General features: G+C 40.5%; 7 protein-coding genes across 16 annotated transcripts; 4 read left to right on the forward strand and 3 right to left on the reverse strand.

Moving 5' to 3' along the window:
- The first annotated feature begins 4,521 nt into the window (after nt 1-4,521).
- On the forward strand, nt 4,522-9,411 carry LOC108053391 (uncharacterized protein DDB_G0283357). 7 transcript variants are annotated; one of them, XM_017136022.1, is made up of 9 exons: nt 4,522-4,744; nt 6,476-6,705; nt 6,774-7,123; nt 7,177-7,425; nt 7,483-7,615; nt 7,965-8,060; nt 8,163-8,456; nt 8,931-9,005; nt 9,065-9,411. In XM_017136022.1, the coding sequence occupies exons 2-9, from the start codon at nt 6,480-6,482 to the stop codon at nt 9,292-9,294; spliced, it is 1,653 nt and encodes a 550-aa protein (XP_016991511.1). In that variant the 5' UTR covers nt 4,522-4,744; nt 6,476-6,479; the 3' UTR covers nt 9,295-9,411. The 7 variants fall into 7 exon arrangements, with proteins under 7 accessions (XP_016991511.1, XP_016991512.1, XP_016991513.1 ...); XM_017136023.1 differs by having other exon boundaries at nt 7,968-8,060; XM_017136024.2 differs by having other exon boundaries at nt 8,931-9,009; nt 9,065-9,217.
- LOC108053393 (probable cytochrome P450 12b2, mitochondrial) lies at nt 9,399-11,474 on the reverse strand. Its single transcript, XM_017136029.1, has 6 exons — nt 11,255-11,474; nt 11,054-11,171; nt 10,749-10,995; nt 10,580-10,696; nt 10,098-10,524; nt 9,399-10,046 (listed from the first exon to the last, which is right to left on the reverse strand). Exons 1-6 carry the CDS (start codon nt 11,351-11,353, stop codon nt 9,444-9,446), a joined length of 1,611 nt encoding a protein of 536 aa, XP_016991518.1. The 5' UTR covers nt 11,354-11,474; the 3' UTR covers nt 9,399-9,443.
- A 391-nt stretch (nt 11,475-11,865) lies between these two features.
- Nucleotides 11,866-54,059, reverse strand: LOC108053374 (heparan sulfate glucosamine 3-O-sulfotransferase 5). 3 transcript variants are annotated; one of them, XM_017135999.2, is made up of 9 exons: nt 53,652-54,059; nt 53,200-53,437; nt 37,075-37,104; nt 21,884-22,896; nt 19,221-19,626; nt 18,343-18,558; nt 15,663-16,090; nt 15,119-15,312; nt 11,866-14,491 (listed from the first exon to the last, which is right to left on the reverse strand). In XM_017135999.2, the coding sequence occupies exons 4-9, from the start codon at nt 22,231-22,233 to the stop codon at nt 14,268-14,270; spliced, it is 1,818 nt and encodes a 605-aa protein (XP_016991488.1). In that variant the 5' UTR covers nt 22,234-22,896; nt 37,075-37,104; nt 53,200-53,437; nt 53,652-54,059; the 3' UTR covers nt 11,866-14,267. The 3 variants fall into 3 exon arrangements, with proteins under 3 accessions (XP_016991488.1, XP_016991489.1, XP_016991487.1); XM_017136000.2 differs by having other exon boundaries at nt 53,200-53,442; XM_017135998.2 differs by having other exon boundaries at nt 53,200-53,452.
- Nucleotides 23,512-24,153, forward strand: LOC108053379 (elongation of very long chain fatty acids protein 4-like). The gene has a single exon (XM_017136005.1). The coding sequence runs from the start codon at nt 23,834-23,836 to the stop codon at nt 24,047-24,049; it is 216 nt and encodes a 71-aa protein (XP_016991494.1). The 5' UTR covers nt 23,512-23,833; the 3' UTR covers nt 24,050-24,153.
- Nucleotides 24,237-25,367, forward strand: LOC108053377 (elongation of very long chain fatty acids protein F). The gene is made up of 3 exons (XM_017136003.1): nt 24,237-24,345; nt 24,416-24,600; nt 24,660-25,367. Exons 1-3 carry the CDS (start codon nt 24,315-24,317, stop codon nt 25,221-25,223), a joined length of 780 nt encoding a protein of 259 aa, XP_016991492.1. The 5' UTR covers nt 24,237-24,314; the 3' UTR covers nt 25,224-25,367.
- Nucleotides 26,903-29,542, reverse strand: LOC108053378 (probable salivary secreted peptide). The gene is made up of 2 exons (XM_017136004.1): nt 29,354-29,542; nt 26,903-29,295 (listed from the first exon to the last, which is right to left on the reverse strand). Exons 1-2 carry the CDS (start codon nt 29,540-29,542, stop codon nt 29,125-29,127), a joined length of 360 nt encoding a protein of 119 aa, XP_016991493.1. The 3' UTR covers nt 26,903-29,124.
- Nucleotides 39,204-42,613, forward strand: LOC108053375 (sodium-dependent nutrient amino acid transporter 1). 2 transcript variants are annotated; one of them, XM_017136001.2, is made up of 7 exons: nt 39,207-40,129; nt 40,486-40,860; nt 41,005-41,194; nt 41,251-41,533; nt 41,989-42,165; nt 42,234-42,334; nt 42,394-42,613. In XM_017136001.2, the coding sequence occupies exons 1-7, from the start codon at nt 39,645-39,647 to the stop codon at nt 42,463-42,465; spliced, it is 1,683 nt and encodes a 560-aa protein (XP_016991490.1). In that variant the 5' UTR covers nt 39,207-39,644; the 3' UTR covers nt 42,466-42,613. The 2 variants fall into 2 exon arrangements, with proteins under 2 accessions (XP_016991491.1, XP_016991490.1); XM_017136002.2 differs by lacking the exons at nt 41,989-42,165; nt 42,234-42,334; nt 42,394-42,613 and having other exon boundaries at nt 39,204-40,129; nt 41,291-41,513.
- Nucleotides 54,060-57,621: the final 3,562 nt, after the last annotated feature.

A 57,621-nucleotide genomic window follows, 5' to 3' on the forward strand; every position in this document is an offset into this window, starting at 1 on the left:
GAAATTGGTGGCATGGAGGTGTCTGGAAGTCCCGCTGTTTCTTGATTCGCCGGTTGCCGTCGCTGTTAGCGTTGTCCCACTGTGTCCCACTGTGTGGGCTTGTTGTGGTTCTGATTATCATGTTTACCGAGCACGCAACGAACCGAAACTCGACTTATCACAGACCTGAAGTTTAATCGCTTGTCGTAGGCAAGGCGTTACTTTTGGGTCCCCAGGTGGGCAGCCAGGCGAAATGAAAAAATGATTTTATTGGCTTGTTATATTCTTTCGCCAGACAGGCAAATCTTTCATCTACGCCATATGGATGTTAGACACTCATAATTAGCACATTCTGATGCTGTCAGAAAGCCAAACAAAATAAAGCCAAGCATCTGCCCCGAGTAACTCAAATTTCGATCAGAAATTCCTTAACTTTAATTTGCATTTTCCCATCGCTGCACAGCTCTCAGCGTTCGTTGGTCTTGGATAAATGATTTTTCCTCAATTTGTTTGCGACTCTGAATTATTCATGGAATTTCTCTTTAACATACATACAATATTTTCTTGGTCACAAGCACCCCACAGCTGACGATTTACTTGTTTTTTTCTCGCTTCGGCCAAAGTGCTGAATTATGCATAGATTGTTTATGCGAATTGTGCCCTTATTTGAAGTCCACGCTCTTTGAAATGCACAGCAATTGCAGGACCTCCAAACGAGGTCCTATTGTGGGTACTGAATTTCTTTATGTAAATTGCGTATCCGCCGCGTGAGCCCAACTGATGGACAGCCCATAAATGCAGTAGATTTTGGATGGACTGCTGCTTAATAAACTGCCAGGATAATGACAAAATTAAACGGGATTATGTCTGTCCTTTTGATGGCCCTGCTTATACTGATGCCTCATAAGAGTGTGTCTAAAGCAGGGATTACCAAATGTCTGTACGTGTGTGTCGTCCCTTCGGGAGAGAATCTGGAGTAAACGTGGCAGTTGGGGAGCCACAATATGCGCTGGCCCGAAGCTTTCATTTTAATTAACTGGGTTACCTTTGTGGGCCAGCCATTCCGGAGCCAAGTAATTACAGCAAACAGCAGCAAGGAGACTCCAGAGAGAAAAAATAAAACACAATTGTTCATCAGAATTTAAAAAAGATCACATCGGACGATGTGTCCCTACTATCAAAATTGACCTGTATCATTAAACAAAATAAACTTATATTTTAAATTAATTCAAATTCTTAAATCTTAGTTATGTTAACAAAATATAAAGTTACAGTTTTCAATCATATTAACAATATCTATCCCTTAGTACATCAAATAAATATTAAAGTTTTATAATTCAATTTGTTTATGTTGCTTTGAACTGTTAAAATCCCTTTAAAAGCTTTAAATTAAACTGAGAAAACTTTATAAGCAAAATTGATTTTATAGTTGCCTCTCTGTGTACAACAAAAACTCGAGTTGCAGTAAGAGAAACTTGTCACTGCGGGTTAAAATGTTTTTTCTTTTGCAGCTTCTTGTCCCTGATATGTGAGAAGAAGTTGCCAAGAGGACAACTTTTGTAACTCTATCCTGACTTCAAAACCAGCTGCGTTTGAGCCAATTCCAACAATCAATTTACGCGTTCGTGCTCGAATTGCTATGTTCAATTTTACGTCTGGCAATTTGCAGATGGCTGCTGCAATTTCAATCAACGAATGTATGAGGCCCTAAACAGCAGGGGATTCAGACGGGGAAAACAGGGATGAAAAGGGCAGACACCTCGAGGCCACCAGTGGCGACAATTGTCTTCCTCCTTCCCCTTAGTTTTTCCGCTCTTGGCCAAGATGTTGATTTGTCAAATGGCCACATAAACGGGAACAAATTAATGGCAGAGTGGAAAAGAGAAGAGCTGAGAAATGAGCGCCAAGCGATAATTAAAAACTATATCAGGGAAATAGCACGCGACATCTAGACAGACCATAGAAACCGAACAGAACCAAATAGAACAGCACTGTGTGTTGGCCACTAAATTTCACTTGGCATACCAACTGGCATCGATGTACTTGCGTGTCTTTATATTTCTGTGTGCGTGGATGTGGACCGGAAGCGCAGCGGCATGCAAAGACGCCATAACTGGCAGGTCGAGGAGCAGTTGAAAGCCGAGGAATGACCGCGCCAACGTCCGCGGAACCTGTGCGTTTCAGAGGTTATCGGTCTTAACCCCTTCCTGACATGGCGCCAAAATCATGGCGAGGGGTGGACGACACGTTCTGTGAAGAGAACTGCGAAAATTTTTGAACAGAATTTGATTATAAATTTATCTACTTATTATACCTAAAAATTGCCACGGCTATCAGATATCCCTTACTCTGCAAAGCTATTTTAAAACAAATATGCCCCTAACAGATGGCGTAACGTACAAGGTATATTAATCTGCTAGCGCTGATGCTATTGAAAATCTTAAGCTAAATTCCTTATTAACTTCTGAAATAGGTTTGGATTTAAAAAAAATTGATGATTACATTGTTAGATCCACATGGCTACTTATTATAAATATAAATATTTATAAATATTCATAGGTTTGCATTATATTATTATACCCTTAACAAAGTAAAGTTATCATTACCTTTTACATATTTTCGTTTCAATAATATCATAGGAAATATAACAACATAGATCGTGAGAACTATTTTTTTATATTAGGTACTTTAATCTTTAAAAATGTGTAATTTTGGTTTTGGGTCTTTTTGTTTTTTTGGGGTTTTAAAGAATGTGTTAATCATCCCTAACACTGTTTGTTTAGGTCTTTAAGATTTACAAATTCATTACTGAGGGAGTTTTTTTTCCCACAAACATTAAAAACCGCCCATTTCTGGGGTAAAATTTATGCGCAAACTAATTTAGCCAAAGCCGCACTCAACCCGCATAAAAATAGCTGGCCAAATTGTGCGGCGTTGGCTTTACAAAACGACTCAGCGCTCGAGTGGCAGCATTTAACTATGTATATGCCAGCTATATACCAGCTCTATAGCAGCATCAGAGGGATTTGGGCGGGCCGAAAGGATAAGGGATAACGGATTACGTGAGGGCTGCTTAAAAATACGAAAATACAACACTCGTGAGCAGCTGTGACAGGTAGGAATTCGCTTTGGCTTCAGCTAGGTGTACGGTGGCTTATCAATGGCAATCATGGGAGCCAAACATTTTTATTTCGCTTAAACACTTACACATCCTGACAGCTCTCTTTGGCTGTGTGTGTGTGGATGTGAGTGAGGTCACCAAGACAAGTGCATTCAAATTTCGCGACTACATCCTCCTCCCCGCTTTTCCGAGTTTCCTAGTTGGCTGCTGGTGTTCCTCGCGATTTTCCTAAACGCTTCCTATTTTCCCATTTAGGACCTGCACTGCCGTTTGCATTTGCAGTTGGCCAAATAATTTTTCACAACACACTGCACACGGTTAAACTTTTCCTTATTTTCTTTTATTTTTGAAGCACACACACGCGAGATGAATGGCTTTTCGGAGGGGCAAACGGTCGGGGGGAGTCCTTCCAGAACTTCGCGTGGGGAAAGGGAGCGGGAAATCCCTCTGATTTTTCACAGAACGCGCTTTCGAGCGAGCTAGAGGGAGAGGGAGAAACGCTCCGCAATGCCGTCCGCTGCCGTGGAGAGTTTTCGCGCAACTGAACGCTCGCCGAAAGCTTTTCCCCGTTTGCTGGGCTCCAAAAGCTTTCCCCGCCGAGCGAAAAGCGAAATTGAGTGCAATTCGGTCGAGTGGTTGCTCAAAAGTGCCGAAGGGACGAAGGGTCCTTCAAACGGGATAAACAAACAAGGTAAACACGATTGTCATTGGCGACTGGCTTTAAAACCAATAAAGATAAGCTTTAATTGCTGATCTTTTATTTATAGCCAATACATTTTGGTTAATATTTAGCTTTTAAACCAATAAAGATAAGTTTTAATTGCCAAATGAAAATAATTATTGGCAATTATTTTGAATAATATTAAGTCCTAAGAAAGTCAATTAGTTAAATTTATTTGTATTAATTAAACTAGATTTGATTGGAACATTCTTGAAAATGCTTTTGCCTAAGTTTTTTTGTGTTATGCTAGAAAGACGTATATAAATGTCGTAAAGTTATCAGATATAATCTATCCGTAAAAATGTTTCGATCAACATAATAATAAATAAATAAATATCTTATTTACCAAAAGACGTAATAAATATCCTATTTACCAAAAGACGTAATGATGGAAAATTGATTACAACATTATCCATTAGACCATTTGTTAAAAGTCTTCCCGATCAATATTTAGCATTTTTTGGCATAAAAGCTCACAAACATTTTCCAGAGATTTTGCAGATAACCATGGTCCCTTATATCAGCACTCAAACTTCCTATAAACAAAATACTGAGAGATTAAAAAAAGAGAGACTATGAGAGAGATTACTGAAAATAAAGATTGTGCCGAAGCTTGTGACAGATAACACGATCGCTCGTGTGGGAGCCGAGTTCAAGTCGATCTTCTGTCGGGTCCGAAACTCAGAATTCCAGAGCCGTTGGTCAGTCAATCGGGAGTTGTGCAGCCGGAAGCTTGGAACCGGAGATCGTTGGTCCAGAAAATTTAAAGCGGATTTGGAATAGTGTTTCAGCAAAGTGCTTTCCATACCCTTTTAGTAACTCAAAACTGTGACTTTCGAAACTGGCGGCTGGTTCGAAAGTTTCGAGTTCTAAAAAATATAATTAACTAGAAGTAGCTCCGAAGAAGGAAATCGAAAACACCGGTAAGTGGGCATGCTTTAGTCGGTCTCTGCGCCTTCTCCGCAGATTCGTGAGCGCCATTATTGCAGGAAAGCGAAACTACCGTTATCAGTTAGATTTCCAGTGCCTTGCACTTTATACTTTCGCTCTGCTCCTCCTCCCTTTCCCTCCCACCTCACTGCCTTCAGTCGCCGAGAAGTTCTGCATTTACATCTCGTTACACTGGCCAACAGGGTTTCGCTTCGTTTCATTTTCATTCCCCTGCGCCATGTGTATGTGTTTTGAATTTTGCATTTTATGGAGATACACTTTGATCCCAAGAAACAAATTTTTGATAATTTTATTGTTTTTGTTATTTAATTGAGAATTCGCGTATTTTCTGGGCGATGCAATAAGCTCTATAAATATAAAATTAATGAATGCTATGCTTGTGTAACTTTATATTATATGCCAGATTTCTTTCATGGCGTACAGAATAAGAATGGAAAGCTATCTACAAACGAGGAGCATTTAAAAAGTCATTTATTTGATCAAATGCGAACGAAAGAGTAACTAACTATAGGGCGCAAATTGATGATCCGCAATAGATTTTCAAATCACCAATAACCTAACTAATAACCTCACCCACACAATGATTGCCCCGATTGTTCTGAGACGGAGATCTCCCGTAATCAACGTTTGCAACTATTCCTCCAGCCGGAATCGTACAAAGTTCAGATGGTCTAATTTTAAAATACTTAATTTGTTTTGATTTTTGTTGCTGCTTCTTAATTTTTTGCCGTTAGTCATTGTCTACGGAAGGTATAAAGTGCTATACATAAAGTTCGACTATAAGTTTTCCGTCTGGCAAATCGAATCTCTATGTTATCTCGAACTCAAACCAGTGCGAAGTGCCGATCCGCTTCGATAAGCCATCCACTTTCGGTTCCTCTACCAGACGACCTCGCATTGTCAGGTTTATAAATACTGTATTACCATATTCTCTGATTGTTCAGCCACTAATCACGCGGCAATCCCGAATTGCACGGATACCTTTATGACTGCTCTAGTAATTGGCGATAATTAAATCGCCATTACGCTGAACTCATACCGAAATATAAAAACGACCTTTCAAGATAAGAGCCTCGACTTAACTTATATGCAAATTTTAATTTCAACCATAATGGGCTAACTTGTTCCGGCTTTTAATTAAAAAAAATTAGATTATTATTTGGCGCCGGTTTTTTTTTAATTTATAAAGTCAACATTGTCCGTTATTGTGTTATCCGATTTTAATATAAACATGCATCCATATATATGTATATAAACAAATTTTTCTATCAAATGGAACTATTGGCACGGCAAATAATATAGTTGCACGTGTTCATTTGCTGAAAAAATTTGGATAACAAACAGAACGACATATTTATTTGCTGGTACTGACAGTTATTTCTACAATAAATTGATATGAGTTTGTAGCCTTAGTGGAGAATATTTTTTTAAAGCATCCTAGTTAAATTAGTCCATTAATTATACAAAATCAATAAAACAACCTATAAATGATTAGAGCAATATTAACTTTATTGCTTCCTGTTTTATTTATAATGGTACTAAGACGCAGTATTTTTAACAAAGTATTTTAAACTTAATTTAAAATGTTTAGAGTAAAGCACCCCTACAAATTAGGCAGTGTTTAACTTGAAGTTGGAGTTGCGCAAGGGCTGTTGCATTATCTGTAGAAATTACAACCAATAAAATGTGTATTTCTTTATCAGCAAGATGTCACTGGAGACGGAGACGGCGGCGGGAGCAAAAGATCAGCACCAGCACGACCATATCGACGAGGATGAAGTCAGCGAACTGCAGAAGTCGCGCAGCTTCTACGATCGGGTTCGCGAACAGGCAGAGCGATTTGCCAGTACGCAAATTGGCCAATTCGTGATCGAACGGGCGGATCGGGCGCTGGTGATGATCGAGGATACGGCCAAGTGGAGTCTGCCGCAGGGTGAGCATAGCTCCTATCATCGATTAGAACTATGAAAACCCCTAAGTTGTTCTCTTTCTGTCTAATAGAGAAATCTGCTGCTCCCTTGGAACGTCCTTTGCCTTGGGGTCCCTTTCTGCTGCTCATCATCCTGCTGCGACTCACTCGCATCTGGTTGTCGGTGGGAGCCCTGATGATCGGCAATGGACCCGTATCCCCCTCGGACATGGTCTACTTCATACAGACGCGACGCCGCAAGCTGCGGGCCGTCCGAACGCATGGCCTGAAGGTCATGAGGCATCGTCAGCAGGAAGTGTCCTACGGCAGTGGCAAGGGTCTGACCCACAAGGTTACCCAGTGGTTCTCCCGGGCCATTTGCCGTCCGGGAGTCCAGCAGGACAACAACACTCGGCCGGTGTTTGTGCGCCACTCGGAGCAGGTGAGTCTATCAGATTTCCTAAGTTTCAATCAAACATTAACCCATATATACAGGGCTTGAATACTTCCAGTGTTGTTAAGCGTCCGCGGGAGGAAGACTCCAATGCCGATCACGATCCCGATCATAACCTAACCATTGACCAGATGCTGGCCAAGTACGCCAATGATAACTCCGAGGATGACTCCGACTTTGTGCCCAACGAAGAGGAGGATGACAGCAGCAGCACCAGCGAGGAAAGCGAATCCGAAACCCACTCCAGCGAGGGAATGAGCAGCAACGAGGTGGAGGAGCTTGTCGAGCAGGTGAGGAGTATATCAACCCCCCACTTGGTTCTTCATTTAACCAAGATTTCCCATTAGGCCAAGCAGAAGCCAGCAAACGCGGTGGTGGAAAACGGAGTGCACAAGGCCGAAGAGAAGGAAAATGATAAGGGGAAACTGAACATAACGACAACCAGCAATGGCAACAACGACAAGGAGAAGGCGGAAGTTGGTAATGGACATTGAACTTGAACATTATTAAGACTCTCGTGCGTAGTCCCCTAAGTCTAGGTTAACTCCAAGTATCGATTATCGAATTAAGCGTAGATGAAAACTGAACTTGAAACGTTGTCATGAAATACAATACAATACCGATACTACAATACACAAAGCTCGTGGTTGCGAACTCCATTCAGTCATTATCATTTCCGTAGATCATCTATCCATTGCAGGATCGAAAAATTCCAAATTTACCACCAAGCCTCTTGTGAGTTTGGCCCCTCGTTTCATATCCTTCCCGTTGCCCTGACCTCGAATCTCTCTCTGTTTCTCCCCCATTCCCACCCGAATGATAATGATAGCAGCTGACCAGCGGGATGAGGAGTGGAAGTCTTCGCCAGGACACATGAGTGCTGCCATGATGAACACCCGGCTCTACAATAACACCGCGGCTGCAGGTAACTCACGCGAGACTCGCTCCGTGTGGTCCCAATTAACATTTTAACGTTAGTATTCTGTCTCTGTTTCTGTTACTCCGTGCATGTGTTCAAACACAACAGCCAGCACTGATTCCGAGCCTGAAACTGATCCTGAACCCCAATCCGAACCTCCATCCCAATCCCAACCCGAAAACGAAGAATACGACGAAGAAGAGGAGGATAGTTGCAGCACCAGTGGCAGTAGTCAAACCGGTAGCACCGTCTACCAACGGGATGTCCAGGACAACGAGACCCAGCCAGATACCCAAACTGAACAGATTCTAGATCCAACCGCCCCTCAACTATCCAACTATCCCACCGTCGACACCTTAACTCCTGCCACCTCCTCCGAAGATATATTCTATAGCCCTATCGGTGTGTCCTTATTGCACGTTGTATAATCCATTAACTATTATTGTTGTTCATTGGTAAAAGTACGATTGATTGAATCTACAACTTTCCTATGTGGAAAGCCCTTATGGTATATAACATTTATTTTTACTGCACTTTTAACAAGAATTTTATAGTTGAAAAATTAAAGTTCGATTTTCAATCTTCAACTTTCCAGCTATTAAAATCTTGTATAGCTGCAGCTAAAATAAGTTTTAATTTCAAACGTTTCACCTATTAAATTTAAGTGGTGACTCCAGTAAGAATAAGTTTAATACGTTTAACTATCCACCAATTAAATTCCTTTGATAAGTGAAATAAAAATAAGTTTTATACCAGTTGCGCTTGGGGTGCCAGCCAAATAAATAATAATAATAGTTTCAACTAATTCTGACTAGACTAACACCTCCAAGCTTTTAATTTCACCTTTATTTTAACGAATTTATGTATCCCATTTAGGTTCACCCACTTGCTTCAATACTAGCCTAGGAACCCAGGCTCTTCTCAAGAGGGCCAGCATCCAATCCGTCCTGGGCAAGTAATTAAATTGCGTTGCACGTTTTCAAACTGTCTAATATCACTTTGTTTTCCAGCCCACTCCACCCCCACGTCAGTGCTGAAAGATCCACCCACTGAAATGGTGAATGCCTCAATTTCACAAACACCTGAACCGGAGCCACTACAACCTCAGAAAGAAGTCCATACGCCAAATCCGCAGCAGCAGCAGCAACAGCAGCAGCAGCAGCCGCAGCAACAGCAACAGCAGCAACAGCGTCAGCGCAATCATTCCCACCAACGTTATCGTGGACGTAATCGGCGCTAGAACCTGGATTTATCCATGTCATATCGTTCGATTTTCCTCCTAGCTAGCCAGCTTTTTTCCTATTTTTTTACATTCCCATATTGTTAGTGAATACTGCGAGTAAATCTCTGAACTTAACCGGAAGTCTGTACTTGAGCTTAGGATACATATCACATTGAATCACCGACTGGCTCCAGTTTGAAGCGAATATCACCAAAGGGGGCCAGGATAATTGTGCTCTCATATTGCAGCGGAGTTTCGGGCAGCCAGCTGATCTTGTAGTTCCTGAGAAGTCGCACTAGAAGCGTTTCAATTTCCAGCTCCGCGATCCTCTTGCCAATACAGGTGCGAGGTCCAAAACCAAAAGGTAGGTATACAAAGGGGTTACGCGATCGGGCCTCTGGACATGCCTGGATATCTGGAGCTAAATCGGACTTAAGCCAACGTTCTGGTGTGAAATCAGAACTCTTGGCAAAGTAATCATCACTATTAGATAGCTCCAAGACGCCCATCAGGACTCCAGTGCCACGAGGCACTTGATAACCCGACAGCACTAAATCCTTGGTGGTAATTCTGAAGTTTCCAGGGGTAATAGAAGTGATGCGCAGGCCCTCCTTAATGCAGGCTCGCAAATAGGGCATGTTTTTGGTACTCTCATCCGTCAAGGAGCCCTTGGATTCGGGCAATATACGAATCAGTTCCCGACGCAGTTTATCTTGTTTGGAGGGATTGCGAGCCAAGTGATAGAGGATCGTAAGACAAGCAGAAGAGGTCTGAAAAACAAATTTAAGTATAAGTAATTCCTTGAAATCGTAACCCCATACCGTATCGATTCCAGCCATTAGCATGTCCATAACCATAGCCACAGCCACTTGTTTATTCAGTCCCAACAGCTGCTCCAAAACGCACTTGGTCTTGCGATCTTCATTACTCTTAAAGCTTTTCATGGCTGTCTCTATATAATTCGTGGTTATCTCGGCTATATCGTCATAGGTTTTGAGGAAGTTCTTAAAGCCAGGGGTTTTGTAAAAAGGCCAAATTGAGGGCTGCACATCGTACTTAAAGCTGTAGTTGAAGAAGTCACCCATGTGTTTGGCCAGACGATCAGCATTGGGATCTGGCTGATCACTTAGTAATCCCATGCGCGTATTTAGAGCCACAAAGCTAATGGACTCGAAGGCCCACATCTTAAGCTCATTATGAAAGTCAGCGAGCAGAGTGTGGTTTTCTGGATTCCTTTGAGTTTCCAATCTAAAAATATATGAGCTATATTATTTAGATCAATAAGGTCAGAGATAGCTTTTACTTGTCTATAAACTCCTTTGCTATTAGGTCGAGCTGCGGTAGATTCTGTCGGACATTCTGCACTTTCATGAGAACTGGATTTACCTTGTTGCGAAAGTCAGCCCAGGCCTGGCCCTGACTTAAAATATTTTTTATTTATAGTGTTAAAGAGTAAACTTTCAACTGCTCACTCAGAGACCAGGCCACCAACGCCATTAAAAATATCAGGTCGATGAACCTTGCGATAGTAATTAAAGCTCTCCAATCCTATGCGAATGGGCCAAATTCCCTCATTGCGGTAGGTCACCTCAAAGTCTTCTGGGTTATAGGTGAAGACTACGTTAGGTTTGCCCATCATTCCGGGTATACAGTATATATCCCCATACATCTCTCTCATGCGGCGGTTCATCTGAATCAAATTTGTGTTGCGAAGGGCTCCTATAAATTCAAAATACATATTATAGAAAATATCTTACTGATTATGATGTAAGTTTACCTCCTGGCATAAAATAAGATATCATGCGCAAGGAACTCGGTCCTGGCATTTCTCCATAGGTTTTGGCCTGCTGCCATTTCTCATCTATGCGAGATGTCCCCACAATTTCCAACTGGGCCTAAACAATAGAATATATTGGATTTGTTTGTAAACAATGATTCGCTCTTCAAAAGCTTTTGCTCTTTCTATCTTATTTATTACCTGCTGATTGAGTTTTCCACACACTGATAAATTCCTAGCAACACACAGCTGACTGCCTGGACTTTGCAGTTTAATGATTTTCGTAGAATGTTTCCACATATTTACTAGTATGGAAATATAGTAACTTGTTTAAATCAGTATATATTACTTTTATACTATAATAGCTTTTGTAATTAGAGACAAATAAAAATTAACCGAAGCTTGACAGGCGACAACCTGTAGCGAGAAAGTGCCAAGTGATACTGAATTGGGAGAACAATTTATAGCACAATTTAGATTGAGCTTTTTCTCTTGAAATAGGGGGCAAATAGGTTAGCTTTTTACACCCCCTTAAACCCCCTTTTAAAATTATTATTTTTTGTTGAAAATAATGTTTAAAATTTCTCTTTAGAATTGTTCAAGCTTTAAGATTTTTTAGCACTGAGTTTAATTTTGATTCCCTAAAAAAATTAGATCATGTATTTTACTTGTTACTTACAGAGGTTTGTGTCCAAAACTGCAAAAAGCTTTTTAACCAAAGCTTATAAAGAAAGTCTAAAATGCCATCCATAATATCATATAATAGCATTAAATAGTTATTAACAAAAGGCCAAAACAATACACACTTTAAATTTTTCGAATTACATTTATTTATTGCATGCGTAAAATTTTTCATAGCATAAAATGTTAATTCTTGTTGGTTTTCTTACAATTTGTTGAATTTCTATTCGATTTTCCGTCGTTATTAGTAGATTTATTTTTTCATAATTTTTTGAATACTTTTCGTATGTACATTGAAAGTTTGAATAAGTTGCAAGAGTTGAGTTATCGTTAGAGTTTAAGTTAAAGTTAAAGAAATAGAGAGTTGATTTTTAAGGTACATTATAGTTGTTGAGTTTTGCACGTTCAATTTAAGTAGACAATACATCAATAATATCAATATATTAATATCAATGGAGGATCTAGAGTTGAGTTAAACTTTTGATATGTATTTTGTATGCAATTGGCGTAGTTCAAGTTCAAGGACAAAATGTGACTACAAATTGCTCTTTGAGTATATTAATATATAATTTCGCATTACTTTAATATATTTTAAAACGGAAATTGGTTCCATTTTGTTTTTAGTTTCCTGGATTTCGGTTAATGTACTTTTCGCTTCTGTATAAAAATATAAACAAATTAGAAATGTTCGTTGTCTTTGCTACTATATTGGTTTTTGGTTGGTTTACAGAATTTAAATCGAATTAGTGATTGACAAAATATAAGGAGAATCAAATATTCTGCGGAGGACCTTCAGTCTTGCTTTGAATTTATATTGCTTGGTTAGTTTCATTCCTTTCGTGGTTCCTTTGTCGTTAAAAGATCAGCGTAGGATGTATATAAGGAGATACACTGTAAAACAAGGTTGATACATTTCCATAGTCTATTTTCTGTTTAGTATTGATTAAGCGCTAGTCGAGCTCTGTGCTGAAGATCCCTAAGAACTGGTACTCGAACCAAAGAGGGAGGTATATATCCTTGTGTACATATATACGTGTATATGTTGGCGTAAACCGAAATTGGATGGATCGTCACGAAAAGTGTTAGCCTAAGTTGAGTTTTTCACATTAAGTTTGATATGTATACGAAATGTTTAAACGTTAGCCAAACAGCTGATAAGTGTATATATATTATGTGTATCTATAGGTAGAGTTGACGTAATTGATATGGTTTTCTCTCTTTAGGAATATAAAATAATCTGGCTTAAAAATGCATTAAAAAACTATCTTTGATAAACTTATCACCTAAGTGGGTGCAGTATAATTATCTAAACAGACATAACTATTCTTTTGGTTTAGGCAGTGCGATATTAACCTAGGATACTACAATATTCAACTATAAGTTTGTCTATGACGGTTCCATGACACATCGCGCACTACAAACTAGGTCAAAATCAAAGTCATTTACAACAAATTTGATGCTCGACTTATGGTCTACGATACGTTTGTATATAATATATAGATATGCTTGTATATATATTTCTTGTATATTTGCCGACGATTGCAGCTGATATGTTTCGATTTCATGGTTGGTTTAGCTTTCGATATGTAACATAACGTACGAATTGCATTAGTTCAATCATATTCAGTATTCAAGTTGCTTGAGGACCTCGAGTACCCCTGATATGCTGTGTATATACTATTCTATACTATGCTAAATGTGATATGTTTAGTTTTGTTCATGTTTCTGTACGCACACATTTAATTCAGCCGACTGTTAGTCTAAATACATTTTTAATTGCCCCTTCATTCCCCTTATGCTCTCTCTCTCTCTCCCTCTCCCTCCCTCTCTTTCAATCTCCATATAGCCACGACCATCCATCGCAATCATTTTCAATTTGTCCTATGCTTACTTGCTATAAAATCACATTTAGTTGCTTAATTAATTTTTATGCTGTCAAACACTCGAATTCACTCACACACAAAAAGAGAGAGAGAGAATAAACATGTAGAAATCGTGTAACCTTCGAACATCATGTAGATATTGCTTTTCATTTCGCTATATATATACGATATATATGCGATATATATACGATATGTATGCCTCATTCTTGCACACACATTTTCATGGCCCGCTGCACACCAAAATGCGTGCAGTTTATTTTACTATATATCTTTTTTTTTGCTCCTTGTTCTTCCCCTTGTTCTTTGCTGGTGTAAAGGCAAATTTGCATGTGGCGGTGGTGATGGTAAGTGGGCGGCTGGGCTGGGCTGTGCAAATAGGAATGCAATTTTTCAATACGCGCACATAATTGAACTGTCAGAGCTGCTCGACTCGGCCAGGCAGAAATACTGCGAACCGCCCTTCGCAAAAATATGCAACGGAAAATGGCAACGGAATGTCCGGGATAACTTTGTGTCGCTTTTTGCTCTTGCTTTTCGCAATGGATGGCTCCTTGTAATTAAATTGCCTGCACAGCGGACCAAACGATTGACCGAACGGCAGATTTATTGGCAACCAGCCCAGCGAAGTAGTTTCTATTTGCCGTCCTAGTTTATTCCTCCGGCCAGCCCAGATCCTCACCCACCAGCTCGTAAAAGCGTTGATTGTACTCGGCGAAGAACTTTCGCAATCTGGAGACCACCACGGGATCCACATGCGGATGTTTCCTTCCCTTCGTCTCCCGCAGGCAGCGATCACCGTTGTCGTAGCGCAGGCAGTAGAAACCCTTGGTCTCGTTGAAGTAGAAGTGCTCGCTGTTTACCCGATGCTCGATGCCTGAAATTAAAAAATAATATTTGATTAATTCTTGGTAATATTTAAAATATGCCAAACAGCGCACCCTTCTTAAAAAAGGATTAATCTTACAGGAAAAAGCATTATGAACCCAACTCTCACTGCTTAAAGTGAAAGAGTTTGTTGTGCAATAAATGTATTCAAAAGCCAAAATGTGTTTTAGGCGTTGCCATTGCAAAAATGTAGTAAAAATTACTCATACGACACGTGATGTCAGGTAGAATTGTTAATCAACGGCAACTGTGCGTATGAGTGATAAATTTGGAATCCAATGCGCAGAGCCTAAAAGGGATTTTAAAAAAATCTTTCTGATATGTGCTAAATGCAACAAAGCGCATGAGTGTTAGTGAACCGTTCACCGTATCGTTGGCCATGTTTGTTTTTAGGGCGATTTTGGAGTTACAATTGGTTACTTGTAATAAAAGAAGATTTTGCACTAAATATAGATGAGCGACTTTTTAAAATTCTTAAACAGTAATATTCACGAGTATGCAAAGAGTATAAAATGAAATAAAAAGTAATGTTGAAATTCCAATTGCAAAAACGAGTGCCAGCACTGAAATCAAACCACCCCTTAAATCTTGCATACCACCTGCGAAGTTAACTCACCCAAGAAAGCCTCGATGCGTTTCAGCTGAGAAACCGGATCCTCGATGAGGCGGTCCCCATTGACGACCAGCAGTTGCTCCCGCGGAAAGACCTCCAGCCAGCGGTGCAGGTGGACATGGTACATGGAGATGCTGAGCGGTCGATAAGCCTCGTTAACGGTGCCATTGGGAAATATGGCCAGCTCCTCAAAGGACCTGCGAACGGGTGAGCGAGATGAGGGTTTTAAATCTTCCTTTCGACAAGGACGGCAAATTGAATTGCCAACAGCTGCAAATGAGCAGCTGCCCCGCCACTCCCCACATCCCGACCATGTTAAACAGAGTCCTTGGCTCCCTGGCTCCTTCACTCCGCCACTCCGCCACTCCACTCCCTTTGTCAACAAGTGAGGCCGCAACAAGAAAGTTTTCCCCATCAGCGGGACAGGGACAGAGTGCGAGAGCCAAGGACAAGAGTCGCATTTTGGGCAACTTTCATTTGCAGTTTGCATTTCATTTGCATGTCAAGCAGGAGCCAAAGGGGCGAGGGTGTGGGGCACTTCACTTACTTGGCTGCCATTTGGGCGGCGCTTGCCATTGGCGACAGTGTTGTCGTGGTCATTGCAGCTCCACCACCACCACCACCACCCGCCGTCTGCCTCCTGGCCGAAGAAGGAGATCCTTTGGTTTCCTTGGCGCCCGCCCCACTACCGCCCACCAAGGCATTGTCATAGCCACGGGCCGACTGCAGTTTGGCATACAGCAGCGATTGTGACGGCATCTTGGCAGCTGCGGTCTCGCTGACTCCTCCCGGTCCGCCTGCTCCTCCCCCGGAACTCTCCCTGCCACTCGGAGGGTCCTTCTCGGCCAGCGGCAGGATGGCGGTGGCCGCATGGCTACGCAACTGCGTGTAATCCGAAATGGCCCGGGTCACTGGCTCCCGCACAATCAGCAGCAGCTTGATGCTCGCGTTCATGGCCCGCACTCGTTCCGGTACCTACAAACATTTAAATTCATGACTCAAACTTTCTGAGTGTGCATAATCCTTAAAGCTCAAAAATATATAAGTAATTTGGTATATCAATAATTATAAAAGTTAATAATTTTCGAAAAAAATAAGTAACTACATTTTCTCCAGGATAAAAGGGCCAGACCAAAAAATATTATTTGTATTATTTTTATAATCTTATAGATATAGAAAGCATTATATTATTAATCAGCATTATCAGGAGAATAAACCAATCCATGTCTTTTTGTACGTCTGCTGTTTTTAAGTAAGCTAGTCTATCATTATCTGATAGATCTGTATAAAACATTTCCAAAAGTCTTCTTTCTATTGCCATATTGAAAGACTATGTCATATAGCTCCCATAGGAACAACCAGACGACTATATCATATAGCTCCCATAGGAACGATCGATTCTTAAATGAATTCCAAGTAACTATTTTCAAGTTATGCTTTATAAAATAGATATTTAAAGTTCAGTTTAATAAAATGGTCTTTTATATCACGCTTTTTGCAAAAATAATATAAAATAACAAAAATCATTTCCGTTTTCCCCCAAACTAATAGGTTTTTCAACTTGATTGTATGCAAATAATAAAACAGCAATCTGTTTTTTCATCGAAAACCTAACAATGGCCAAAATGGCATGTACTAAAAAGAGCTTGAAAAAGGATTTAATTACTTCCGCAGCTTTAATAACAACATTGGCTTAAAATATCTTTATTCCATAGATAAAGAAATTAAAATAACTTTATTTCATAGGTAAATAAGTTTAATTTTCTTTTGCAAATGGAAATTGCGGTTTTTCTTGCAACCTTTGTTCAATGTTTTCTCAAGGTGGAACTCGTGTAAACACAGTGTACGATGCTGTGCCACCGCCTTTCCAATTAATGAATTTATGTCGGGGCCAACAATCGATAATAATTGCAAACTGTGGGTGCTACATTTTAAGGGAAGCTTGAGCGCCCCTTTTGTTGCCTTTAATTTGCTAGTGCCTTGTAAAGCAGCCACGCCCCCTGCCCGCCTGTCCGCCCCCCTGCTGCTGCACTTCCGCAGCAAGTGTGCTGTGAACAATTTAATTAAGCCGGAAAATATTGCCGTACAATGTCGACCGAGGCAGGACTCGGCTCCGCCGGGGTCCTTGAATTTGCCACGTTGTATAAATAGCCTCGCAAATGGGCGAAACGAGCCGAGTAAATAAACTTAATCAATTTCAATAAGAGCCACCAGGCCGTGCAACAAGTTCAAAAACTTTTTTTGTCTCATGATTTTATTCCTTTATTCCCCCGTGTACTCAAGCGTTTCAGAATTATTCACGTTGATGAACCATTTACAGTTTGAGCTTACCCACGGGAATATGCATTTCGCTTATTTCGTTGAATCTTTAATGCGGCCAAAATGCATTTGGAGCATCATGACATATCAAAGTTCCGGGACTCTGGAGAGCCGAATGAGGGCTTTAGTTTGAGGCCAAAGTACGCCGTAGGGGGATGCATTATTTATGGTGCTTCACAGGATTATTTGACATTTCCCGCTGAGTGAGATCCGCTTGGGTGGCATTAGTTGTGGCCCCACAACCCCATCCCTTCCCCCTCTTGCATCTCAATAAATATTAATAACAACATTAATGAAGATTTATCTACATCAGAGCTGGAGCTTCCTCTCCCGGCATTTGACTCCATTCCGCCCTCAAAGTGGCAGACAAATTGAAACGCTGCATCAACTGCAAGTGAGCGACGAACAAGGCAGTTAAAATTGAAATGAAACTGGATAAAATATTGCCCTGTCAGCCCGGTCAGGATGCTAACCAAGTTTGTCCCGCCCACTCTCGCCCACTCGTTCCACTTTTCCCGTGTGACACATACAACTTCCGGCTCGCAGCGAAATTGCATCAGGCCAAAAACCCAATTTTGTGACACTCTGCGGGCAACAAAAACAACACGACCGGAAAAGAAACAATAATAAAACCTGGCCCTAAAAGTGATTCAGCTTGGGTGTTAGACGTTGCCGTTTGGCAAATGAATTTGCAAACATTTCCGCTCCGGCTCCGACATGGTCACGGAAATTGGCTAGGACATGGCCAGCGTTTCACTTTAATTTGATGGATGCACAGCAATTGGTAGTCCATGCCGGCAGACAGTTAATTAATAATTACGACCAGGCCGAGAGAAAGCCAATCCTAATTGCCAATTAGAGATCAAAGCGGGCACAAAACAAACCCAGAAAGGGTCAGACACACTCACCTCTGGCGACACAAAGTAGCTGGGACTCTTCTCGATGGTTATTTGGCCCCGGAACGAGTGCGGCATCTTCTTGCGATACCACTCCAGGCCCTTCAGGTAGTTCTCGTCCCGATCGAAGAAGTGCACCTCGCCGCCGGCCTTCTGGATCCGTGGATGGAGGTAGAGCATCTCCAGCAGCGCCCGCGTTCCACACTTTCGCACGCCGATGATGAGTGCCTGGGTCCGGAAATCAAGCCAAAAGAACGTGAGCATGCAAATGGTAGCAATTAGTCGGGGCCTAGACTACTGCCTGGTACACAACACCCAAACTACACAGATTCACTTAAAACATTGGAACTTTTAAGCATTGGAACTACTTATCACAAAGTACTTCCGCTATTACTTTTTTTCGTACTTATTTACAAATACTTGCTGTAACTTGCTTAAGGTCAAAACAGTTTTTCTTTATTAAGGTAATAATACCATCAAAAAGATATTCCATTACTTAAGTATCAACAGCCAATCATATATTATTAAAAAATCCCATTTCTAAATGTCAAGCTAAGTTTTTAAATTAAGTATTATTATTGTTTGGAAAACATATATTTTTTTAATAATGACTGAAAGCAATTCCCTAAAGGTAATGTTCTTTTTAAAATTTGTCAAGAAGTTCAAAAAATTAGTTTAGATAGTTTCTCTTAAACATTACAAACTATAACCCTAAAATTGGGCTTAAAGGAACAACTCAACAAATTAATGAATGACAGTTACACATATCTATAAATGAATTCGATCTTTTTGGTAAAAATAGAACCATTAATCTGTAGATACTTAAAATGGCTTTAATAATTCATCTTCAATCTGGAAACCATTTTATAATTTAAAATCCAAGAACTTACCTGTGGCAGCCGGCGACTGGTTTTGGGAAAGTGCACACGACTGGAGGGAAAGACCATGGGATGGCTTAGCTGATTGGAACTGGGTACGGGCTTAACGAAAGCAGGCAGATGATTGGAGTTCGAGGCGCCGGAGGAGGAGGAGGATCCGGAACTGGACGACGAGGAGGAGGCCAAAGCCGATGCAGAGGCGGCCAATGAGAGGCGATGCCTTTCGTGGACCGCCTGGGCCGCTTGGATATTGTACACGGCACTATCGTAGAGGACATGGAAGGTGAGGAACAGCGAGATCAACATGACCGTAAGGAAGACGACGGCCAATTTTGGACGGGACACGCCCACCACCAGGATGCAGTCGGTGGGCGAGGCATCGGGACCAGCCGGTCGCATCGCCGATTTCGGTAGCCATCTACAAAAACCAAAGAAGAGAAGAGCAAAAGGCATCGATTAGATTTTGGTTTTCGTTGTTCTCGATTCCCGCTTCCGCTTCAGCTAATTAGAGTGCCATTCCGACCGTGCTGAGTAATTAACGATGGCGGTTCTACCTGCTCCTCCCACTCCTCCATTCCCCACTTCACCTCCTTTTTCCCCGGCTGCCTTTAGCTAAATTAGCAAGACGACACTCTGGGCCACCGTTCTCTATTTTCAGCCACCAACTGCTCGTCCACGTCCGGCGGGGCCTAAGCGAATTCCATTATAAACGTTTCCGCTTAGACCGCAACAAACACTGGCAGCATTATTATGAGCACTACATTGCAGCGCACTAGGCGTATACGTAACGTGGCCTAATGGATGACTTCATTTGCAGCATGCCACAGCTGGGCGGTAAAAAGTGGGGGGCGTGTGCAAGGGGCTGGGCGATGGCGGTGGCATTAGCAGGTGACAGAAGGAGCTGCTGCCAGTCTGCGGCTAAGTGCATTTTCATATACATGGAGTGGGGGGGGGATGGTGCAAAGGATAGCAGAGTAGGGCAGGACATGGCACTGGAAATGTGTGGCAACTGGTGGCTTACTCCCTCCTCCCCCCTCAAAACCCCCTTTTGAAGTTTCCTCCGCGAGCTTCGCATGCGACACCTCGTTAAAAGTAACGACACACTGGGCTGCAGGCCCGCAAGGAGTCGAGGCACTTCACTCGACGGCGCCGTTTGTGGCGCACGGTGCAACCTCAGAGCAAGACCGACCGACTTCCTGCCACTTCCCATTCCCCCGTTCCCAGCCTGCCTCCCCCCCCAAATCCTCTCCACACCCCCTTCCTTTTCTGCTAGTTGTCGACACGCTTTAAGTTCTTTTTATATTCCCAGCTGTTGTTTTTTTTTCCTTACCCCGTTTTAAGCCCGCAGCTGCAGTAACGACACTGAAAATAAATATTTACAGCCTCGATCTTACATTAATCGATTAACTTTCGAATGAAACTAAACTAAAACAATTAGCACCATTAATAAAGTTGATAAGAATGTGTAATCCTGTATTAATTTTGTTAACTTCAACACAATATAGTTTCTACTAATTCTACTAAGTACGCGACTCGGTAATGTCCATTACCGCGTAAATAAGTTTATAAATAAAAGTAGGCTAAGCATCGTTCTACTGTTATTTAGAGATGATACTTTAATTAGATGAAGTCTATTAAAGTAAGATGGTAATAGTATATTTACATCCCCGTTAAGACCCCGTAGAGCAAATAGTCGATCCGGTCTATATATGTACACCTCATTAAGAACTCCAAATTGTTGAACAGTACTCTTTGGTCTAAAGAAAAGGATTAAGGTTTCTTGACGCAGGGTTCATCGTATTTTATCAAACTTTTTTTTTAATTTGAAGCTCTATCCTGGCTTTATTAACCATGGAAGTAAAATGGCCAGAAGGATAACCAGCGAACTGTGAGTTGACTTAAAAATATTTCAATATTTTGCGTTAAAAGCCATTTAAATTTAAAGATTCAAAAATTATTTTAAACTAAGGCTGTTTGTGAGTCTAATTGCCTAATAAAAAGTTTTATCCAAATTTTTAGTCATCCAAATCAATGTTCCTAATTTATTTTCCGGAGTGCAACAGCCGGGCTGCGACTGGCCTCGTTTCTTGCCCCACAAGGCGGCCTGCCACTTGACTGCGATCTGCATAAACGCAGCACCCCCTCCTCGTTCCCCTCCTTTTTACTACACTGCTGATGTCACACACTTTCTAGGTTGGCTGGCAGCCTTTAAGCCAAATCCCCGCCGAGCGCAAAGCTTTAAAGACAGGCTCAGTCGCTCTAATCCTGACAAAACTGGAATAAGTTTCTTTTGCCAGCGCTAAGCATTCAGAAAGGCTACATTTGTTTCCGCCTCTTAGTCGCTCCTTTTATCCCCTCCCCTTTAGTCCTCGCCTGGGTAAATATTTATAATTTTCTGATTCATTTTGCTGGGCTGCTTTTCTGTGCAGTGGGTGGGAAAATCGAATCGAGCAAATGTTGTCCCGTTAAAGTTAATGCAATTTTCATTCGCGTTGTTAAAATGTAAATTTTATTAAGCCAGCCAGACGTGCGGCTATCTCCATCCCAGATTCCCAGGGGAGATTGAGTGGCTTGACCTTTTTTGGGGCTGACTGGTGGCCTTCTTATCGGCTACGTGCAAAAGGGAAAACCCACTCGAACACTGGAGCCCAAAATGATTTGTTGGCCGTACTCACAGGATATCCAGCGGCAATTTGACGGAGCAATCGCGCAATGTCGCCTGATGTTGCTGCTGTCTCTGGTGGTATTGCTGTGTGTTGTTGCTGTTGCCGCTGTTGCTGTTGCTGCTGTTGCTGTTGCTATTGCTGTTGCTGTTGGTGCTGTAGTGTTGGTGGTAGTGATGGTGCGGGTGTTGCAGCAACTGTTGGTACTCGTGTGGCTGGGCCTGCTGATGTTGCTGCTGCTGACTATGCTGTTGCTGCTGCTGCTGCTGCAGATGTTGCTGCAGGGAGTGCTGCTCGTGGCCATTACTGCTGCTGCTGCTGCTGCTGTTGCTGCTGCCCGCACGTCTTTTGGCGGCAGTCATCAGAGAGGCAGGCGTACGCGTTCAATGGAGCCGAAACGATTGCCGCTCTCGGCTGTTGCAGCAGCTAATTGGCCAGTAGACGTGGGCCAGCTCGATTGCAGCAACGTGCAGCATGGGTGGTGGATGGTGGGTGGTGGGTGGTGAGGTGGTTAGATTTATGGGCCACCCCCGCCACGCCCGCCTTTGGGGCACTGCTCTTTTGTTTCGACCCTCGCCGGACTCCGGTTCGTGTTTTTTGCACTTTAATTAAATTCCAGGCAATCGCTAGGTTGGGATTCCTTCAGCTCTATCCGTTCGAGGTCACTATTCACAAAGTTGGAAAGGTAACCAGTGACTGGACGACATATTGCGCCTCATTTCCGCCCGGGCAAACAAAACGGAAGTTTCCTAACATCATCATCATCAGCGGCACCAGGGCCTGACCTTATTGTTGTTCTGTAATTAGATTTGTTGCTGCTGCTATTGCTGTTGCTGCTGTTGCTATTGTTGCTGTTGTTGCTGTTGTTGCTGTTGCTGCTGCTGCTGCTGTTGCTGATATAGCTGCTGCTGATGTGGTCCCTATTCTGGGATTAAAGCTGTAATGGCCTCGCCCGATTTGACTTTGGCTGCTGCTGATGTTGCCCAGCGCCATTGTTTATTGTTTGTCGAAAACGCTTCCAACCTCTGAAAAGATAAACAAGACAAAGAAATTGGTCAGAGAAGTCAAGGCGAAAGTAGGTTTGGCAAATAATTTCGATATATACGATATACCGAATTGATATTTAATTAATATATTTTCTGTTCGGCTTATATATTTTTCTTTTCCAAAGGCGTAGCCAAAATAAGCAAATAGTATAAAATAAAATTCTAAAATCCATGGGTTCTTGATTTCTGATAATTCCATTAACGAAAAACGTGCTCTAGTTTTGATAATTTAGGCTGCGACCTTGATTCCTACTGTATTAAATTTCATTTCTGATTAGCCACCATTCGTTTGTATGACTAGAAACCTTTGCAGCAAACCCACGACTGTATCAGTGCAATGCCCTCAGGAGAATTAGAATATCCAAATTAGAAATTCAAAAGCAGTGCGTTTCGTGTCCAGTGAATTGAGCTGCAGAAATAGCTTAGTGTATGCAAAAGCATAGCTAATCAGGTGTCATTTCCCCAGTGGAGAATCGAGATTTGGGGCAGCCAGTGGTTGAAATAGGAATACATTGGTGTAAGAGCACTTGTATATAAAGAGGCGAATGGCAAAAGTGTGCCTCAGTAGTAATCCACGGATGAAGACACGGAAACGCCATGAACTCGTCGCTAGTGGATGTATTTTTGTTCCTTGTATCGGAATATCTCATAAATATTTGGAATTCAACAGATTTCGTGCATTTGCCCATGCTTGGCACAGCTTTACCATAGATTATGATTGTTTTGGGTTATTTGTTGCCTGTTTTACAAGTGGGTCCTGATTTTATGAAGGTTCAATGTGTTGGTCTAAAATCTCTGTAAGGTTTTGATGAATTCCGTGTAATTTGATTTGGTAAACGCGTTTTTAAGAGGTTAGTTTTGTTTTATAAGGAATTATTCTCAGAGGGAAGTAATTAACTCATTTGTGGACATAGTCATGTACACCTACTTCTTTGCGGTTGCTTGGCATCCACATGTCAAAAGCAAGTTTTGGTGGAAGCGGTATATTACCAAGCTTAATTTCCTTCAGTTCGTCATACTCTTCGGAAAAACCACACTGATAATGTGGCTAAATCTCTGCTGCTCCTTTCCCATAATCCTGCAACTCTCCACATCCTTGATGGTCATACTCCGCAACTTCAACTATCAATAATATGTCAATGGTAAGAGCACACAGCAATGAGCAATAAATTGTAGTTCTCTTTCTGGAGTTTAATCGGTCTCAGTTGAGTGGGATTAGAGTGAGCGGTTTGTGTTAGGTCTCTCATTTGGAAATGTGTGACGGACACTGCAGTTCAAATACATGAATAAAACATTATTTGATTTGGTTTGTCCAATTCCGATAAAACGGACTGGAATGTCTTAACACAACTGAAACAGTAACTAGTGGTCCCTCAATCTACAATCACCCATTAACGATGCTCCGATTTTTGCGCATTCCTCAGGCAGGTGGGTTCGGCAATTAATTATTTTAATACAGATAAAATATATAATGCAATCTCTTCCAATAAATCCCCAGATCCGAACCCCATTCCGCTGGCTGGATCACCATGGCCTATTCTACTGATTTTGGCAGCCTATTTGCTTTTTGTCTTTAAATTGGGCAAGATCTTTATGAAGAATCGGAAACCTTATGATTTGAAAATAGTTTTGAAGGTCTACAACATATTTCAGGTGCTTTACAATGGCATCTACTTTGGAACGGTGAGCTTGAACATTTACTAAATTGGCGCATCGATTCATTTATGTGTCTTTTTTTTAAGGTCTTCTACTACTTATTCATAGCGCGTATCTGCAATTTGCAGTGCATGGAGAGTTTTCCCCAGGATCACGAACGCAAACAGATAGAAAGGGTATTGCATACCGCATATCTGGTCAACAAAGTGCTCGATCTTCTGGACACTGTGTTTTTTATCCTGCGAAAGAGCTTTAAACAGGTCACCTTCCTGCATATCTACCACCATGTGTTCATGTCCTTTGGAAGCTACGCTTTGACCCGATATTATGGCACTGGCGGGCACTTAAATTCCGTTGGATTACTAAACTCCCTGGTCCACACGGTGATGTATTTCTACTACTATTTGTCCTCAGAATACCCCCAAGTGAGGTCCAATATTTGGTGGAAGAAATACATAACATTAACCCAGCTCTCCCAGTTCCTGCTGCTCTTCTCCTACTCCACATACGTGCGATTCTTCTCACCAAATTGTGGAGTTCCTCATGGTATTCTCCATTTAAACATGCTGCAAGGTGTTGTCTTCTTTTATCTGTTTGGAAAGTTCTATATACAGGCCTATCTGCGACCACCAAAGTCAAAACAATCGTAGCTAAATCTAAAGTTTACTTTTGTACCCCTTAAATATATATGCGCATACGATTAGTCCGCGTAACTCAACACTCGCTGTTCGCCCTAAAAAGAAGTCTTAGGTATATGTTAACTAAATTTGATAATAAAATGATATTGTCTGAAACTCGCACTGTCTATCATTGGGACATGATAATATTTAAAAAACATAGCAAATAAGAATACTTTTATGATGGCTAAAAACGCTTATTATTCAAATCTAGTATCAGCTTAAATAACATTCCACTATATTGGACTTATGGTATACCTCTAAGTTAAACCAAAATGAAAACAAAAGTACTAGATTGTTATAGGAAAAAAACCCAATTAAGCATTTCATAATAGCGGCGAGTCTATTACACAAACAAATAATACATATTCAGCTGTTAATGATATTTTCAATTGAATGGCTCAAGGTTTTCATATCGTTTAAAAGCTAGTGGAACATTTTCGAAAGCTCTTCTGTAATTTTTTCAATAAGAATTAAAGTCAAAGAGAATGAGGAAAATGTAAAATAAAGAGAAATTGTAAGTCTTAAGTATTATGACCGTTTACGAGCACCGAATTGTAGCTTTAAGCTTTCTCCATATGGATAAGTGTGGGTAATCGTATAGATTTTGTAAGTGTACAATTAGTTACTAATATGCCATTAAGTGGAAAGCAGCTGCCAAGGAAACACCTTATTTAAGAGTCAATGGTGAAAAATATATTTCATATTATGCTAATAAGCTTGGCGTATTAAGAAGTATTATCCAAAGTTAACCTAATACCTTAATGACAAGACGGTCTTTAAATAATTGGATCTTTATTCTATGTTCACGAAGGACAAAGATGGGAATGGATAACCGGTGACGGGATCGCAAAGCTGGGCCATTTAAGCATCGACAGAGTGGAAACTGCACGCCGGAAAAACAACTCCGGGCAATCAACTTCTGCCCCGCCACCCACCGCACTCTATCCATAGGTTTTTCTCCTTTTCTGCTGTTTTTGCTCGTTTGTTAGCACGTTGGAAAAGCTTCGCTTGATAAGCATAAGAAATAGAGGCAACCAAAGGAAACTAACAAGTGCGTGCGACTGAGTGTGTGTTTCCCAACGAGCGACTGCACATAACAAGCTTCTATCCTATCCCATTTGTGCTGCTCCTTGCTTTCCCAGCTGATAGGACAAACCGGAGGCGCCATAACCGTAGCTGAAGTCTGCTACACTAGTCTAGTCAAACTTAAGCCGGAAATTCACTGTAAGTACAGAGAAAAAAACTTCGGAAGTAAAGACTGTGCTCTAAGGGTCGAAAAACAATTGTTTCCGAAGTAACTTTCTTTATAAAGCGGTTTTTTTTTATTCTTGTCACCTATACTTAAAAGACTTAAGTAAAAACCTTTATAAAACTGAAGTCATTATAACAATTATCAGGGGTGCTTTGAAAACCCCTTTCAACCAAATTCGGTAGAAATCTAACCATACATCCATATCAATTCCCACCGAATTTAGTTAAAAGAGATTTCTTATTCTACTAGAAATAGTTTATGCATCTGAATAAAAACCGTTTTCGAACCATAAAAATCTAGCCAATGCAAAAGCCAAAAACACTTTCATATACGCAAAAAAGTTCCGTTTTTCAGCCAGCTTTTTTTTTACACTACTTTTATATTATTTGAAAGTTGTTTTCCCCAGTGTATATTGTTCATAGTACCATACAACATACAACTTGCTACAATCACATTTACTGCTGAAGAAAACGAAAACAATTGCTGCAAATATGGCAAATGGCAATTGAAAAACAAAAGTCCCTGGTGAAACGGGACCAGAAATCCGTTCGCCTGCTGCTTTCACACTTTCTTTCCACGCAGGACAAAGGTCCAAAAACGGCAACAGGGACATGAGTGGTGAAAAAAGCCAAGGATGCAGCGGGAAAAGGACGAAAAAAATGCACAAAATTGGCTGTGAAATGAACGAGACGAGGCGACGAAACGTCTTTTGTTGCCATTGAGGGAATGGAAAGGAAATGACTATGACGGCAGCAAAACTGAGGTCAACACTTTGCTTTGTGTGAGCGGCAAAGTCAAACGGAAATCTGCATAAGACCCTCCAGTTTCGATTGTCAGTCCTTGAGATGTTTCCACTCAATTTCCCATGGCCCATGGCCTGTGACAGCCCCTGAATATCGAACATCTGGGCTGGCAATTAAAAAGCATTCCAGAGCTCAGCATAAATTACTCAAATGCGAGTATGCAAATGCCATTTCTTCGATTAACAATGCAAACTTCAAGACCACTGAGCACACTACGCACAAAAGACACATATTACAGATATCAGAAATTATATGGCAAAAGGCAGGTGGGCATGGGCATGAGCATGGTCATGGGTCTTCCTTCTAGTGGCATACCGAGGGGACCTGACCTGGCTGCCTGGCAACTTTCCCATAATTTACACTTTATCGAACGATAACAAACAACCTGCATAATGTATGGCTCTCGGTTTGCTACATCGCTCCATGGAATGGCAGCTCACCTGGTTTTAAATGTGGGTGGTTGTATGGTTGGGTGGTATGATAGGGTGCTGCTCTGGCATTGACTGGCGTTTGAGGTCACCAAAGGGTGCTGCGTGAGATTCGTCCATCCCCTCCATCCCCCTTCTTGTATGCAAAATGCCCGTCAGTCAGAAATGCCACAACTGCAACTCGTTGCACCTTTAGGCCAAGCGGAGAGGACCTGTTAACCCATATTTGTTGGGCTGCTTGGGAGACAAAACCATTTACATTCGAAAACCATAAAAGATACGAGCGTCGACCTTCTCCGCTCGTTTGGGGAATATGGCATAATAAAATTTTAATTCGTTGCGATTGATGGTATCCTCACATCCCCGCATATATACACGCATCAATGGTTGATTTCCCTTAGCCGAGGGATACAGCCAATACATTACATTTTATAACCCCAGCTAATTTGCATATATGCAGGCATACGTACATCCATAGATATAAAGATATATATATATATGTACATATGTGTCTGCGTAACATTGATTGGATTTGTTTGACTTTCACACTGGGTGATGGCATCGCATCGAAGATGGGTGGATGGGAGGTGGTTTTTAGGGCTTTCTGGTGGTTTAGGGGGTGTTGCGAGGCTAAGTGCCTGACATTTGCTAAATGGCAAAGGGCCTGCCTGAATGCCTACCAAGGGTTTCACAGGCTTTTGCGGGTTATATTTTCCCCATTTGCCCAACCGAAAATTGCACTCGCCTCGTTAGTCGAAATGGCTGGGTAATTACAAGTGGTGGGAACTGCCCCTCCCACAACTCATCACTTACTTTGCGTATAACCTTCAAAGTTGAGCCTTTGCCTTTCCCCCAAGCAAAGAAAAAACTAGTGATGACTTTTGATATTAATTGTATCATATATATCTTGGGTTTATTGGTAGTAGTATTGAGTGGAAAGTAAAGATTTCATGATAACATTATGGCGTAACGCAATATGGATGGAATATTAAACCTCTAGTAAAAATCCAACGCTCTCTTCATTAGCTCGCAATTGAAAAAAGTAGTTATTTTCCTTTTTGCTTTGATTTATCCTCAATTTTAGAACATTATAGTTTTATCACATTGTGTCAGTGTTAAGTTCAAAATCCCCGCTCCCTCCAATAACCAACATTTAAACCTTCCAACCGCAGATCAATCAGTAGCCCTATTTGTACCGTTCGCCAACTGCAAATTAGCTGCAGTTCATTTGGCCTGTGTCAATTGTATGCTCATATAAATTCAGAAATATAAGTATGTTTGCGGATATATATTCAGTATGTAAATATGTGCTGTGCATTAAATAAACAAACTATCTGTAGGGAGTGTAATATAGAGTGGAATATAATTAAAAGCAGGGGAATTCCTGATTAAATGCCATAGATGTCAATAATGAAGCTGAAACCTTCGTTGCGTTGACTCTTCAAATGGATTTTGGCATAAGTGGCTTGCGGTCCACCGGCAGTTAAGTATGCATAGCCCCCATTTCCATCCCTAACTTGATCCGTAATCACTATCTGGGTGATGGTGCGCGGTAGTTTCTAAAGCAAAACATTGAAATTGTTAGAGAGAATAACTAAAAGCAAAGGGAAAACCAACTTTTTGATTGAACACATAATCCCTTGTGACCACACGCAGGAACTTGGACTTTTCCGTGATGATCTCCCGCCGTAAGTGCATGTCCCTGTAGGTTCTGACTCCCCAAGTCACACTGTGACTCCGGCCACGCCCCGCGGCCTCGGAAAGGGCGGACAGTGATATCAACAGCAATATTATGCAAATTTTCATTTTTGAAAATGAGTTAACTCTGGCTTAATTCAAAGCTTTTATAGGCTGACTCTGCGCCTTGAAAAGTCCCCTATTCTTTTCACACATCTGTTTTAGGATACCATTTCTTTAAACGAACAATGAGGTACTGCAAACAATACTCATTGTCACTCATAACTCCATTGAGTTGATTAATATTAAAATAATATGTATGACTCATAAATAGTGATATTATTGTCATTAAATGTTTTTTTAATTGAATTCATAAAATAAAAGGTGTATATATACAACAGTTACTGCTAATGCTTACGGTCACAAAACAAACACGCAATCAGAATTAACATAAAACACTGTGAATATATAAGCACAAGTAAAAACTAAAACAAGAAAGGAAAGCTAACTTCGGGCGGAGCCGAAGTTGAAATACCCTTGCAGAATATTCTGCAAATTATATTCTCCAAAATTATTCATATGATGCATTTTTAATACTCATAAAAAATCCCACCTTCCTAACTTTAAAAACACCAAAGTTATTTCATTTCCGATCAATCAGTTATATGGCAGCTATAGGATATAGTCGGCCGATCCTTATGAAATTTGATAGGTCGGATTGATTGGCCAAATATAAAACCCATAGAAAATTCCAACTTCCTAACTTTACAAACACCAAAGTTATGGCATTTCCGATCAATCAGTTATATGGCAGCTATAAGATATAGTCGGCCGATCCTTATGAAATTTGGTAGGTCGGATTGATTGGCCAAATATAAAACCCATAGAAAATTCCAACTTCCTAACTTTACAAACACCAAAGTTATGGCATTTCCGATCAATCAGTTATATAGCAGCTATAGGATATAGTCGGCCGATCCTTATGAAATTTGGTACGTCGCATTGATTGGCCAAATATAGAACCCACAGAAAGTCCCAACTTCCTAACTTAACAAACAGCAGAGTTATGGCATTTCCGATCAATCAGTTATATGGCAGCTATAGGATATAGTCGGCCGATCCTTATGAAATTTGATAGGTCGGATTGATTGGCCAAATATAAAACCCATAGAAAATTCCAACTTCCTAACTTTACAAACACCAAAGTTATGGCATTTCCGATCAATCAGTTATATGGCAGCTATAAGATATAGTCGGCCGATCCTTATGAAATTTGGTAGGTCGGATTGATTGGCCAAATATAAAACCCATAGAAAATTCCAACTTCCTAACTTTACAAACACCAAAGTTATGGCATTTCCGATCAATCAGTTATATAGCAGCTATAGGATATAGTCGGCCGATCCTTATGAAATTTGGTACGTCGGATTGATTGGCCAAATATAATACCCATAGAGAGTCCCAACTTCCTAACTTAACAAACAGCAGAGTTATGGCATTTCCGATCAATCAGTTATATGGCAGCTATAGGATATAGTCGGCCGATCCCGGCCGTTCCGACTTATATACTGCGTGCAAAGGAAAGAAGGGTGTGTGCAAAGTTTCAACTCGATAGCTTTAAAACTGAGAGACTAGTTTGCGTAGAAACAGACAGACGGACAGACAGACGGACAGACAGACGGACAGACGGACAGACGGACATGGCTATATCAACTCAGGAGGTGATCCTGATCAAGAATATATATACTTTATAGGGTCGGAGATGTCTCCTTCACTGCGTTGCACACTTTTGACCAAAATTATAATACCCTCTGCAAGGGTATAATAAATGATTACTAAGTCTAAGCAAGAAGTACTAATTATGCGGAATTAAATGAACTATTTAGCATTTATAAAGGAACTAATTAATTTAGATATGTCAGTATAAGAATAACTATAAGTCTATTAAAGAAATATCTCATATTCATATTAAATGGCTAGATAAAAAAACCCTAATAATAAAATTATTAACTGTTATTAGGAGTGCCAATATGACAGTCATTAAATATTTATACCACTAATAAATACCAAATAATCCTAGTTATTAATTAAAAGGGCTTTACTTCCCAACTTCCATTGTGTAATTTAATTATTGCCACAGAAGTATAATTGGTAAAAAATAAACTCTGCAATAATATAATGAGTAAATGTCTGGGAAGGAGACTTGTACACCCATTGTAAGTGGACAGCTGTCGTCGTAAAAAAAACCCCAGATTCAGACTTCTATAGCTCATGAATGAACCCTTTGGGGCAGGGAAATACCCCACTTACCCACACCGTCTGCTATTTTGCCAAGTGGAAATACTTTCGCAAAGATTTCTGAGACTCGAGACTTTTGTTTCGGCCCGGTTTCTGTTTCTGTTGTGGTTGGCTGCTTTAAATACCGCTGTGTGGGTGTCTTGTTTCGGTTTGTAAGCCGCAGCAGCGGGCTTTAAGGCAAATATTTATTTAATTTTAACATCCCCCCTCACGGCCCGCTGCACAGATCCAATTTACTCAAGTACAAAGACCCTGTCGCGTATATTGTTGAAATTTTATTGTGCAAACATGAGAATGTCTCTATGTGTGTGTTTGTTTGTGTGTGTGTGTGTTTTATGGTTGCCACGTTGGTTTTTCTCATTTATGTACACAAACAAACGCACAACCAACCACAACAAAAAAAATGGCAGTAACACAAACAAAATGGCCGAGGAACCGTTGTTAAGTGTCTCTTATAGCTGCGTTTGATATTGCCTGTGTGTTAGGGCATAGGTTGTGGGTGTAGGTGTAGGTGTAGGTGTATATGTAGGTGTGGTTGTGCTTGTGCTTGTGCTTACCGCAAAAAACACAAATAAAAACCGATTCGTTGGCAAACAAATCAGCAAAACGAAATTTAGGTGGACAATAAAGTTCAGCTGCAGGGCAGCATGCAAAAAAGAGTCACAAACACACAATGACAATAAATATTACGTTGTCTTCTATTTGAGCTTGAAATCGGATAAAAAGTACACAATATGTTTTGCATACGCAAATAAAGCACCATTTAGTACCTGCTAAAAATGACTGTTATTTGTAACTGTTGTTATTAAAAGAAACTTTACTTGGTATAAATGAAAAACACGAATTTCGATTATTCTTGGATTAAAAATATAATTACAAATGTGGCATTAATTACTTTAATTGTATTAGATTCATTTTATTAAATTTTAAAAATAACACAACCTCTTATATTTCTTTTTTTAAGAACCTCAATTGGATATTACATAAAGTGCAAAACGTTTGAAGCTACATTTTAGATCTGTTTTTGTTTAATTTGCAATTTAATCTTAACCTGGCATTTAAACTGTGTTGTAGCAATTATTGCACGTTCCCTTGGGTCACGAACTAATTGGATAAATTGGATAACTCTATCTCATATTACTCTCAAAGCAACAATTTCTCAAAACCCCGACACTTGAACCCGTGTCTTTTCATTCGAATATCTCGTTTCAACCGAAATTGTGGTGAGTGCTGAACTTAAATTCCGGGTTTTCGTCGCCATGTCGAAGCTCTTCAAGCTGAAATCGCTTTAAATAATTTTAATTAAAACAAATGGCACTCGAAATAAAACACGCACATCAAACGGGAGTGGGCGGGACGAGGGGGAGGGGGAGGAGGCGGCTGAATGGAACAGACATGGCGTGTAATTACGCTCGATGGAAGGGGGCAGGGGAAAGGGGCGTGGCATGGGCAGAGGAGAGTGGCAGGACGAACCTTGTTTGTGCATTGAATCAAGTAGAGCTGCTGCTGCTGTTATTGTTGGTGTTGCTGTTGACAATGCACGGCAGCAACATCAGAGGCCACGGCAGCGGCAGCCGAGAAACGCACACAACACAACTACACCCACATCTGCACAGAAACAAAAAGCTTAATTGCCCAATATTTATCTTACTTAAGCATATATTTTTTAAGTAAAAGCAAGAAACAAGCACAGTCCTTAGGACAGACGTTCAAAATATTTAAATAAAATGATCTTAGATGGCTGTGGATTCATTTTCATTTGTGTTCTTTGAAAAGACAGCCGCAGTAGTTAATTTGTATCTTATAATTTTACCATCTGATTAAAGATTTCTTTTCAAAAAAATAATTAGCCAATATGAATAAAAATGAATTTTTGTAATTATGTGCCTTTTTGTTGCCAATCAAATAAAATTTGGGGAAAATATTTAAATTAAGTGTACATTTATTTGACAAACCTTTTTTTATTTGTTTAAGTTTTAAACCAAATTTTGAAATATCTATCTTAGCAATTCAGTAAAAAAGAACAATTAGAAAAATAAATTATTTGATTATTAATAAAAACTGTTGGCATAAATAAATAATCGTAGTAAGAACATCTGCTACATTATGTGTTTTCAGCATTTAAAAGTCAAAATCAAAAAAGGGCTTAACAAAAAGTGGTTTACTCAAATAGCAGAAAGTTGCAACATAAAAAAAAGCAAAACAGCTGCTCACTTTTGGTTTACAATTTTTTCGCAGTGAGCAGTTTTTCAGGAAGAGGTCCTGGCCGCGCTTTTGTTAGTGACAAGTTGAGACAGAGAGCAAACATGGCCAGCGACGCGCCGAGCGGACAAACTCCCAAACAACTTCATTTTGGGTGCTCTTGGCGAACATGTTGGTGTAGTTCTCGCGGCACTTTTCACGCTTGACGCTGGCACACAGGCTTTCACACAATCAAGGGTCCCCGAAATTGGCCAACTCCCACGCAAGCTACATTTCTCCGCCCCCCAAAGTCCGGGAAAAAACAAACCCAATTGTAATTAGACTTGAGCGCTGCCCCCCGAGGGAGGAGGCCAAAAGGGGGCGGTGGACTTCCTATAATTACATTTAATCATTGTTATTTTAGGCTCTCCAATGCCTAAGTGCCACCACTGACCATGCCCCCACCGCCCGTGTCCATCCGCACGTAGATGGCACAAAAGCCAAACAAGCGGCATGCATGTGTGTGTGTGTAAGGGCACTAAGGACATTTGATAAAAAGCCACTTAGTGCGGCATTGCCGCCTTAACTAAAGCCGGGAAAATCTGCCCGAAAATGCTCCACACACTTCTCATCCATAACCCATTTGGGCTTACGATGGGGAGATCGTGTTGGGTCTTCTGCAGCTGGTTAACACTTTGGGCGTGCCACATTTTGACAATATCAAAGTTGAGTGACGCAGCTGACAGCGGCGGCAGTTTACTCCTCTGGCAGCCTGGGCGGCAAATAAATAACGTTTAAAGCGTAAATATGGTAAACGACGTTAACGGGCGCCTCAAGTGTCAGTTGTCGGCTGTCAAAGCCACAAGAGGCATTGGCCCTCTTAGCTTGTGCTTATACAGTTGGCCAAAAGCCAGGCCAAAGCTGGTAAATAATTATTATTAAGGCAATGCGCACAAAATATTCAAGTTGTGCCATCGTTTTCGGCCAGTGTGCCACGTCCCTGTCGATTGACAATGAGATTGCGCATACGCCGGGTGGGCAAGCCAAAGATTTTCACTGCCAATTACGCTGCAGAAATTCGTTGGCTAAGCGAGACGAGCGTTGCTCAAGCGACACTTGTTGAGGGCGGAAATTTGCAAATCCTGAAGATGTCAAGTTGAATTTAAGTACGTCCCACAAGCTGCCAAAGACATTTTCCTTGAATTTGCTATTTTTTTGCAGAAAGAAAAACAGACTCAGAGAGCTATAAAATTATTTCTTGGCATGCAAATTGCATTTGGTTGTGCTTTTTCCGGACCATTTTCTTTGGCTGTCAACGGGGAGCTGCAGATAAGGCGAAAACGAATGGATTTCCAGTCCTGAGCTGTGCCAGTTTTTCCTTGGCTAACAATGAAAATTACTTTTCATATTTAATTGCAGCCGCTGCAGGATACGAGAACATGTGGCCAAATACCAAAGCCAAAGTGCAAGCCAAATGCCACATTAAATTACATCAAAGTCAAAGAAGGAAAAGAAATTCCCCCAACTTGCAATTGAAATTTGTTTGCCAACTCAAACACGAACATGGGGGCACCCAAAAAGTTGGTCGAAATTAGACGTGCCAAGCAAGTAATGGAGACACCCAAAAGGAAATGCTTATTATTTGCATAAATTCCATACACACAAAGCCCCCGACAAAGTGACAGGCGGAGAGTTGAAAGAAATGCAAATTGTGTTGGCAAATTTAAATGTCAGTCAACAATTCAGTTGTTAAACTCGCATTACACACAAAGCCATAGACATTGCTGGCCGTGCATACGAAAAACTTGTTACTCATACGCCCCGTAGTCCATTTCCATCGGACTTTTGTCTTTAGCTATCTGGTATCTGCGCTTAATCGAAAAGCGTGCGTGACTTGTTGGGGGGGCTGACTTATCATTTTTGGGAAAAGAAAACTTTCGACAACTTTTCACTTTTGTTAGGTATTGCCACAGCAGCTTTTGGTTTTGCCATTCGATGTCAATTTAAAGTTTCTTCTCTACTTCCCTTTCATCTCCCTGGATTTTGTGTTTTTTTTCTTTTTTTTTTTTTGATGCCGAAATAAAAGTTTCTATATGGCAAAGTTGGCGCAATTGTGAGAGTTCTCCGTCCTGCTGTGCTGCTGCATCCGGCATAATCGATTCGCTTTTGCCTTTTTCATTTTAATAACTTTTCCAGCAGCCACGGCAAAATAACAAGCACTGCAACAATTACGTGCCGCAAGTGCAAGAGCAGCAAACAAGCGGCAAACAACGAAACAAACCGAAAGCAGCGGCAATCGACAACAATGGCAACAAAGGCGGCCACTAAACCTGGATCAGGAGCTGTGCGCCAAACTGCGAACTGGGTTAAACACTTGGTTGGAGTTTCCACCTGGGCTCCCGTCCGACTTTCCCTGACTCCCTGTCTCCCAATTTCCACCTTCTCCCTTGACATTTGGCTGGGGCAACTAAGTTGCCATTGCCGTAGCAGTTGCCCCTCCGTTGCCCCTTCGCGATGCATTCAAGTGGATGTTACCTTGGCCATAATTGAGGCACGCGCTAAGCGAAACAAATAACAAGGGGAGCCGCAGCAGCAGCTGAAAAGATTGCTGGCCCTAAACCCTTTAAATTCAAGTTAGACACTAAGCAAAAAGGCGCTGATAATCAATTTAAACGCTTATAAAGAATTAAAGACGTAAAGACATTTCATAATCTAATATCATCATCGATTTACCATTAGAAAAACTGACTTTAAGTGGGAAAGAATAAAAATATGGATCTAAAGACTATTCAAAATTAAAGAAAAAGTCAATTAAAAATAATAATAAATAAATAATTTAAATAATCGATAAGTACAATATAAATTTTTTAAGGAAAAACTATATTTAACGGTCATACTCTTGGCTTAAACAAAATATCAATCAACTTACATAAATTTAAGTGCTAAACTAAGTAAATTTTAAACGTTCATATTTTTTGTTAGCACAACATATCAAATCAACTTACGTAAATTTAAGTACATAAGCTATGCTAAAACTTTTTGTTTTCTCTGTAACAAGATTGATGGAATGGGTTGCGTACGGGATGAAGAGCAGGCGCCCATTTACCCAGTTACACGTAGTCGACTCATAAGCTAGCATAACACATTGCTCGAGTACTTGTTTCTGTAGTTTCTCTACTCACCGAAAGTTAATTTCCGCTTGGGCGTCGCACCTGCAACGAAAATGGAATGAATGAAACGTAATTTATAATTAATATTAACGCATTTTCGATTCAATAATAAATGAGGCTAATTTATTTACAGCCAGACCACCGCAGGGCTACTATTTTGAGGATCGCGGGGAATGAGGTGCAGTTTTTGAAGGTAAAAGTTTCATTTTGGCGAGCTGTAGCAGCCAACGCATTTTAATTCAATTGAAGTTGATTAAAAATTAATTTGAAATTAAATGTGAACTCAATGAAATTGTAGTTAAACATAGTGGAGCTAAACGAGAGAGAAGAAGGAAAAAACCTGGCATTTGACAGGCTGTGACATTTTAGGGACGGAAGAGCAACAAGAAATTGATTGGATGGAAAATTGCGAAACTTAAACAGGGCAAACATGTGAGTGAATGTGGGTGGATTACCAATACATAGGCAGGTGAAGCGGAAACGGAAGTTGTTACAAAGTCCGTTGAAATCAATTTTAAAAGTAAACTTGTTAGGTGGAAAACCGAAACAAGAGAATGCCAACGGAAACCAAGTGGGCTGAGTTAGGACCCGAACAAGAAAGGGAAAACTAATTGCAGCGCTCATTTTTTGCTTGTTAATGGGCCCGCAAACGAGCTTCGAGTTTCCCTCCTTCTATCGATCCTTGAAACTCACACATGCTCACATGTTGCCGTACACACACACACATGCGTTCTGCTTGTGCCATCGCAAAAGTTTTTCCCCCAATTTTATTTGCCTCATTTCGCTGCCATTGTTGCCGCTCGTTCGAAATCTGCGTGCGCAAGTAACAACATTTTACAGCTGCAATTAAAGTTAGTTAGCCCGCTCTTCCTCCCCGCTTTTCCTCCATTTCCCGATGCACTTCCCACAACAAGCTAATGCACTGCACTTTAATTAACCCAACACCAGGAGAACAAACCAGAAATTATACACCCCTTCGCTTTCTGCCCAGCTAATGGCAATTTATGTGCGATAATTTGTGGTATGAAAACCATAAAAACAAGTGCGAGTAGTCCAATAACAATCAACTAAATAACGGAACACTCTAAAATGGAAAAAATATTCATTTATTCTGTATTTAAATACCCATAACTCGGTCTAAGGCGTAAAAATTTATATATATTTTATTGCTTCGAATAAACATGCTTTAACTATGCACTTAAGAGGGAAAATGGACGGTTGTCCGCTTTTTGGAATCCAAAATATTTTAGACACAATCGATACACCTTTCTAGCTAATTTGTTAAATGGGTTCCCTTTAACAATGCGGATATACAAGTCTATTTATTTACTCTTGAAGTAAATTTAAGCTAAGGACATTGGTAATTTCTTGTAGCTTCCAAATGTAAAGGCTTAAAAAATCAAAATAACAAAAATATCAATAAAAACTCCATGTTCCTGTAAAAAAAGCTACATTTAGTTATATAAAAGGTTTTCATAAAGTCCCAATCAAAGTTTAAAACCGTGAAAGCCTCGAAAGCGAAAAGATCTGTTAAAAGGGCATTGATGTGCATTAGAGTCAATTACCAGGGATTGCAATGCCCACGCAGTCGAGCAGCCGGAGGCAATCAGCATTATCAAAGGCTTTTAATTGCCATAAATCTGCAAAAGTTGTTAAAAACCCATTTAAAATTGTCACCGTAATGGCACACTCAACCGGCTCAGTGGCATTTAACCGACTATCTTCCACTCCCTTACCTACCCTCTTTCCATCCATTCCCCTTTATTTTCTTGGCCCACTTCCTTCTTCTGCAAACTTCAGATGCAGCCTGCCTGGGATGTTAATTAGAAAACTCTTGAAAATTATTAAAAACTTTCCAAAGCTGTCAGGCAGACGAGAGCAGGAAAGATACTAGTGGTAATATAGTATATATATATCAAATAGTTGCAAACTTACTGCACAATTTCATAGGTTCTTTTTGTAGGTTTTGGAAATAAATATTACTTGATAAATAACTTTTGAAAGGGCTGCGCAAAAGTTTCTGATTGAAATATTAATCTTTGTAACCAGTATAATTTCATACTTTTATTAAATTAAATATAATCACACCTCACTGCAATCTTTCTAGATTAACTCAACTGGCTTCCGTATTTCACAATTTGTCGTAGGTTCTTGAATTCTAACAGTTTGGCTCAATTTACGTAGCCTGTTTTCATTCAAGCTGATCATTCTCACCCCTTTACAAATTTATTCATCGGTCAGGACGGTCAATAAACACGATCTCTCTAATGGATCTCTACACAAGTGTCTCTGTTTCTCATTCTAAGTTCGTTTCTGTCTCTGCCATCTGCATCCCACTTAGCACCTTTTATTAGTGCCAATTAAGACTGATTTCACGATGCGTTCCGAGCTATTTCTGACGAGATTACAGCCCCAGACTGCCCCAAACTAGATAATCAACCGCACAGAATTTGTGGCGAGGGGCTGACATTGAATCCAAACATCTGAGTCTCTGGCAGTCTGGGTTTCCAAGTTTCAAGGCGTCTGGGTATCTCGATTGCGGTTAGTTAAACGCGCCATCTCAAAGTGCACAGTTCTCTGAAATGACGAAGCTAGAGATTTCCACCAAGTCGGAAAAGCCGGCTGAGCAGTGGGGCAACGGCCTGGAGTTCCTCTTCTCCTGCATATCTTTATCCGTCGGCTTGGGCAATATATGGCGTTTTCCGTACATTGCCTTCCAGAATGGCGGTGGTACCTTTGTGATTCCGTATCTGATTGCCCTGCTGGTAATTGGACGTCCTGTCTACTATCTGGAGATTTCCCTGGGCCAGTTCACGGGTCGCGGCGTGGTCAAGGCCTTCGATATAGCTCCCCTGCTCAAGGGCGTGGCTGTGGGTCAGGTCCTGGCCACAGCCGCCTCCATTACGTACTACTCTAGTATTATGGCCTTGACTCTGAGATTCCTGGTGGCCTCTTTCGGCTCTGAGTTGCCGTGGAGTCGCTGCTGGGAAAGCTGGGGCAGTGATTGCCATGACGGAAGTGCTCTGAATAGCAGCGGAAAGATGTCGCCAGCGCAGCTATATTTTGAGTGAGTTCCACGAAAACAACGGAATTCATTAACAACTAATTAAGACTGTCTAATTAAGTTTTAAAAATACGTAGCTTGACGTATTCAAAATATATAACGTATATTAAACAAATATCACGTATATTTAAAAAATACAAGTGCAAAGGATTTAAATCATCGAAGCAAGTAATGTGAAGTTTTTTAAATGCAGTTTAGCTGTTGTTTTTGCGTTTTTGTATAAGTTAATTTCTTGGACAGATTAAAATGGATCTGGAATTTATTTTTTTTAAAAATTAAAAACACCTTGTCGACGACTATTAAGTCTGAATTATTTAGTTAGTATTTCTACAAGAAATCTTTTTCATTTCCATTCTCAGACGTGAGATCCTTCATGAGGTGCCCAACATTGACAATGGAGTGGGACTCCCCAACTGGCAATTGGTCGCCTGTTTGGCAGTGGCTTGGCTTATTATCGGTGGTGTCCTAATTCGCGGCATCAAAAGCAGTGGCAAGGCGGCCTATTTCTTGGGCGTATTTCCCTATGTGGTGCTGCTCATCTTGCTGCTAAGAGCTGTGACTCTTCCAGGAGCCATCGACGGCATCATATACTTCTTTAAGCCACAATGGAGTGAGCTGCTGAACCCACTCGTCTGGTATGCTGCTGTAACCCAGGTCTTTTTCTCCCTCGCCATCTGTTTTGGCACCCTGATCACCTACGCAAGCTACAACAACTTCAATCGGAATGTTTACAAGTAAGTTTTGGGTACTTAACCTTGTGCTTTTTCTTAGATACCAGTTTCTAAGCTTTTGTGACAAAAAACCAGCTATTATAAGCCAAGGTAAATTACATCGTTTTTCCCTCACACTAACTTTTCGCATAAATAACTCTCCCCCAGTGACATTGTAATAATCACCACCATGGACTCCTGCTCATCCATAATTGCTGGCTGCATCACCTTCGGGATTCTGGGGAATCTGGCCCGTGAGACTGGAGTCACGGATATTGGCAGCGTGGTGAAGGGCGGCGCCGGATTGGCCTTCATCTCGTATCCGGAGGCCATTGCCAAGTTCGAGTATGTGCCACAGGTAAGTTATCGCGAACTTACAGCGCCATGGGCGCCCTAAAGCACAACTACCTAAAGATGTTCGCGGTCCTTTTCTTCCTCATGCTCTTCGTCCTAGGCATTGGCAGCACTGTGGGCATGGGCTCCTGCATCCTGCGCGTCGTCCGGGATCAATTTGGGCCACGCTCGCCGCCCATTTGGAAGCTGGCCACTGGTCTAGCCGTAATAGGCTTCGCCGTGAGCATTGTTTACATGACCCCGGGTGGTCAGTTTATCCTGAACCTTGTGGATTTCTACGGCGTATCCTTCACCGCCTTGATCCTGGCCATTGGCGAGTTGGTGGCAGTTGCTTGGATTTATGGTAGGTTGATATGTAACTATGCGATTTGTGCGATTCCCATTTCATGCAACCATATTATAATATGGGAAAATGTATGCATAAACATCATTCGCCTACACACAACAATTTACTAAGAATTAAGCTACCTTTTATTAAATGAAGTAGCGCTGCCAGGTTAGTCCCAACCATAAATGGCATCCTTGAACTGACATATTCGATTTTTCTTCATTATTATAAGCCCAATTTAAGCTCATGTCTACAATCAGTGATTCCCGTAAATTACTTGCTTTATCTTTATCCACCTGCATTGGTTTATCGATATCCACCTGCATTCTTGAATTAAAAAGCACTCTTTTGATTTTACTAATTGAAGAATTCGTTAAATCCTGAGCACAACCATATAATAAGATTAAATTCCCAACATTCCCCGGAAAACAATAACGATTTTCCCATTCTTAAATCTTTTGTATTTCAAGGTGTTAATCGCTTTTGCGCGGACATCAAGTTCATGATGGGCATTGAAACCGGTTGGTATTGGCGCCTGTGCTGGCGTTTTATCACGCCTGGTTTGATGACCGCCGTGCTCATCTACATGCTGCTCGACATGTCCGCTCTGGAGTACAAAGGTGTGGGCTATCCCATCTTGGCTCACGGTAAGACCATAGATACCCATTCTTGGCTTTCATTAAAGAGGTTATCCTTGCTCTTATTCCGGTCACAGTTTTTGGCTGTTTCCTGGCTGCCTTGGGGCTGGTCCAACTGCCCGGCTGGGCCTTCTATGCCATCTATAAGCAGCGTCGCCAGACTGGCAGCTTCTGGCAGGTATGTTGTCCCCTTTCCCCTGATTTCTCGAGGTTTTCTCTGAAATATTCCCCTTTTAGAGTGTACGTGCCGCATGCAAACCGTCGGACACTTGGGGACCGGCCAACGTTCAGCTGGATGGCAGCATCTAGAAAATTAGCTTAGTCCCCAACACTGCGTATACGTAATGGCCTCGGCAGTCAGGGGCATTATTATTTGATATGGGCTAGATGAAAATGGGTAGAATAAAGTGAAATATATTAAACGTGGAGCCAAAAATAAAAGCTGGTTTATTCTGCCGGAACTGTTTAACTGCCCGAAGGAGTTGGGCTAGCGAAATGAGAAAGTCGAAGCTACTGCAAGCACTTTTAATTACCCCAGGGCAGAGCTAGAGCTCCAGTTGGGCGTGGCAGCTGCACTCCTTAGTTTTATTTGTGTTAGTGTGCTTGGCATGTCTTACATGTCAGCAATGCGGAAATGCACAAATACCAAATGAAAACATAAAAGATGCTTACTTTCTCGGGGTGAACCTCGGAATACCCTTTGAAAAATAAATAATTCTAAGGAAAAATACATTTTTAATATTTTGCTTGGTTACAATTTTTTAAAATTTTACTTTACTTTTACTTTTACTTTCTCGGACTGAACCTTGAAATATCCTTTGATTAGGTAACATTTTTGAGTACTTAACAATTTTTGTTTTAATTTCTTTCAAAACTGTACTATTTTCTATTTTCAAATAACAATTACTTTTATTAAAATAAAAAATATTTACCCAATAAAATAGTACTCTGCAGAACTTTTAAGCTTTACTAAAATACAATGCAATATATATTCATATAAAAAAATTAACTTCATTGACTAAGTGTAAAACTTATTTTACAATATTCTTTTTTACGAAACGAATGTGCTATTTGTGAAAAAAAGGACTGTGCAAAATACTTGTTATTAGCAAAGCCTTTAATTCTTGATTAAATGAATTTTAGTTTGGTTAAATGACAGCAGATTAACCATATAGCTTATTCAGAAACAATGCGATGTTTTTTCTATAAAACCGTCAACAAATTGTAATACCCTCTGAAAGAATGTAACAAGCTGCAGCACAGACAGAAAGGATGAGGAAGAAAAAGGTTATAAATGGGGACTAGAGCGCAGCAGGGCACTGTAAATAAAACATTCGGTTAGCTGCTGTTCGACACATTCGTTTGGCGGATGGAGAGAGGTCGCAAATCAGAATGTCTGTGGCATGTGACAAAGTTGAAAAGTAAATATGCAAGAGCGCAAAAAAATTTTTGGGATCCAGGAAGGGGAAACATGCTCCCCACTTTCCTCTACACTTTTCGCAGTATGTTGCAATGCCCTACACATATGACAGCGCATTTATATGCTATATTTTTTTTTTTGGTGTGCCTGTGTGTTGTCGAAAAAAGCGACAGTGTTAAATTTTTGGCTCATCCCCCGCAGCAGCTGAAATTGAAGTGTGTGTTGACTTTGACTGACGTGTCGTTAGTGCTGAAGAGCCGGGAGATTCCACTTCGAAGCCCGCTTGCGTGTGGCACGCCCTTCCACACAGCCACATACACCCACACCCACACACATGCCACACGTACGTTCCGCGCGGCAAACAACTTTCTTTCATTTCTTTCGTGCCTCCTTTTTAGGGCCGCCGTTGTTGTTCATTGCTTTAACGATGCGCGTAAATCTTGACATACTTTCACCGCCAACAGAGAAGCGAAGGCGGAAGAGGGCCACTCACACATCCCACTCCCATTATTAGTAATGGCCAAAATGTCCGATCTGGCCATTGCACTATGGGGAATTTGCCCGATTTTTTGGAATAAATGTATTTTTTAAGAGTATGCCGATTTTCAATTTTTTTGTTTTAATGTATTAGGAAAACATCAAGCTGTTTGGTAACATACCGCAAATGTTAACTTAAAAGTCTAGTATTTAAATACCAACTGTTAAAGTCAGCTGTTGCAAGCGCACATGGTTTGTTTACATTTTGCTTAACTTTGAAGCTCACTTTCAAATCATTATCTCTGCAACAAAATAACGTAAGACAGTCAAATTTGAAATGATTTCCAATTCTTAAGGTATGTTCTGTGTAAAAATACTTATATATTGCTTAATATGTGCGTCCAATTTTAACAATTTGTAAATGTAGCAGGTGATGTTTTCGTTTGGGTTTTGGAAAGAAAGTTAAACTTTCAATAGAGTTTTAAAAAAATGTTCAACTTTGTTCAGTAAGTGTCTATATCCATGTTGTAGAGTCATTAATTCCGAACTCAGAACATATTGTCTCATCGTGCGCTTCGTGCGACTTTTCGCGTAATTTAATTTTTTAGAAACCAATCTTTTGATCATTTGAAGAAGCGCGTCCGAAAACATAAGCTGCTTGCTCTTCCACCAGAAGTCATTTAATTGTTATTATGCGAATATGAACCTGGAGACGAGTCTTTAGATGTTGATAATTATGAAGAAGAAAACGACTATGATTTTTTGTACAACATTGAAATTGGAAATTAAGAGCATATAGAGCTAAATTTGTATTAAAAAAAAAAAAAAATTTTGGTATACTTTCACTTTTCCAACAGGTGTGTATAGGTATGTAGAACACTATAAAAAAAACCTCACTGAAATATGTTACATAGTTCGCGAGTTATTAATTTATTCCAAAAAATCGGTCAAATTCCCCATAGTGCATTGTCAACGCGATGAAAAGTAGACCACACTTTAATACAGTGCACAATGTGCAACAATGTTCTCAAATAGTTGCCCTAGGGAAAAAAGGACATCAAATTTGTTACTCTGATAAAACAACCAAACATAATAAAGATACCAATTCCAAGTTCGTTCATTTCAAAATAACATTGCTTAGCACACTTTTAGGCATCGTTATTTCAATCAAAAATAAAACAATTATATTGGTGATGCATATTTTGGAGCTTATTTAAATCAATAACAACAATATCTATTTAATGTGTTTTTATTAGGAACATTGAGATTTTATATTTAATCGAAAATATGTTCTCTTCAGTTGTATAAACTACAACTATTTTAAATGCGAATCAGAACGTACCTAAAATAAGCTAAGACATAAGTTTTCTCTCCAGAAGTACAGAAATAGCATTATCATGTTTTACAGTACTGTCTTGGACACTCATGTGAGCCAGGACTTTTCTTGGCTGACTGACTACAGCCGGACAGGCAAAACTCCCTTGAGTGCAGTAGAGCCAGTACAAAATCCTCATCAGCCACAGCAGCATCGTCTAGTTAATGATCATCATGCGATGCAGATGGAGCCGTACCTGCGAGCCACTTTCATGCTCCGAATCCAGCACACTTGAGTGACGGAAGCAGATGCCAGCTGGTCTCTTGTCAGATTGCAGGTCCTGCTCTAAGGATCTGCCCACCCCACATCCTTCTCCTGATTATAAATATGAGGTGGGAGTTGAGGGAAGGCGGGAAATCCGCTCCAACTTGCATGTCTGGCTGTCAGCATCAACTAAGCGAATTTATAGCAATAGTTTACGTTTTTTTTTTATCCCAGCAACAACTTGATTCGATGACTTAAAACGTTTATCGTGTTAGCCCAGAGTATCTGTCGCCGCATTATGGCCCGGCCCACATGTCATGTACCAGCCGTATGCCACAAGCTGCACACTTTCCCAGGCCACTCCACCCAATATCATCATCATATATCCCATATATAGCCCACCCCTTAAAGTTAAACTTAATTGTGTTTAACATGAATTCAAGTCCGGGAAAAAGGGACTAGACAGAATACGGTTGGTTAGGTTTTTTCATTGATTTCGTTTCGAGTCGATTATTTTGTGGGTCTCTGAATAAATGTATGACTTGGCCCGAAAGAAGCAATTACCTAATGAATGGAATCGATATTGGCTCTATCTCCCTTTCCCCCCTCGTCTAGACAGCATAAATTTATTTATTTATGATTTTTACACGTTGGCGTTCATCTTGAAGTATTGTCTTGGGTAATTTATGTCACTTGCGCCCAATTGCCGCTTATCAAAGTCACAATAAATTAAAACAGAAATGATCTGCCCCCTTGCTCCTGGCAGACAAAGCCAATTACGCTTATTACATAATTCAGCAGCTGCCCACGCATCCAGCAGATGAGAACAAAAATGTGTAAACGCTGGTGGGCGAGGAACGATAAGGGAGACAGATAACCTGGGTGAAGAAACAGCCACAGCGACGTCAGCGGAAAACCGCGATGCCCACAAGAGGACACAAGAGGAAGAAAGGTGAAAAGCGGGTGGGGCAAAGTCAAGTTAAACAATTAAGAAAGAAACCCAAGGATAGTCTAAAAGCCTTAAGAGTATCGTAGCACCTCTCTCTCGCTTTTCTTTCGGCCACTCCTTATCAGTTTTCGCATTTTCCTGTGTCCACTTAAATAGGCACAAAAATGTTTGCTGCCAAATTAAAGCTTCATTAGCAGGCGGAAAGGAGTTCGCTTCACGCCAACTGACAACCAAATGGGAATGTCGAAACAATATTTTCCATGTCTGCTAATGTGTCAGCATGTGTGTGCAAGAAAGTGGGAAGGAGGGAAATCCATGAAGAACCCAAGTATAAACGAGACAAAAGTGAAAGCAGCGAGACAGTGAAATCCTATTAAGAAGTTTCTATCGCAAATTAAAATCTAAATACGCAAACAAAATGATGGTGACGTCTGCGCCACGGGGGAGCCAGACGGCCAAAAACAAAAAGCACACTCAGCACAGTGAGAAAAAAAGGCGGCTATTACAAATATGTTTTTCTATATACATTTAAATATTAATCGTAAACGCAAAAGAAGAAACACAACCATCTGGAACAAAGGAATTTTGCTTGAACATTTTTCAGAATTTTCCTGCGCATAATTATTTATGAATTTCAGGCGCAGAGGCTAGACATATTTATGATATTTCTTTCGATCAAACAACAAATAATAATTTGTTTATCGGCATGAAACGAAAAAATAACAACAAAAGCAATTTTTGGAAATTCGGTTTTCGGTTCCGATTGTTTGGCATTAAACAGTAACCCAAACATTGCATCTTGAATTTGGGGATGAACTCAACCATGCTATTTTTAGAATTTCATATAAACAACAAATTTCGATCTAATGAATTTTACAATGTTTTTTTAAGTTACCTCTAAAAACTTCTTATTATATCCTTTTATGGTCTTCTAGGCATTTTCTTAAGTAATTTAGGTTAGATTTTAATAAAACAAAAATGTTTTTTTTCCTTTGCTGATACTTAAGATATTTTCTCTGTGCGCAGCAAAGACGCCAAGGAATAAGCATTAACCAGGACAAAGGTAACTACTAGCCAACAGAAAACCCCTCTGTTACCAGTTCCCTTTCGCCACGCCCCGTATTTCCCTTTTATTTGTGCTGTCTGCTTACAGTTTGAATTATAAGCTAGCGAAAATTTAATAAAGCTTTCCCTCCCCAAAGAACGGGAAAAGCGAAGGACCGAAAGACGGGCAACTTTGGGGCAGGACACGCTTGGCAAGGACATGAAACTCCACCGCAGAAAAGGACAGACTATGACAATGTCAAAGAGTTTCGCTGCACGCAATGTGGGCGTGGCAGCCGGGCGACTGGTGGGCGGGACAGAGCACCTGGGACAACAAAATGATGGAAAAGAACAAAAGCAGCAACAACGATTGACGGTAAAGTTTTTGGCCTGGCAAATGGCAAAAGTTTTGAGCTCTTCCCCCGTTATCCGTCCTATATATTCCCTTTCTTTTCTTTTATTTTTCTCGTCTTGCTGCCCTTGCAGCAACTTTAAGCCTTTATTAAATTGTGTGTCCAAAGTCAACAGCGAAAGCAGAAGCGACAGCGTTGGGAATGACAGCAACAATTGACAGCAAAACAAACGATTGTCATTGCCAAGTGTGTGCGTCAACCTTTGAACCCGTCCCATGGCTTCAGTTCTGTGTCAAAGTACCCGCACACCCACCTCCACGTTGGAAAATAGATGTCAAGCGGTTTTCCCCCGGTCCGTTTAAATTGAATTGTTAATTCGGCACAGAAACCTTTTCCCTTTTTGCCTTTTGTGTGCGTGTTTGCCATCAATGCGATTTTCTTTTGGCTCGTTCCGGGTGAAAATATTTATGTTGAACCCTTTTTGTGGCAGCTTTTGTTTTGGCCTTTGTTGCGTTATGCAAACATTCGACTGCCAGTGACAACAGAACTGGAAAAGCATCCCTACTTTTCCCCATTCCCCCTAAAAACCCCACCTCCCAACTGGATACATTTAGCCGGAGTCAATGGGGAATATAGCTAGATAGCTACACCTGCATTGGATGGTTCTGTGGTCCTGGCAGCCGATTCTATTAACTTTTTGCCCGTCCAACATTTGCATATCCCGACCGCAAGAGTCCAGTTTTCAGTTCTCAGTTTGACTCTCGACAATCCGCCAGTTCCACGCTCACAGCTCCCGCATTGTTTGCCATTTGCAACTATATCCCCCTACATCCCACCCCATTTTTCACCCGTTTCCCCACCATGACTAAAGCATAAATCAAGCGCAAAGCACAAATATTTTTCAAGTGACAACAAATATATAATGACGACTCCCCGGGTTTTTGCCTCTTGGCCAGAACCGGAATACCAGAGTACCTGAATGGACGCAGCCGTGCCTGTCTGTTGACTTTTGCCTGGAAAACAGCGCCACCCGCTCTCATGATTTTTGCAAAAGGTTACTCTAACTAGATGGGGGTACCCCACATTTAACATGCTAAATTTGGACGATAGATAGCTTTGTCTAACCTCTTGAAACTTATTTTAATTCAAATATATTAAATTTTTTTTAATTGTAGAGGGAAGTTAATAAGAACAGAAATGTTTTGTGGGTACATAGAACTTTCTTGACAACATTTTATTTGACTCCAATAAAATCCTTTCTAAAATCTGCTTTCCCATAAACAAATGAGAATAAATGTAATCAATCAAACAGCACTATTCTGGATTTAACATTTTGTTCTTATAGCCAATACTTGCGAATTTTTCTGAAACAATTTTTAGTTCCTATAGTTAGTTAAGCTTTATTAACCTGGTTATGGTTTTGACAAAACTACCACTCATTTGACCGTCATTGGCCTTAAAAGGTTTGCTCTGAAACAACTTTTTCTTGCTAGTGGAAGACTCGAACATTAAATTTCCAAACAAGGCACATCTGTCTATCCATATCGGATCAGCAAAAAAAAAAATATCACCCAAAGGCCAATCTGAATATGTAGGACTAATTATACAAATTTACGTATACATATCTTTTAATCATATCAAGATTATATATTAAAAAATGCGTGTCAGTTTTTATGCATCTGTTTTTTATAACAGATTTTCATTTTTGTTTTATCTTTTCTGGGTAAATGAATTTTTTTTATAACCCCATATCTAGTTTTATTTACTTAATTCATTTCGACATTTTTGTGACACTTTGGTAATAAATCTGAGATTTATGGTTAAATACCAATTTTCCTCATCGTAAAATATTCGATTTAATCTTAATTTTGGCAATGACCTCTTTTGTAGGGCATCAAAGGCTCGATTTTCATCTGGAATTTTCCCAGGCTTTTCCGGCCATAGCTGCTCCACTTTCCGCTGCGACGCTGCGGCTTGCGCTTTGCTGATTTCGTTTTGATTACGGCAAATTGTTTTTAGTTGCTTTCGCCTTCCTGTTCCTTGCCGCGATTTGTTTCGTGGCCAAGTTTATGTTGCGGCATTTGTGCAGTTTGCCCAGTTCCGTTGATTTGCATTTATAGCCGCCGTAAACACAAGTCAAGTCTCAAATTACATTCAAATCCAATTCCTGACCTTAACTCCAGCGAAAATATTGACAAAGTCCCAGGCAAATGAGAGTTGCGTGCCATTACCATTAAGTATTGATAAATGCTTCTATTTGCTGAGTAATTGTGTCCGACTTTATGCATTATAAATTGATCTATTTGGCCGACTTTATTCATTAAATTACGTACAACTCATCATTTTGAAAGTACCTGTAAAGCAAATAACTAATAATAACCTAGTTTGTTTGCTTTTACATATTAAATACATTTTTGTTACGAGTTTTTTTTTTGGTTTTATGTTTAGTTTGCTGTTGGCCGCAATTAGCAAGTTTTTCGATGCACAACTTTTTAATGAAATTAACGAACCCGCGGGACCTGATCCCTTTTAGCCTTCGTGCAGCAAATGTTAAGTGCTACTTCTCTTCAGACTGCTCCTAATGAGAAATATACAGCAAAAAACTATGGCTAGACAGGTGGAAGTAAGGATAATGCGATAGCTAGGCACTGTCATTCTGCTTAACTGATTAGTTTGTGGGCGCGACTTCAATGACTATCCATTGCGATAACAGTTATAAGGCGTAACAGCTAGTTCCTGCACTTATGTCATATTTCAGGGCCAGAGACTGTCGGAGGTTAACACGCACACATGCCACGCCCCCAGCGCCTGTAGTCCCCCACATATATATTATATATATATAAGCTTTGAGTCGTCCGCGTTTCGATTAAACAAACCTTCTCAAATATGCAATGACATTGAGGCAAAGGCAAGGGAAAGCTTAATGGGGTGGAATGGAGCAGAAAGTTACATACGGTATAAGTCCCAACAACATATTGCATTCAACGGAATATTGCGTATACGTTTTGCAAACAGTGAAGCCCTTTGACAGAAGATTATCACGGGTTCATACTCAATATTGTAGTATTTTAATTATTGCCTGCATTTTTAAAACTTTAGGTATTTGCTTCTTTTTTTTTTTTGAATAGAAATTTAATTGATGAAAGTTTGTCAAACAACATTTAGAACAAGAAACCCAAAACTATTTGAATCTTAAATTTCAAATTTGAAAATATTCATCAGTGGTTTATGTGTGTTTTTGAAAAGTTTAGTGATTTATTGCGCAGAAGATTTATAAGCAGAATTCTGAAATTGGAGCTAACTTGGCTTTCAACTGATAGTGCTGTCAATAATTAATATGAAGCATTATTAAACTGCCCTCTTGCATATACTATAGAAGGATTGAAGCTTTTGCTGTGATTGCATAACCTAAGTTCAGTTAATTAGGGGAAACAAAGAGAAGGAAGCGAAAATGAAAAGAAAGAGAAAAAATTGCCAACGATTGCATAAGCCAGCTATATACAAAATATGTTATATAGGTACCTAATCATATATGTATATTGTATGACTTGGGACGTATAGAAAGGGAACAGGACCTTAGTGGCAGTGTGGAAAATGGGGAAAATGTCAACGCGACAGCGACAACGCATGCAACATGCCCGGCGCTCAACTGACGCTCAAGGATACGCAAACACACACATATACACACTGGATGTTGGTGTGTATCTGTGTTTGCAGTTGCTTGCGTAACGTAAAAATAGCCTTGAACTGCAGCCGTGCGCTTTCAATGGATTTGCATGCCACCCACCCAGCCCCACTTCCACCCACTCAAGGTCACGCGATGCCTACCGCAAATGGAACAGTTGCGGGCCATAAAGGCTGACACGACTATTATATAAACCGGCGACCGCTGTAAATGTCGCCGAGACACCCTGCTAATTGCCACTAGAGCAGCAGCTGCAACTGAAATTGCACTTACAAGTGCAGTAAGCATTGCAACATGCCATTTCAACTACAGCACGAACACGCAATTGCATTATTTTCCAGCAAAGCTCATCGAAGTTTGCCTATTTTTTCTAGCAATACGAAAGGAAAGACTGGTGCTGATCGAATTTTTATTTTAAAGTTATTTTTTCTCAGCGAAAGCCTAATGCCGGCTAATAACATTAATTCCAATTTTTGGTAAATTTGGTAAAGACTAAGGGACTAAAAAAAAACCAAATCTGAATGGGGACCCTAATGAATATTTATATGTATTTGTTTGGCTTAATGTTTGGAGCTGCCCTCGACATCGCTGGCCATTTTATGTCCCTTTTCCTTGCCTTTTTCCTCAGTTTGGTCTATTCGGGCTTATTCCCGCCATATCCTTGCCATTTGCTTATGCTGGCAGCTCTTTCATTTTGCTTTTCGCTTTTTGCTCTGCTCTGCTCCAGCGCCATCGTCGTGTGCAAGCTGGTCGTAAAAATGGAGTAACATTTATGACCCACATCAGGCGCACACAAGCACACCAGCAGGCTAAACACACAAACGCAGAAGGACTCTGGACGCGGGCTCTGCACTGAAGAAAAATACCCCAATAAAGATTAAAACCAGTTTGTATCTTATCAAAAACAAACCAATATTAATTGTGTTTTCAAATATAATTTTTGTATCGTAATAATAATAAGGACCGTTTCTCAGTTTAAACTCTTTTTTAGCTTATTATGAGGACAACAAAAATGGTCTACACTTAAAAAAAACCTTTGAGATTGTAGCTACGATTTGAAGTCCAAACAATACGGCAATTATTTCTTTTATTTAATTTTTTTTTGGGAATTGTGTGAATTAAGAAAGTATTCAAACATTTTACTCTGCATGGATAAAAGAAAATTCTTTTGCCTTGGTGTGGATGAACATTAGGTTGCTAAAGGGGGCGGAAAGGAGTGTGGTGGGCATGGGTTCGGGGAGGAATGACGCCTGCAAGCGCAACATTCACAAGGATATTTAATTTTACTGTTATTCCGTTTCCCGCTTCTTTTTGCTGTTGCTTCTACTGCTGCCGTCCTTTTGTTATTGCCCCTTTCGGCATTTCGACATTTACTTTTCGACTCGCAGCGCATATCCTTGAGCGGACCTAAACCCCCCCTTGCCATGCATCTCTTTTACACACACACCCCCTCCCCCTTTTAGGTTTAAGTTATTTTCAAGGTTAAATATGCGTGGCTTTAGGAATGCAAGGATTTTCGTGTGTTGAGTGACTTACCATTAAGTATGCTACACATTTGGTTGCAGCACATGCAACATTCTGGCCGCTCTACCTGCTCCTTTTCCTTTATCCTCTTCCTCCTCCTCTCTCCTTCCTCCGCCTTTTGCTTACTGACCCAGTTCGCTTTGTTTTGCGTGTTTATCTTGCTCAGGTAGCTTCTGCGTTGGCGGCTGCTGTTGCCGCTTGTTTTTGTTGCATGCTTTTTTAGTCCTCCTTTTTGGTTTATTGTTTTTGTCTAAACTATGACCAACTTAAACACGCACACACACATGCATATAAATGAGAAGAAGGGTAAGAAAAAGAATAAGAGCCGGAGAGATTAAAGAATTTAGCGCCCAACTCTGCAAAGTCGCCAAGTGTGATTTGCATTCATTAAGGCTTCTTCCTTAAATCTTCGTATTTCCTTCTCCCCTTCTTCTTCTATTTTTATGCACTCTACTTTCACTCACAATTGTGCTGCTAATTCCGTTACTTTCACTCTGTTAGGCCTTCTGTTTGCGGGTGTATGTGTGTGTGTCTGGTTGTATTGGTGTGTTTTGGCTTTTAGAGCACACGTGTGCGTTTATGTGTATCCGTGTGCGTTGGTTAACGGCATTGATTTTTTCCAAAAAACAATAACTCCACTTTAATTTCACTGATTCGATTTGTTTTCGTTACTCGATTATTTTGTGCACCGTTTCACGTGGACATTTAAGCATTTTCCGATTTGCTTTGTTTTAATTTCGGCGATTTGCGCGCGCGCTAGGTGTACAGGTGTGCGTGTGTAACCGTGTGTGTGAGTGTGTTGGCCATATGTTGGTAGAATATAGCTGCCCGAGAGCGAGGGTTTCGCAGGAGCAGCAGCGCACGTCCGCTCTCCTCGAAGCTTCACGAACTTCTAAAGGATCCAAGCGCCACTCTCGCGTATTTATGCAAAAGACTCTCCCCATTAATGTGCTCTCTCTCTCATTAGTGCTTTTCTCTTGGAATTAGTCTCTATCTCTTTCCCGGCGCCACAATGTCTACGCATAAATAATACGCACGTTGCAAGTGAGGAGGTTCAACTCTCATCTCTATGCAAAGTAAACTCCCGCAGCCAGGTGTAAAGTGTGAGAGGGGTTGGGAAAGGGGAAGGGGAGTTGATGCTGTGGGCCAACAGGATCTGCAAAGTACCTACCGCTCTGCCACTGTAATCTCCAGAGATTTGGAAGCCATGTACACAGGAGTCCGAGAGTATGCTATTTAAAAAGAACACCGCACTTCAAAGGCGATTTCAAACTTTTAGAGATTTTTTTGACTAATTTTCCAATTAATAACATTATTGCATACCATTTTCAGAATTTTTTGATTAGAAAATTAATAAACTGAAAAAAGAACTCAAACTTCTTCAACAAAAAGTAGTTTTACGTGAAAATAGTTTTATTGACAATTATTTTTTGATAGTTGATGAAATTGTAATTTGGATAATCCCGATATGCCTTGCGGTCTCCTACGGCATACGTCATCATAGCGGTAAACAAAATTTTTGCATGAGAGAAATTCCCCCACAGCGTAAAAATTCCAATTCCTTGATCATGCGCCCTTTGCTCCACTCGCTTGCTCCCACTATCTACGCTCACAGCGCAGCCGCACAACCAAGTCACTCTCACCCTCGCTCCCACTGCTTCCGCCCCCCCTTGGCAACCTCTACTGTTATCGCATGCGGAGCACGTGAATTTTTGTGTTTACTTTTTAATTTTCTCCTAGCTCTCAGCCTCAGTTGGAATTTGTTTTTATTGTTGCTCCTTCCATAGTTGTTGTTGCTGCCACCTTTTCGGGCTTTTGTTTTTCTTTATTGCATGCGTGGGCCTTTGTTTTTCTTGTGGGCCTTGCTTTGTTTTGTTTTGTTTGGTTCCATTCATACGGAGTTTCGTGGGTTTAGTTTTTGGGGAGAAACTATGCAAACTGTTTTCCATTTACGATCGACAGTTGGCAGTGTAAGTGAGTGAGAAGCCCGCGTGTGCGAGAGATTTGTATGGAAATTGGCGCAAAATATGCCCCAAAACTGAATTCAAGTCCCCAGTTAGTTATGTGCAGCGGCTTGCCTTTTCTGCATTCACATTTTGCAAACATACAGCTGCATATGGTTTCTGACAGGAAAACCCATTCCTTCTTTCACATTCGCCTTTCTCTAAAAATTAAATGCAATCTATTTATTTTGTCTAAGAATACACATACACATTACCATAGTGATATCTTTCAACAATTTGAAGACAATCGAGTATTAAATAAAATATTTAATTTGAATGTAAACATAAATGTCATATACAAAGGCTTTTAATAAATTAATTTCGAAATTGTCTTAGATCGATGAAAACATTTTTTCATAAATTTCTTAAGAGCTGAATTTGTGAAAACAAAGACAATTGCTTATTAATAAAAATACAAACAATAATGAAAATATGAAATGTCTATAAAGTGATATTAAGTATATTCACAAAACAATAACTCACTTCATTTATTTGACCGTAATTTAAAAAGATTTAAGCGATTTCGAGCAATGGAACAGTCCTCAAAGTGTGTTATGGCATTTTGGATGTTTGTTTTGGGGAAATGTTAAATCATGCATGCTGATTGTCCTGTGGCCTCGAGGATGCCAAGAACAGCAGGAATGCATGGCACAAAACAGCAGCATAAGCATCACAATCGGCATCAGCCATATTCGAATACGTTTACATTTTGAGCTTTGTTTCGCATTGCTAATGCTGGCATGTCCAAAAGTGACGAGAAACGAGGAAAAGCGAGCTCGATGCAAATTATGTCGCTGGTATTGATAGCCACAATTTCCCCCGAATTCAGTCGTTTTCTCCCCCTAACGGCTCCTCTTTGGCCTGTGGAAAATCAACAGCAAAACAAGCGCTTCAGCAACAGGAATTTTGATTTTGAGCAAACGGAGTGCAGAATAAACAAATAAACAAAAGGCCTGAAAGGGGGCGTGTGGGGTGGGAAACTGTGTGCGGGCGTATCCCCAGCAACGGAAATTCTAACCGTAACTCATGAAAACCCCGTTTTCACCCACCCCTAACCTCATCCGAAACTATTTCCATGAGTAATTGCCGTTGTGCATGCGCCTCTGTCTGGAAAATGGTGCCTTCTCCTGTCGCCCCCTTTTATTTCCCCATCATCATCATCATCATCGTCAGCTGTATTTGTTGTCAGTTTCGGTCGGGTTTTAAGCCATTTAGCCAGACCAAACCTGTGGGGCAACAGCAGGAGCACCCAGCCAGGTAAACTGTTGATTCCATGTCTGTCGAGGATTCACCCGACTCCCCTCCCACATCGCCTTGTCACGTGAGAACTTTGGCCTTTTCCACCCGTCTGTTATCTGTCCACGTCGGGATATTCGAGTTGGTATACATATACAGTTGAACTTCTCTAACTCAATAGCCAATGTGTCACATGGAAAAATCGAGTTAAAGAGAGTTTTAACTTAAGAATAAAATGAGAAAATAATATTTGAAATTTAAGCAAGTACTAACATATATACGTTATTCTGTGTACAAGATATGTTGTTTATCTTATAATTCGGAATCGACCATAAGAAAATAAAAAATATATATTTTTATTTTGGGGCAATCGTTAATTCTTTACGTCCAGAACATGCTTTTTCATGTTATTGAATTTGCACTGTACACATGTGTGTTTGCTGGACTTTGCTTTCAGCAGCGCTACAGTCGTCATGGCAATTACCTTTATTAACATAGAGAATCGCACAAAAAGATCTTTATCCATTCACGGCGAAAAGGATAATATTTTTTTGTAGCACTTCCACTGGGTTTATCTACCTTTTGACCTTTGACAACCGAGTTTCTTTTAGTGGACTGTGGCTATTTTCCGATTTTGTACTGAAATAGCATTCATTTGACAGGCCGGACAAAGCAATGAAGTGTTTTTGTGGGTCCCGGAGTGAAGTGCAAGCCAGATGAAGTCCCCAGATGGTCATAAACTCCGTCCGAATGCTCTCAAACACGTAAACATTTCAGTGCCTGCAAATACAAAGCAATTCGCTGAAAAGTATGCTATAAAATGGGGAGAGTGACAGAAGAGAGATACACACAAACATTAGGCCATCAATTTCGGCCTGTTTCCGGTTATTTTTGTCAACAGTCGATAACTTAATGTACCTAGAATCTCCCCAAAACACCCCTTAAAAGCGGAACACCCACATAAACCCTTTCTATACTCTATATTTAGGAATAAAATGCTTTTATTTCGTTTCACTGCACAAACGGAATTACGTTTCTGAGGTCAGCACTTTTCGCCGTTGTGTCTGCGGTTTGATTAGTTAGTTATTTTTGCAAAAACCACACATTGTTATAAACATAGTTGAGAGCGAACTTTAATTGCCTAATTCCAAATGCTAATTTCCCATTAAATCGCAGTGCAATAAACGAAATAAAC

Source organism: Drosophila rhopaloa, unplaced genomic scaffold (genome assembly GCF_018152115.1).
Source record: "Drosophila rhopaloa isolate 14029-0021.01 unplaced genomic scaffold, ASM1815211v1 contig_115, whole genome shotgun sequence".
NCBI lineage: Eukaryota > Metazoa > Arthropoda > Insecta > Diptera > Drosophilidae > Drosophila > Drosophila rhopaloa.

What these genes read in the sequence shown, in the direction of transcription:
- LOC108053391 (XM_017136022.1), top strand. Translation starts at nt 6,480, where the DNA reads ATGTCACTGGAGACGGAGACGGCGGCGGGAGCAAAAGATCAGCACCAG. An exon ending in TGGAGGAGCTTGTCGAGCAG is followed by an intron (nt 7,426 to 7,482) that starts GTGAGGAGTATA and finishes ATTTCCCATTAG; the next exon opens with GCCAAGCAGAAGCCAGCAAA. An exon ending in CAGCATCCAATCCGTCCTGG is followed by an intron (nt 9,006 to 9,064) that starts GCAAGTAATTAA and finishes TTTGTTTTCCAG; the next exon opens with CCCACTCCACCCCCACGTCA.
- LOC108053393 (XM_017136029.1), bottom strand. Translation starts at nt 11,353, where the DNA reads ATGTGGAAACATTCTACGAAAATCATTAAACTGCAAAGTCCAGGCAGT. An exon ending in GTGGAAAACTCAATCAGCAG is followed by an intron (nt 11,172 to 11,254) that starts GTAATAAATAAG and finishes TCTATTGTTTAG; the next exon opens with GCCCAGTTGGAAATTGTGGG. An exon ending in GCAAAGGAGTTTATAGACAA is followed by an intron (nt 10,525 to 10,579) that starts GTAAAAGCTATC and finishes ATATATTTTTAG; the next exon opens with ATTGGAAACTCAAAGGAATC.
- LOC108053374 (XM_017135999.2), bottom strand. Translation starts at nt 22,233, where the DNA reads ATGACTGCCGCCAAAAGACGTGCGGGCAGCAGCAACAGCAGCAGCAGC. An exon ending in CCAGTCGCCGGCTGCCACAG is followed by an intron (nt 18,559 to 19,220) that starts GTAAGTTCTTGG and finishes TTCCGGACCCAG; the next exon opens with GCACTCATCATCGGCGTGCG. An exon ending in GCCGCCCAAATGGCAGCCAA is followed by an intron (nt 15,313 to 15,662) that starts GTAAGTGAAGTG and finishes ACCCGTTCGCAG; the next exon opens with GTCCTTTGAGGAGCTGGCCA.
- LOC108053379 (XM_017136005.1), top strand. Translation starts at nt 23,834, where the DNA reads ATGTACACCTACTTCTTTGCGGTTGCTTGGCATCCACATGTCAAAAGC.
- LOC108053377 (XM_017136003.1), top strand. Translation starts at nt 24,315, where the DNA reads ATGCTCCGATTTTTGCGCATTCCTCAGGCAG. An exon ending in TTTGCGCATTCCTCAGGCAG is followed by an intron (nt 24,346 to 24,415) that starts GTGGGTTCGGCA and finishes ATAAATCCCCAG; the next exon opens with ATCCGAACCCCATTCCGCTG. An exon ending in ATGGCATCTACTTTGGAACG is followed by an intron (nt 24,601 to 24,659) that starts GTGAGCTTGAAC and finishes CTTTTTTTTAAG; the next exon opens with GTCTTCTACTACTTATTCAT.
- LOC108053378 (XM_017136004.1), bottom strand. Translation starts at nt 29,542, where the DNA reads ATGAAAATTTGCATAATATTGCTGTTGATATCACTGTCCGCCCTTTCC. An exon ending in ATTATGTGTTCAATCAAAAA is followed by an intron (nt 29,296 to 29,353) that starts GTTGGTTTTCCC and finishes GTTTTGCTTTAG; the next exon opens with AAACTACCGCGCACCATCAC.
- LOC108053375 (XM_017136001.2), top strand. Translation starts at nt 39,645, where the DNA reads ATGACGAAGCTAGAGATTTCCACCAAGTCGGAAAAGCCGGCTGAGCAG. An exon ending in CCAGCGCAGCTATATTTTGA is followed by an intron (nt 40,130 to 40,485) that starts GTGAGTTCCACG and finishes TTCCATTCTCAG; the next exon opens with ACGTGAGATCCTTCATGAGG. An exon ending in TTCAATCGGAATGTTTACAA is followed by an intron (nt 40,861 to 41,004) that starts GTAAGTTTTGGG and finishes ACTCTCCCCCAG; the next exon opens with TGACATTGTAATAATCACCA.